The sequence below is a fragment of the Hippocampus bargibanti genome, linkage group LG13 (genome assembly GCF_051943395.1).
Source record: "Hippocampus bargibanti isolate YZ-2025 linkage group LG13, ASM5194339v1, whole genome shotgun sequence".
NCBI lineage: Eukaryota > Metazoa > Chordata > Actinopteri > Syngnathiformes > Syngnathidae > Hippocampus > Hippocampus bargibanti.
Genome location: NC_142746.1, coordinates 18,642,675 through 18,698,038, shown reverse-complemented (window position 1 = coordinate 18,698,038; position 55,364 = coordinate 18,642,675). Strand labels below are relative to the sequence as shown.

Sequence of the window (55,364 nt, the reverse complement as noted above, 5' to 3'; positions counted from 1 at the left end):
TAGCGAAAAACCAGTGCCTTCGACAGGTCTTCCCAATTCGAAGTCTGATAGGTTGCAGGGGCCTCAAACTCCGGTCCTCGAGGGCTTGTAATCTTACATGTTTTTCAAGTCTCCCTGTTGCAACACACCTGTTGCAACACAGCCTGAGGTGCGTTGCAACAGGGAGACTTGGAAAACATGTAGGAATCCTGCCCTCGAGGACCGGAGTTTGAGACCCCTGGATTAAAGCAACGGTTTCATCGCCATTGATTATTATGCTCCCAAAGTCTGCAGAACTGATTGTGAAGTCGTCCGGGTAGATTTCTGACCTTGGTAACAAATGATGGATGAAATGTGATTGGTTAAATGCTTAAATACGAAAAACACATCTGGAAGCAGCACAAGAGAGGGAAAAGCAATGAAAGAAATCTGAAAGACAATTTGTAATCATTAATAAAAATTTATGGACAAAATATCATTCACATTAGTCTGTGATTCAGATATTTTTAGGCCAGCAGAGAAGGTCGTGTAGGCACTGACAGCCCACAACTGGCCGTTTCTTTGTTTTCACATACATCTCTCATGCATTAGCATTTGTTAGCTACAGCCATTGTTTTGCACACTACGAATCATGACGTGTATTCAATTCATATCAGAAAAGTACAATGATATGTAAATCTCTTCACAATTTTATATACAGTACTGCTATTTAGGTTTGTTACTGTTTGTAGTATGCATATGTTGAGGAGCAAAGTCACAAATGGGTACAGTCTTTAATTTCATGAAATGAGAATATACTACACTGTAATGTTCGTTGCTATACAGCTGTATGACAATAATGACATTAAAAAGTTTGGTTCTGTGAGACAATAAATAGTAAATCTCATAAAACTGATATGGACATCATGACTCCCAAGGCACAAACCGAATAATGGCAAAACAGGACAAAGTAAATGATGAATCCTTGAAACATATGGCATTGTTTTACTGAAAGGCTTCACTTTCACGATTCCGGAATGACTTAAACTGATTTTTCCTCTTTAGTATTTTCATACCGTCTCTCACATCATCGAAAACCACCAGAAGAACCCTCTGGTGTTGATTGACAGCAAGAGCAACAGCAAGGATGCCGCCAGGCTGTTTTCCTGTGAAGCAACCACCCACATCCCGACATCACTGCCTGGTTTCTAATTGAGCATTCGAACCCACGTCTGTAATGGCCAATGGATAAGCAGGCTCGCCACGGGACACTGAATTAGCAAACTCAAAAGGCTTTCAAAATGTTTATTGAGATGCTTTGCAATTCTCCAGCAGTATTCAAATTAACAAAAAAAAAGGCTGAGAAAGCGTTGCTTGAGCAGAAGCAGGACATTTTTTTTAAAGACAGCAACTTTCAAGTTATAATTGTATTTAAATAAAGCAAAAGAAATACATAACTCGTTTTTTTTTTTTAATCATGGGACCAGGAGCGGACCACTTGCACTTATTCTCTGATCAACAAATTATGCAAATTAGTTGCATAACAAAACCAATGAAGGCACTTAAGGAAAAATTATCTTCTTCTTACTGCCAAGTACCTCAAGTTCACATATGTACAATTAGAAACATTGTCTGAGCTGAAAGGTTTGCTATTTACAGTGAGTCACAGACGGGGGAACGGTCGTGGAATGACACACACACAAACACACACATTTTCTGTGCTGTCAATACTGAGATCTAATGGCTGCTTTAAGAAATGTTTTGCCACAGGAGAAGCATTTTGAGATTGTTGTTGGCTCGGGGTGAGGGAAAGGAAATCAAAATCCTCCTTTCATAGTGCAAGTTGAAAGAAAAAAAAAAGATTATCATTTTCAAGTCAAACAAAAGTAAACTACATCCAGCCTAAGGGAGATGTAAAAAAAAAAAAACCTGCCATTTGCTGACATCATAAAACAGAACTTTCGGTATAAAAACGTAGCGTGTTAAGTAGTATCTGCTCCCGCTAGATGAAAAACTATATCTGTCACAGAAAAATAGGAGATTGGAAAGATATTTCAGATTTACAAACCATTTACAAGAATGTGATAATTGGCCCAAAAACAAAGTCTATACAATAGAGCCATAAATAAATGTTGAATAAAACAGCTTATTGCTTTTTCTTCTTCTTTTAACACTAGGCAGTTTTTGGTCTGACGAACATGAGTCTCAGCATCCCATTCCAAAAACATAAATATGCTAGTTCCAGCCTACCCGTACATATAACTCAAGACTATGTGGCAATACACATTTACAGTGTTTTCTAAAACGTGACAGTGTAACTTAAATAAAGCATTTGCATAGACAAACACAAAGGGTTAATGAAGCTTCATGAAGCTTCATGAAGCTCTAAAGGTGCTACTCAAACTGGACGAGATAAAAGATGGGCGATCATGATACCCTGAGCTTGTCCAGGATGTGCAACGAGATTTAATTAAGACTTGTAATTCAGCTGATTGTCACTGCTTCTACCATTGCTTTGCTGTATTGCAGTCATCTTCCAGTGTATGAGACAGTTTAAAGTTTTCACAGTTTAGCCTTTTCCACTCTATCAGGTGCCTCTTCCGGTGGACCAACCACATCTCCTTACTTTCAAAAACCCTGCCACAAAACCAGCATCTGAATTTCTTTGAGACGTTCCTGTTGGGTGAAACCGAACCGACCACCTCATATTTTTTCCTGCTGAGTCTCCGCAGCCTCAGCTTCAAAGCAAACCTTTCCTGAACCAAGCTCTCCCCACACCACGGTGGTTGGCTCTGAGCATCCATGTAATGGTTTGCCTCATGGGTCAAGTTGGCCATGACTGAAAGCGCGTTGAGAGTCCTTTGCGACAGAACAACCTTCTGTACGTCTCCTCCGTAACGGTTGACTACGTTCATGATCTTGGCCACTTCTGGAATGTCTGCATCCGGGTGATTGAGTACGACAACAGGCTGGTTACTCACTGGGCATCTTATCAATTGAGAGGGATTCATGGCTATCAATTTCAGGGTTCTTTGCAGGTTTTTTGGAGCGGGCTGCCGGCAGCGTACAAAGGCCGACCAGGATTGATGTGGGATGGGTTTCTCCAATGGTGGATCTGTATTTCTGAGAGGGTCAGATCTGAGGTCTGGAGGCACCAAGACACACTGGTCACTCTGTCCTGTCGAGACTTTGGGTCTTTCTCCTCCTGAGTTTATCACACCTGTGAGATGAAATTTGACACTTGTAGAGATTAGACAGAATAAGAAGTTATCATATTTAAAAGTTTCATGCTGTTTTTTTGCCTAGTCACAACTTGTGACTCAATACACAATTGAAGCACAGACAACCTGGGGTCAATCAGGTCAACAGACACAGCAAGTTAAACTGTTAGCTTCATCTAGGAGATCTGGCTTGGCACATGATTTAGGACTTGGGGAAACACAGAGTAATTTAGGACTTCAAACTCCTTCATAGGAAGCGGTCATTAGCCAGGTTACAAATTCATCAGTTCATGGAAAACACAATGTTTTATTGCCTACAGCTGTTCGTACTTAGAAGTCAAGAGGTGTGGTATTCTAATCAAGAAAACTATGTTTTACTAATGTATCGCTTTGATTTGCATGTAGTCTCAATAAATAGCTTGGCAGAAGGCTGCCGAATTCAGACGTATGTCATGAATGACTGCGTTTCCTGCCGGCAGTTTCTGGTCCACAGTGACCACAGTGTCTGACTGTCAAATCTCTGACAGACACTTATTTTGAAATGCAACCCATGTGCAGCACAAATGTGAAATCAAAAGATAAAACAATGGGTTAAACCCGCAGCCATTTTTATCTAGATAGGAGCTATAATTTGTAGGCTTACCATGTGATGTAATAGCAGGTTGGGAAAAAAGGGGCGCCTTGCTCTGGCTGCTTTGAGAGGCTCCATCAACAGCTGACACACTGCAAACTGGTAAAACACTGGAGGAGGGAAGCTGAGAGTTCTCAGGACATACTTGGACTGCAGTCTTTGTTACATTTGACAGGACGCTTTTGTCAAGAACTGTCTCTGAGAAGTGCGGAGCATGATTTGCATCATGACATTCTCTTTCAGGTGACTTTGCAGCACATTGTGGGGGAAGTTCAGCTCCTGATGGTGCATGTGCTGATGTTATAGTTTCTCGAGAGTCTTGCTGATCAGTCAACGACACTGTTGTGTTGTGTGGATTCTGTGCCTTGCATCGGTCCTCCACCGGAAGACTGTCTATTGCAAGTAAAGGGTTCTGTGAGACCCATTGCTTCTGTTTGACGGGATTTTTCTTTAACACAATCTTTAAGGCTAATTCCGAGGTTACTTTCTTTATCTTTTTATATCTGGACCTTCTTTTGTATTTTCTTCTCACAGTCTTACTTTTGGGTTGGTCTTTATTGGTGGCTTTCTGCTCTTGGCTTCCATTTGTGACATTTGGCTCATCTGGAATATTGATTGCATTGGAATCGAGATGCTCATCTTCAGGCATTGTATTGCCCCCATTGTTCAAGTTGGTCTTTAATTGTTGGTTCTCTCCATTTTCCAAGGTCTGGACACACTCAGGCAGTTCATTGTGGACGGAAGTTAATGTAGTTTTACTGAGCTTAGTTTCACGCTCAAGGCAATGTGGGTCATCATTCAAAATGACTTGACATTCTTTTTGGCCAATGTGAGCGTCACCGGCAGGATTTTCAGGGATGAGACTTTCTTTTTCCGTCTTCTCCACCATTTTCAGCATGTTGGTATAAGTAGCACTATTCTGAGCCAAAGTTATCTTGTTCTGGACCGTGAGCACAGCGAGATCTTCGGAATTATGGATGCCATTTTCGGACTTGGGGTGGACGTTAATGTCTTGAGGAGCATTAGACAGAACGGATTTGAGGGCCTTGGTCCATTTCTGGTCACCCTTTTCCTCTGCAACGGATTTCATTAAAAACTCCTGGGTTTTCTTGAGTGTAGTTTGAGGGTCAGACAAATGGCAATATTTATCTAGGAAGTCTCTACCTGGAAGGGAAATACAATCCTGTGTCAACCAGCACATGTCCCTCACTGTGCTCCTTGTTAACCTAGGCTTCATTTGACTGCTGTTTGATTTCCTCGCAATGGAACAAATTTCCTTCTTTTGGTTACCTTTCTGGCAACTATGGTTTGTATTCATGTGCTTTGCAAGCACCCACTTCATAGGCTGGGGACAACATCGAGTTTGATTGGCTGGGATGGACCCAAACTGAGGATTGTCCTTGTGACGTTCAATCTCATTTGCTCTTTGGAGGCTAAGATGATGGATACACATATGCTCCAAAAACACAGTTATGTCTCCTGTAGAGAATCGCTGACACTTTTCACATGAATATTTGCCATTTTGGCAGTGACACGTTGCCAAATGGGCACTCAGTTCGGACCATGTGCGCTTCACGTTATCATTACAAATGCTGCAACTAGAAAAAGTGTCATTGTGGCTTAACAGATGAACTTGAAGGTAGGAGAGGTTATGTGCATCAAAAGGACACATATGACAAGGAAACACAGGTGCACTCCCACTGTGGTTTTCCTCAAAGTGTCCCATCAAGTCTTTGGGAGCATATTCCAGATTGTCCTTGCATTGACTGCATGTAAACCTGAGTGCATCTATAGGCATACTGTGGTTTGTCCAGCATTCACTTTGTTGGGCCTCCAAGTGGGGCTTCTTTGATGAAGGCCATTTTATGTTTTGCTTGGGTTCCTCCGTTATCTTCTTTGGTCCATTTTTAGCTTCACGTTGCATAGTTGGGATTTGAGCTGAACGTTTCCTTCGGCGAAGCCGTTTATGCCAAACTCTATTCTTCTTGCGTGCACACGTTTTTTTGATTGCAGCAGGGGTAACGTTGCAAATATCCAACAAATCCATGAGCATTTAGTTTTCTGAAAGTGAGAAAAGAAACCAAGACAAAGTGCAACAATTTAAATGAAGAAGGGTCCATCTATGCCAGGGGTGTCAAAGTCATTTTTTCCGCGGGCCACATTGTAGTTATGGTTTCCTCTCGAGGGCCGTTATGAATTTAGGGAACCCATTAGAATGTTTAAACCCCTTCAAATATTACATATAGAGCACACAGCAAATTAATGAATAACTCATTTTCAAATCTGAAGTCAAGAATAATGACTTTTACTGTGGTTGACATCCAAAATTATGAAATTTTGGCTCAGATTTTAGCAATCATCATGGAATTTAACAAGTTTGATTTGCTTTCGCGGGCCGAAAAAAATGATGTGGCGGGCCGGATTTGGCCCGCGGGCCTTGACTTTGACACCTGTAATCTATGCCAATCCACACAGTAACTTTTCAAAATCTATTTGTCCAAAATCGTTTTCATGAGCCATAAAATGTGTTTTTTTTTCTGCTAAACACACGCAGATGTGAAAGCTGCACCTGCATATGTTACACCTTGTGCAATTCAATTTTGGTCAGATCATTTTTGTGAACCTCAAAAGTGAAATTCATAATTCTGGACTGGGGTGGAATCATTATTTAGTATGCTACATATGAAAATAATTTGAATCTCAAAGCTGTCCTTAAATCGAGGGATGTGACAGTGTATTGGGAGGAACTTTTCTTTTTTTGTAATGTTTTACTTCATGTTTATTGTGTTAATGTTTGAAATATAGATGCCTTCCTCTTCTTCTGTTGCAAATTAACTGTGTTAGCCAGGCAGAGAAGGCCTTTATTAAATTAACAAACATCTAGAACAAACATTGAGGAATTTGGTTTCCAATTTTTGCCTACATTATGTGTGTTTTTCTTGTTTACTAGTACATACTAAATTTGAGTAATTTCAATGACAACTTCCATTAAACCAAAACAAATGACAGGGAGTTTTTCGATTTGTGTCTTGTGTTGGGTCGTATTTTCGATTTCACTGGTATGGCTGGACTATCATGCAAAAAATAATTTTTTGACTAAATTTGAAATGACAATTATTGTAATGTTTTTTTTTTCATTTCTAAAAAAAAAAAAAGAGTATTACTTCAACAATGAAAATCTCAGCTACTAAAAACCACCATCACAGCCCATTGATCCACGTTATATCAAACTGTGTTTGCGAAGTACTTGTGAATAACACTCAGGGTGTATTTAAATGCACATATGAAGAAGGAAATGGGATTTGGGAGCGACCGAACCATGGATTAGCGGGGGAACTTTGAACTTCAAAATGTCTGTGGAAAGAGCAACGTCTTTGTTATTGGGCCAATACATCTATTTTTAGTGTGACTGTCACTCAAGACAAATTACATCATCTATGATCACGTCGGCACTTTTGATCAATCAACAGATTGAGAGATACAGATAAAACAGATTGCATTTTTACCCATTACGTTCGTTTGTCGCCCCTACATCCCTACTCCATTCGCAAATCCCATCTGCGCCCCTTGCACACAGTAACTGATGATACTACAATTGAATGGAACAGATAACAATCACAGTATAATAGAGTATTCGGAAAACAGATGCACCGATATTTCTGCCACATGTCCACCTGTTGCTGGCTTTGTTTCAACTTGTTCTGCGGGGAAATTCTATTATTTCCCTTTGACGGAACACGGAACTCCTCTTAACAGCGAGCAGTCCCTCCCTATACGTGTTCACGTCTGCTTGATCGCCGTAGGAAATAAATGCACTAAGTAGTTGCATTAAAATTGCTGTTTGGCTTTCCAAAAGCACAAGTATATTTAGCGGAAGAAGTCTACGAAGTAATCATATCATATCAACCTCGTCGTGAGTGGGGCGGCCATTGCACTATTAACTTAACCACAACAAAGTGACGAGACGGTAAACGACAGACGCTTAGGGAATTGGGAAGTGACGATTTGAAAGCAAACGAGTCAAAGACTTGTCACCGCTTTAACATCCCATGACAACACGCCGTGTGCGTTTGCTGTCGAACCAACGGCGAAATATGTCGCGAACGAGCGTTTTAGTTATTTCAAAATACCATGACGCACCATACGCCCGCAAAGACGAAATAACTTGATAACTTAAACGCGTCGCGACAAAAGTTACGACAATTCCACATTTTCACGTGAGGTCTGGATAAAGAAGTAATCAAAGCTAATAGGCTGCACAAATCCAAATCAAAGCAGTTGTTTACGCAATTGTCTCGGTTTTTACCTTTTCTTTTGTCGAGAGCTTGACAGCTCAGCGAGTGGCAGCCATGATGGTTTCATCATCCGGGGATTACAGTCTCTGAGCCCCTTTAGCCTTTAGCCTTTAGCCTGATGGCACTAAGCGACAACCTGTCCCGTCTCGAGGCCCCCTGCTGCCTCTGGCGAAAGCACGACCGGCATTCATGTAGATAGAAGCGAATTAAGTAGGAAATTGCTTTTTTAATTCGCAGATAACCATATCCCCACTACCTCTTATCCACAAAATATCACGAAATTCTGATTTACAATATTGCTCCTAAGAATATCTGACGGTGTTAGTTAGTTTCGTGATATTTCACGTGTTTTAAAATATGATTTGTGGAGTAACTTGTGTCGTTCGTGAACGTGCCGACTGTAAAAGCCGGTTCTTTGAACTGAACACGAGCCAACTCGTCATAGCGAGCTGCATATATGAGCCGAAATATCCCCCCTTCGGTTAAAGCCGCACGTGATTGGTCAAAATTCGCGGTAGAAAACAGACATGAAGGTTTTACATACGCACACGCGCCGTCCTTCGCAAACGAACCGGCTCTTAAAGTCGCTCTTTCATGTGAACGACTAGAGTCGGCTCATAATAGGAAGACTACTGCTCCCTTGACCACTGCAATGGCATCCTCTACTCTATAACCTCCAAACTCCTCAATAAACAGGTACAGTACATCCAGAATACCGCCGCCTGTCTACTCAGTATGTTTATGTCTATTTGTTGACATACATAGTTGGTACGATACAATAAAATACATATTGATTTATAGAGCGCTTTAACAACAGCTGAAGCTGGAACAAATCACTAAACATGCACAACTATTACAGGAAATAAAGCAGTCACAAAGATAGTAGAAAGCACCAGGGTGTAAAACTAAGATCAAGTCTGAATCATGCTGAGTCAACTGCTCAAGAGTACAGTACAAATGAGTTTCGAACGGCCGTGCGGGGGTGCTGTTTCACTCAGGAACTTTCACCTGCCACATCACCAAATTTTATATTTGAACCCACAAAAGTTAAGACACGTGGCTCGTTGGTCTAGGGGTATGATTCTCGCTTAGGGTGCGAGAGGTCCCGGGTTCAAATCCCGGACGAGCCCGTCTTTTTAATTGCCCTTAATTCCCAGGAACCTTTCTGACACACCTCATCAATTGAAATAAATCTCTAATGCACAGAGATGAGGCATTCTCTCCAACTGGTTTAACTTGTGCTTTCGTACATTTAACAAGAGTTAAGTGTGTGTATGTAAGAATAGAGACAATTGAACATTTAATTGGTTTGACTGACATAATAGCCCTCTGAGGAAAGCCATCACGTCGAAATGGGCTGCAAAAAAATAAGTATGACACATACACAGTAATTATCGACAAGTGGTAGACAAAACACAAAATGCCCAATGATACACATTCGTTATCCCCTGTGAAGAATGGACTTTTACTGCAAATTACTGCGATTATGCAACCATCTCCATGTATAGTCTATTTTCTGTGTTGTACTGGCCCGCGGTGGCCATAACCCAAACCCGACGAAGCCACACAACATCCATTGCAGTGAAAAAAAAAAATAAAAATAGGCAACAACTAATTGCAGTGATACCTCGGTTTACGAACCCCTTGGCTTACAAACTTTTTGGTTGACGAAAAGTTCGACAGTGAGAGTTTCAACTTTGATAGTTCAAAGGCAGAGTGTAGACTGCAAGGTTAAAATACCCCATCAATCAGGCTCCACAAACAACCCGCACAAGCCATCTGTACACTTGATGCAAAAAGCTATCAACTCAGCTAAACAGAACACAATTGATGAGGAACTAGATAAAATTATCACAGAGAAAGCACCTACCAGGGATCATTCCTCAAGCTGGTGAAAGAAAGGTTACGTTCCTCATCAAGTGTTTAATGCTGAGGAAACCGGCCACTCCATTCCATCAATCCATCAACGACTGTCGCAAAGGTAAATAAAACCACTTAATTATACAGTACAGTTTATTTCTTTAATTATAATACCATAGCACATTTGTCATAGATAAAATAAGGTATATTTTGTGTAGTTTTAAGGCTTAGAAAATTAAAAAGTATAACATTATGTTTTATGGGGACCTGGGAACGGATTAATCTCATTTTAATGGTTTCCTATTGGAAAATGTTTTTTGGGATACACACTTTTCGCCTTACACACTCTGTCTGGGAACCAATTAAGTTCGTAAGCCAAGGTATCACTGTATTTGCCTTCTATTTAACTGTATCTTTCTAGAAAATACATCACGGGGTTTCATTATTGCCCATTACTTAACCAAAGAAGAAGGGGTGGTATTTCATGTTCAATACAATAAAAGCATAAAATCCTTGACAATGTTTGACCAAAATATACGGCATGACAAAAGCCACAAACTGCATGTGTGTGTGCGGCTGTTCCACATGTTAGGTTGCTTGGAAATAAACGGTGGGACCATATATCTCTGCATTTTAGGTGGATTTTAACCAGATAGGGTGCTGTTTGACCAAGAAAGAGGATCCAATTGCCACATCGCCATACTCCATGTGTGAGCATAAAAAAAAAAATAAAGTAACATATGGCTCGTTGGTCTAGGGCAGGGGTCGTGAAACTTTTTGACTAAGAGCGATAAAAGCAAAATATTGAGGAATGTTTTACAGTGAGAGGTTTTCAGCGGTAGCCTTCAATTCTCTTCGGGGATTGGTTGTTAATGGCTGGACTTACCTTTAATTGGCTGAGTCATGTTGCTTGGAGAATCATTGTGCTGCTTTCAATGACAACTTCGAAATCCGGTATAAGTAAAGTCAATGTCGACTTACTAAAATATCCCCTTTATCAATCAAACCATCGTGTGTACATTTTATATCGTTGATAAACTATAACGTAATTCCTTATCAATTATGATAAAATATATTGTGAAAGACCTTGAATGTGGCCCGATTCATTTTTAATTGAAGGGTCCTCACTTTGGTTTTGCTATTTCCGGTGACAGTGTGGGCCCCAGGAGCGTTTGTTGGCTTGCGCAGAGACCAAGTTTCACAGACTGATTACGAGTACGGTGAGACAGCATGTGCTGTCGGAATACTTGTAATACACTGGAATTTATTTCGGCAGAGCGGGTCATAATATTCCTTTCAAGTTCCCGCTTGGTGATTATTCGCCTTTCTAAATACACTTTATGTAGTGGTTTGAAACAAATTGTTGAAGAAGCATACAGGCTCTAGCGTGAAAAAGTTACGGCTGACTGACTGACTGACTGACTCACTGAATGCATGTGTATCCCATAAAATCAGATGTTGGAATCGGACGGGTATATTTTAAGTTTCTGGACAGGGCAAGTAATGTCTGCTAAAATGTAATGATACTATGTGTTTGTTTTCTCGGATGGTTCAAAAGCCCCTGTGATGGAACTAGAAGACCAGTGGTGGAAAGGACAGCTGGCCAAAGACATTTATCAGGCGCTACGAAACAATGTGAGTGATCAACCTCTGATTTAGTTTCGCTCACCATTTAAAAACTACCATTTAAGTTTTACTGCCTTGTATCTTAAACCTGAAAGTTATATCTGGTAACACGTTTTAAACGCCATGCATTTTTTTGTTGGTATCATGCTGTCACCGGGACTTTTGAGGTAAATAATTAGCCTTGATTTTATTCTATGGTTACGTGTTGTTTAAAGGGACATGATGAAAAAAAACGTTTACAATTTCAGATGTATTGTTTTACAATAGTTTTATAACTTTAAAGCAAGTGTCACCAACATTGTTGAAACTGAAAGCTCATTTTTGGTGGTAAAGATTCAGACGGACTACTACTGCAGTTGTACATGCGCGTCACATTTTGATTTTATTGTCTATATCGCTTTTTATAGCTAACATTTACACAAATGATAGCGATTTAAGAAATATATTTATTGATAAGCAGAGTTTTAGTTTTTTTTTTAAAGAGTAAAACACACACACACAAACAATATACCTTGTTGTCTGTCACTGATGAGCTATTTTCAAAACTGTTCATTTAATGACTCAGAACAAACAAAGTATTCTGTCCCCGCCATAAATGTCGATTCAAACTGTTTTTAACATGAGTTACATACATTTTAAAAACCTCTGCTTGTGTCATATGTATGTGACTCAGAATTATCAGCATACGTAGCTTATGCTGAGGATGCAAAGTATGATGACAGTGAGGCCAAGCGACAGCGATCTATAATACCATGATCAAATGCAACATGTGAGACAAATAAAAGGTTTTCACATCTCAAAATGTTGTCATTCAGGAGCTCAAGTTGCCCTCCTTCAAAGGCCAGTCACCTCAACTCAACTTGAGGCGATACTTTGCAGACCTCATAGCCATCATCAGCAACCACTTGCGGCTGTGTCCCACAGTTCGGCACCTTGCTGTGTACCTGCTGGACCTTTTCATGGACCGCTACGATGTTACGGTGCAGCAGCTTCACATGGTCTCACTTTCGTGTCTTCTTTTGGCCAGTAAGTGTGAAACTGCTGCTATGGGTGGGAATTGTCTTTTTGATTTTTGGAGTATAGTAATGTTCTACTTTTCTTGCTGCAGGTAAATTTGAGGAAAGGGAGGACAGGGTTCCAAAACTGGAGACTCTAAACAGTCTGGGGTGCATGAACTCCATGAATGTAGTTATGACAAAGCAGGCTCTACTTCACATGGAGCTTTTCTTGCTAGAATCCTTCCAGTGGAACCTTTACCTTCCCACAGCAGCTCATTTCATAGAATACTACCTTTCTATCGCAGTTCACGAAGGAGACCTACATGATGGCTGGCCTATTACCTGTCTGGAAAAAAAACAACTCTATATGGCCAAGTATGCTGAGTACTTCCTGGAAGTCTCCCTGCAAGGTATTTTTTTATCAAGGATTATCAGTCGCATTGATAACAATGGCGAGGATCAATAATATCTCTTTTAAAGGACAACCGACACCTCCGGACAAGTTGAGTCCATAATTTGTAAAATCACTTCAAATGACTTCTACTGAGTGCATTTTACAAAGATTCCAAAGCATATAGCTATATTTTACGTTTTAAGACTCGCGCTGAATATTCAGGAAGTGTTGATTTCGAGTTGATGATCCCCTAAGTGACATCACAGAGGGAATGCCCGTGACCGAGAAAGTGACACACAATGCATTTTGGGCACTTTGTTTGGTCTGAAAACTTCGTGTTGATGGCGAAATTAGAAGGAAAACACATGAATAACGCGATCGTGAATCGTGTGTTGCACCAAGACTACTATTTGATACTAGTTGACACAAATTCCCAGTGGACAAAACAGCCCATTTCCAACGGAGCTTGGGCACCATCTTGGCCGTTTTCTGGGCGCTACAATGGAGTCCAGATGGCTCGAATTGATATGGAAGGACTTCTTTAATTGATTGCAAACATTGATGCTTTCCTCTTCAGAACTATTTGAATCATATTCATAACTGGATGAGTAACAAGAAAGCATCTTCTACGAATCTGAACTCTCTGAAGCCATTGTTTTGATTCTGGAGCAAGGCAGTGTGTACCCAATAGTGACATCACGAACAAGGGGGCGGGACTTTCTGAATCTGCCCAATTCCTAGCTCATTTTGTGGCAGTTTTGGGACACTTTAAGTCATTTTTATTGGTGTTTTGCCTTTGACTAAAAATATCGGCCTGTGTGTTTTGGGTATTTTAGATTCTATAAAACGTTTTTCTCATGTCAGTTTGGAAACAAAAAAATGCTGTCTGTTGTCCTTTAAACTCATACAGCAATGCCATCCCACTCGTATGTAGACATAATATTAACTGTCTTCTGTAATTTTGTTACATCTGTTCTTTCCCCAGATCATGTGTTTTTATGTTTCGCACCCTCCTCGGTGGCTGCTGCATGCGTGGCTGCCTCACGTCTCATCCTGCATGTGTCCCCAACATGGCCACCCCGATTGCAGCAGCTTACAGACTATTCATGGGAGAATCTAGTCCCATGTGTTGAGAAACTGCTCATGTGTGTATCTAACAATGTATTTTTTTTAAATTCACATTAAACCTTGTGAAAAAATGCAATTGTAAAGAAACACGAATGAACTACATTTTAATTCAAAGTGACACTGGCGCTGTCTTGAAAAATTATATTTATTGAACTCTTTGTTTCCCAGTGCACATGACAATGACGTCAAAGAGGCCAACAAGCAAAAGTGCCAGCAGCTCGTCCAACAGCCACAGCACCAAAGTCAGAAAGTCTTCCACAGTTCGAGCCATGCAGCCCAGTACCTGCACCGGCCCGGCATGCAGTATAGCCAGCAAGCTACACAGCCAGCTTTAACCGCAAACCATAGGCCTGCCTCATATGTGGCCCTTACCACCAATCTGCAGGTCTCAAATGGCCCCTCGCAGGGCAGTTCTCAAGCCATCACTGCTTCGTTGGATCCAAAGTCTAACCTTAGTAACAGGCCTTACCAAATCGGCATGCACTACAGTTGTGCTCCATGCTTTGACAGATGATGAACTTTTGGTATTGGATGATTGAGAAGAAACTAATTTTCTGGTATTCCACTGAATGAAAAGGCATGCTTTTAATTTGAAGGGACATGACAAGATGGATGCAGCGCTTTGGATTGAATTTGTATGTGGAGAGCCAGTATTCGGATTTTTGTTCTATTGTATAAGTGCTATCTGAGTACCACTGGTGACTTTTCACTATTGTATTACTAGTATCAGTATAATTTTGTAGAAGGCCACAATTTTATTTATTTAAGTCAAAGTACCTTACATGTATATAAAAGTGCCTTACAGCTGTGTTGCTAATAACTGCTAAATTGTAGCAATAACGGCACAAGACTAATGTCCGTTTGTGGGCAATGAATATTTTGTGAGTGCAATTGTATTTTTCTGTACATGTATAGATTTTTTTTGTTTACATATTTGTGAACTGTGGAAAGAATCGGTTCACAAGCAGAGAAATTGTTGCTCTTCTGTAGACATTATTTCAGTCAGTGCTGTGCACTAATGCCCATTTTAAATAAAATACTAATCTCTGTTGGACTCTCATCTAAAATAATCAGTTTTGTCCATTTAAAGTTTCTTTTTGAGGCATTTGAACAGTAGAGTAGTGCATCAGCTATTCTGCGCTGGATTTTTTTTTCACCTTACTGTACAGTAGGCTACTTCAAATTACTCTGCGTTAAGAGATTTCATCGCCATATTTCATAATAAAAATATAAAAATGACTGGATTCTCATTAAGTCAGAGAAATTTAGACATGCCTCCACTCAAAATTGAGATATGTCACATTAATCTTTGTTCGTCTGTGTAAGCTCTCAGTCGTACAGAAGTGGTCCATCGATGAGAAGGTTTCTTCAGCCGTCATCTGTACTTTTTTGAAGGTGTCGGACGTTTCACATCCTATCCAAGAGGCTTCGTCAGCGCACTAAAATCTTACTGGTCGGATCGGCCCTATTTATATATCCCTAATGTCCAGACATGGCGGCGCCGGTCACAGCTATGATAGGTCCCTACTCTCTTAATCTTTGTTTAAAAAATCATGACACTAACTAGGTAAGAGTTCACTCAATTAAAATAAATACATTTATTAAACTGAAATGACATTTTTACAATCATTGATAAAGATTTCCGGTGCTTTCTGTTTTTTTTTTTTTTTTATTGTATTGTGTTGTCATGAAGTGTTCAGGACCACGGTCAGCTCTGTGTATTGTCACCAGATTTAATTGAACCTAACCATAACAATACACAATTATTTATTTCTTGTATCCGAGTGATGACAGCCAGCCTTGACATTGAAGAGAGGATATTTGTTCTGCAATGCCACTCGAAGTATGTAAACGCAGTACAAGTGCAAAGATAATTTAGGTGGGTTGCACGGGTTGCGTAACCCAGTACACTGTTTTTATATTTTGTATATAGGGTCCATCTTGATTACACTCCACGTTCACCAGACCTCACACCACCGGATTTCATTTTATGTGTATACCAAAAGGGCAAGGTCGACGCATAGAACCCCGCAACAGTCGTTCACTAGAGGGCAACCAGTGAACATGAATGTATGAATATCCCAGGGAAATTGTTCCATGATGTCAGCCTGCATCAAACTCTTTAAGCCATTCCATTGTTTCGCGTTGTCAGCAGTGTCTGGATCAGAACGGGCATCAATTTAAGATGACGATATAATGATATTTGTAAAGTAATTTACGAAACTGTTCGAATTATGATGACCCCCAAATTTACAACTATTACGGTATTTAACATCAAACGTGATTTGCAGGGAACGTCGTGGAATACTGTCACACTGAATAGAATACGAGTCGGTTTTACAAAAACAAAGCCTTGTTAAAATGTGATTTATAACTACGTTCTGATGGCATTTTGTGTACACGCACAAATTGACGTATTGGCCAGCAGCCACGCAAAGTAAATTATGCCTGACGCGTCAAAGGTTGTAAAGAAATGTCCATTCATGTTTTGTTCCTCTCTGTTCGTCTTCCCTTCTAACGTGTGCTGTGATTGGCTCTCTGTAATGTGTTTAGCCAATCAGCGATGACCTACCACTGAGGAAGGAATAAATGCAAGATGGCCCCTCGTATAAAAACAGTCTACTGGGTCGCGCTTACAGCGACACAAAATAACTCTTTATTCTTATTTCGGTTGGAAATTTTCTCTGCGAAGGGTTCTGGAGGGTGACATAAGCTATGGATTGATACACGTGGGGCACTTGGTAATATTAGGTGTCAGAAGATACCGGGAAGGCAAGAGCGAAAACTTTGAAGCCATGAATTGGGATTGAACTCGGCGTTTTGGTTTCACTCACTTGGGGCGGTCAGTAGCATTGCCGCAGACGGCCGGGCCTCCACTCGCTAACGCTAGCTGCTAACTAGCTAATGACTTAGCCTGCTTTTATTCGCACCTTTTGGAACCGTTTTACAGCAATCGTGTTGATTCCACAGTTTCGATTTGAATGTTGGACGTGAAGAGCGGAAGGACTCCTGAGTATGGCCGTCACAAGGTAAGACTGGCTTCCGTTACGCCAACGCATAGTTTTAATGTATCGGACTTCACTGAAAACAATTGGCTAGCTAGCATACTTAACACTGCTGTTCGATTTACCAAAGAGCGCCGTAGTGACGAAGCTATCTGAACTGCAGCTCTTGATGCGGGACAATGACAACGTGATGAGATGATGGTTGGGTCCGCTAACCATCTAAAAACGGATCATAATTGCAAAATAAGCGTCGGTGTAGGGAAGAATTATTAATCAGCAAAAATATACTTTTTTTAATTTCGTCAGAATAATCTTTGGCTTGGCTTTGCACACGTCAGTCATTCTTTGAAGTCCTTATGGTGTGTACTTAGTCACCATTTGCTTATCACTATGTTGTAGATGAGCTTCAGGTATTACTTTTGCCTGGGGGCAAAACCTGTACACCTATAATCCACTTCACTGTATTTATAGACTGCTTAAGTGAAGCACTGTTGCCCCTTGATTGTTAGACATGGGTTTGATGTACCATACATTCCTAAGCAAAAATTACTCCTACTATACTTCCAGCGTCATGTTCCAGTATTTGTAGATAAATCAATATTGTCATATGCAGGCACCATCATGTTGATGCTTGTTTTGTGTTGTTTCTGGTGCTCTTTTATACCTTTATTTCTAGACTTGATCGTTTGTTCATCCTACTTGACACTGGAACAACTCCAGTAACCAGGAAAGCTGCAGCCCAGCAACTAGGAGAAGTGGTGAAACTGCACCCACATGAGCTCAATAACCTATTATCCAAGGTATGCTTGATTGCCTTACCTCAAAGTTTCTTTAATAAGTGTCATAACATAATTTAACTTATAGTATTTACCTGTACTATGTGTGTTTTTAGCCATAATTATTATGCTCGTCTGCAATAAATTGGCTCTGTCTATTCTAAGGTCTTGAACTATCTAAGGAGTCCCAACTGGGACACTCGTATAGCTGCAGGCCAAGCTATAGAGGCTATTGTGAAAAATATTCCAGAGTGGAACCCTGTCCCTAAGCCTAAAGAAGGTAATTGCCACAACTGGCCGTATCAACACAGCATGCTTGTTTTGTTTCGTGATGGACAATAGAAACTAGCATCTTGAAATTGAATGTATGAAATTATCTAAACTTTCTCTTTTATATGAATATACGTCTGTGTAAGCTCTCAGTCGTACAGGAATGGTCCATCGATGAGAAGGTTTCCTCAGCCGTCATCTGTACAAATTTAAAGGTTTCGGACGTTTCGCCTCCTATCCGAGAGGCTTCGTCAGCGAACTAAAGTCTGACTGGTCGTATCGGCCATATTTATATATCCCTAATGTCCAGACATGGCGGCGGCGGACACAGCTATGATGTCAGGAATGTAGGAACAATCAGTGGGGCCACAGGGAGTGGTCCTCTGCTCCCCCCAACCTGAGAGTAGGGACCTATCATAGCTGTGTCAAAGCGCTTTTGTCTTTTCTAATTATGTATTTGTTGACAGAAAGAAGGCTAATTTACATCAATTTAATATGTGTTCTCTGCACTTGGTCGATTTACTGCCTTTTTTTTCTTACAGAGTCCTTATCGCCAGAGGATCCAACTTGTGACAGGCTGAATTTCTACCATTTTGACATTTCCCGCTTACTCAAACATGGCGTGTCTCTTCTGGGATCTGCTGGGGCTGAGTTTGAATTGCAAGATGACAAAATGTGTAAGTCAAGCCATCTTAATATGTGAACAATATAGTGAAGACAACATTTTGAGGGTGTCAATCGTGTGTTTTTAATGTGTTGCATGGAGCGTCTTCAACATTAGCAAAACAATGCGTATTTACACAGAACTGCGCCTGAAGGCTCATTTGCATCTCGTTTGCAAAGATGCGCTCAGTGCTCACCAAGTGCTTTTCATATTGTTTTTATTCATTTTTTTTTTTATGTGATGCACTGCTATTTTGAGATACGTAATTTATGGGAGCAATAAGGCTTTCTTTCGACTGGTACACTTCACTGAAGAAGTGTTGTAAAGCTAATATAAAACATAAAAGGACAGACGGCAGCCTTGTGTGTAACTTGGACATGGCACAACTTGACTCAAAATTGTTTTTTTTTTAATTCTATTTAATATACATTAATACGTCAGCTCACAAACTTAATTGGTTCCCAGAAAGTGTGTTTAAGGCGAAAAGTTCATCTTCCGAACATTTATTTCCCATTAGAAACCATTAAAATGACAGTAATCTGTTCCCAGGTCCCCATAAAAGATAATTTTCTCTTAAATATGCCTTAAAACTACACAAAATCTTCTTTTCCTTTCGGCTTTTCCCTTCAAGGGGTCGCCACAGCAAATCAGTGTCCTCCATCTTTAGAGGTTTGATCCGCATGTTTGTTTTGGCCAAGCTTTTACGTCGGATGCCCTTCCTGACACAACCCTCTGTATATCCGGGCTTGGGTACACAAAATATACCTTATATTATGTATAATAAATGTGCTATTGTATTGTAATTAAAGAAATGAACTGTACTGTACAATAAAGTCATTTTATTTACTTTTTTGATGTTTGTTGAAGTGAAGTTGCCGTGCTTTCTGGCTGATAATACCCTCACTCAAACTGTCCGCTGCTAGCTGCTTTTCGTTAATCCAAATCGACAGAAGTTTTGTAACCTCTTCTATTGCCTGAGACTGTTGCTTAGACAACACGGAAATACCGTTAGACACACACGCACTCTTGATAGCTTCCTTTTTCTTAAGGATGTTAGCAATGGTCGACTTAGCGTAATTGTACTGGGTTGCTAAGTCACACAAACGCACACCTCCTTCGTGTTTTTCGATTATCTCCTTCTTCTGCTCGCCTGTAATTTTATTTTGTGTCCTCTTCGTCCTAACACTTGCCTGTGGTGGTTTTTTTTTCGGTCCCATAATAGCAAAAGTACTACACTCAATAACAAACCACATCTGCACTCAAAGAAAGGGGGTGACGAAAACTAGCCAGCCACGGCGGCGCTGTTCGACCGTGTAGTTTGGCGTTCATCCGCCGAAAACTAGTCCGCCGGCCACCATGGCACCGTGTGGTTTGGTTCGTCCGACAAAAACTAGTTCATCAGCCGAGACTATGCTCGCAAATGTAATGTTCGTGAGCTAAAGCGTTCCTCAGCGGAGGGATCATTGTCTCATTTTTTTTGGGGGTGCTGCAGTTGTTGTTGATTCGTTGGATGGTTCCCAACTATTGTATATTTTCAGGTGAGATGGACCCCAAGGAACGCTTGGCCTGTCAAAGAAAGCTTCTTCAGAAGAAATTGGGACTTGACATAGGTGCTGCGATTGGCATGGACACAGAGGAGTTGTTTAATGACGAGGACCTTGACTATACTTGTCTATCCAGTGGGACAAGGCTCATCGGGAGCAAGATCACTGCGGGATCCAGCTCCCGTAATCATGGTGTAGGTCTTTCATTTCATTGCGATAGCTCTCACCATGAACAGAACATGTAGGCTACTGCGGCCACGTATTTTGAACTTGCTGCTTTTCTCTCAGATATTTGGTAGGTCTGCTAAAAGTCACATGTAACTGTGAATACTTGCATTTGTGCACCATTCATTTTACTGCTCTGTATATGCTTATGAAATGAAATAATAAATATCTTCATTTCAGCCTATTCAAGCTGCCGAATTGATAGATTCCGAATTCCGGCCAGGCATGAGCAATCGTCAGAAGAACAAGGCAAAAAGGCTCGCAAAGCTAGTTGCAAAACAAAAATCCAGAGATTTGGATCCAAATGAAAAAAGGTGAGACAACGCCTGGAGCGAAACATCTTAATACATTATGACCTTTTAACCCCCCAACCCCCGCTCCCTTTCAGCAATGACAGTTTTGAAGGTGAGCCTGAAGAGAAACGAAGGAAAACCACCAGCAGCATTGTTATTGACCAGCCAGCAACGGATCATAAAGTCCTAATCAATAAAGTTTCAGATAATTCCAGTCTTTCGGATGAGGTAATGAATCATGACGTTTCTTTATAAATGCAATGTAATCTAGTGCTAATCATGTTAATCGGGTACGAATAGAACTTATTCTGATTTTATTTTTAGACACAAGAGTGGCCTTTGGAAAGCTTCAGTGAAGAGCTCTGCAATGACCTCTTTAATCCTTCTTGGGAGGTATTAAAAAAGTTACTTTTAAACTGAATGCACCGAAAGGAAGAATTTCACCAGTTAAAATGGATGGTTGTAATTCAGTACATTCAGTCACAAACTGGTCCATCAAGGCCCTAAGCAGAAAGTACACAATCTAATATCTGATATTTGGGCAATGTAGCGTCGCTCCCGCCACATAGTGGTAGCACTCCTTGGCTCAATATCCCTGCATCATGCTACCCTACTGTGCAAATTGCTATCAGTGTATTCATTCCTTACACAGTGGAACACTATGTTCTCAGTATACATTATATAATGGATCTTGTATGTAATATTCTTGTATCTGTGGGTGGGTGTGGGTGATTATATTTTGCTCAGTTATCTGTCACTTAAACCTTGTTCCATCCTAATGAGTACCCACAACAGTATAAATAACCAAAGTGGGAGGATAGGATGGGACATTCCTGTTGTGTAGAAAAACTATACCAGCATAAAATGGTAGAAAGCTCCACCAGGTGCCTCCCACCAAAAAAAGTGGGAGGCACCTGAACAAACTAATTCCTACACCGTTAACCTGATTTCGGATGTAAAGCCCTTTTAGATTAAAGATGAAAGTCAGCAGTCAAAAGCGTTTGCATTTTATGTGATTTTCAGATCCGTCATGGTGCAGGCACTGGTCTTCGAGAAATCCTCAAGTTGCATGGTGCAGGAGGCGGCAAGCTTGTGGGAAGCACTGCAGAGCAGGTATATGAATATTCTTCAGAATCTGAATCAGAAAACCTTTAATCGTCCCACAATGGGGAAATTTGCAATTTTCTTTGAGTTGCTAATCTTTAGCAATGGATTTACAACTAACCGTGGTGCTTTTTTGTGTTGCTAAAGATGTTGCGGCAGCATGAAGACTGGATACAAGACCTTGTCATTCGTTTGCTGTGTGTCTTCGCTCTCGACCGTTTTGGAGATTTTGTATCGGATGAGGTTGGTCTTCATCATCCATACTCTGAAAGTTTTTAATATTCATACAATACATCTTGCTGGCTAGCTATTAGCTATCTATTGGCATGCTAGCTAGCTTTCTATCTATTTGTCTTACTATTCTATTTGAGTTACTTCCGGGTTGAGTGAACGCTGGCGCGTGTGGCTGCCGCTGCTCACCCACAGAAAAACTTATCCTGTGACTGGAAAGTTACCTTAAGAGTTTTGAAAGGCGCATAGAAATGAAATTATTATTATTATTATTATTATTATTTATTATTATTATTATTATTATTATAAAGCACTTTTACAACAACTGCAGCTGTAAAAAAGCACTTTCCAGAGCATTTAACATAAAATAAGTTAAACAACAATAGAGGCATTTTTGGTTAGGAAACAATATTTGTACCCCTGCTCTGCTGATATAAAACCACAACAAAACAGATACACGGATTTGTTGTCAACGTTCTACTTAATCCTTGTTGATGTTTTGCCAGGTAGTGGCACCTGTCCGGGAGACGTGTGCTCAGACGCTCGGTGTGGCTCTTCGCCACATGAATGAGACTGGTGTGTCGATGACAGTCGATGTCCTGCTGAAACTGCTCAAAGAGGATCAGTGGGAAGTCCGTCACGGAGGCCTGCTCGGAATCAAATATGCTCTTGCAGTCCGACAGGTACCGCCTGTTTGTTTTGGCTGTCGTAGACTGAGAAGAGTGTGACTTGATTTCCATATGCTTGTTATATGCTTGATAGTGGTGGATGGCGATCAACAAAATACACATTTTCCTATATCATAGTAGCAGCAGTACTTAATTTGAATCACCAAACGATTGTCTTGCCCTGTAAGATCACTCATATTTAGCATTTCTGTTGTTTTTGCTTCTTAGGACCTGATCTCTGTGTTACTCCCGCGGCTGCTCCCTGCAATCACGGTGGGCCTTCAAGACCTTGATGATGATGTCAGGGCTGTAGCTGCTGCAGCACTTATCCCTGTGGTACAAGGCTTGGTACAGCTCCTGCCCAATAAGGTTAGTTTTGGATTGGATTTACCTTTAGTCTCGCAGTGGATACATTTGAATTTTACAGTCACCCACAGTAATAATGTTGCACGGTACAGTATAAAACTAAAAACAACAGTTATTACGTTTAACTGGTTAGCACGGCCACCTCGCAGTGCAGAAATGCTGGGTTTGATTCTGGCTCCCGCCTACATGTGCCTGTTCCCTCTTAGAATACTCCGGTTTCCTCCCATATACCAGAAATGTGCATAGCGGTTTAATGGAGCAATCCAAATTGTCCGTAGGTGTGAGGAATAGAGGTTGTTCTTCTGTGTGCCCCCTGCGATTGACCGGTTCAGGGTTGACCCCGCCTACTCTCCGATGCCGTCTGAGATAGGCTCCAGAATGCTCGCGGCCCGGCCCTTATGAGGATAAGAGGATTTGAAAGTGGGTGGATGCAGTTCTTGTTTTCACATTATTGTCTATGTGCGCCACAGGTACCGTTCATCATAAACACATTGTGGGATGCTCTTTTGGATTTGGACGACCTCACTGCTTCCACCAACAGCATCATGACGTTGTTATCGTCTTTGCTCACTTACCCGCAGGTTCGACAGTGCAGGTTGGTCTAATTGAGGTTCACTTGAGTAAAAGCTGAATGATAACAATTTATTATCTAAGATTGTGATGATTGTGCCATTCTCGTTTTGTTACTTTGATTACATATGACAGCTTGTCCCAATATTTTCTGAATAATTGTGTGCTTATGCTTTTTAACCCTTGTCTTGCTATGTGTGTGGTCATATAATTGCTAGTATGCAGCAGTCATTAACAGTGCTGGTCCCTCGGGTTTGGCCCTTCTTGAGACACACTATCTCATCCGTTAGACGGGCTGCATTGGAAACCCTTTTCACACTGCTGTCTAAATCTGATGAGGTAAGGGTTATTGGCTGTATGGTGTCATAAATGTTTGAAATATTGTATCTTTTCATTCTGTCATTTGTTTATTGCTGAAATGTAATTAGGATAGAAGCTTGATAATATTATCCATAGCTGATATGCTTTTGTTTATCAGAAATGTGCAGTGTGGATCAACCCCATCCTTCAAGACATGCTTCGTCACGTTTTCCAATCGTGTATACTAGAAAGCAATGAGGAAATTCTGGAACTGATCCAAAAGGTTTGTTGCATTGAGCACTATATTTGCTCAATGTCTTATGTATTTTATCCCTATAATATAGTTATCGGCGCTGTATTTAGCTGCTTGTTTTTGCACACAGGTGTGGACAGAGCTACTCTCTCAGGCTCCGCAACAGTATGTTGTCGCAGCAAGCTGTCCATGGATGGGTGCCTGGCTTTGTCTCATGATGCAGGCCTCGCACATTCCCATAGACATCAACATGTTACTTGAAGTCAAGGCCCGTTCCAAGGTTGTTTAATCCATCCAAATATTATATCACTAGATTTTTCCCCCCAAATTGAAAGCCTGGGTAGTAAAGCAGAAGCTTTCTGGTCATAGCATTTAAAAAAATGCTGCCATTTTATTTAATGACATAAGCGTCATTTAACGAACTGTGAAAATTCTTAATGTTTACCAGAATGCACAGATTCTATGGCATATATGTGAGTATGTTTGTGTTCATGTAACAGGATAAAGCTGGTTCAAAAGCACGCCAAGGGACCAACCAGGTAAAGGAAACGGTCCAGGAGTACATCGCAGGGGCAGATACAGTGACCGATGACCCAGTATCAAGGGACTATGTAGTGATCCGTGCTCGCCTCATGGCTGCTAAGTAAGCCAGCAATGCTCTTACTGTACAAACTGTAACCGTACCTTTTCTTGTGACATTTAATTCGAAATGTGCATTTTAAAGAAATTTCTCTCATCTCTTTCTGCCAGATTGCTCGGGGCTTTGTGTAGGTGTATCTGTGACCCTCACCTCAATGCTGCATCTCAGGAGATCCGTCCAGCTGAGTCTCTGGGCCAATTGTTGCTCTTTCACCTTAATTCAAAATCGGCACTGCAGCGAATAGCTGTAGCTCTTGTACTCTGTGAGTGGGCTGCTCTCCAAAAGGTGAATCATTTTTGTTTATCCTTGTTGAATTCGTGTGAATGAGGCTGCTAGACGTACATTTACAGTCAACTAATGATTTATGTTCCCCGCCCCCAACGCCCACCATTAGGATTGCCAGATGGTGTCAAGCACGGTTCAGCCTCGTCTTCTTGCCATTCTGTCTGAGCAATTGTATTACGATGAGATTGCCATCCCTTTCACACGCATGCAAAATGAATGCAAGCAGCTCATCGCCTTACTTTCTGAGGCGCACATAGACGTTCAAGACCGACTGAATTGCAGTGTTTTCACCATCGATCAAGCCAATGAGCTGGTATGTGCACCGACACACATTGAAACACACAATCATGCATTCATTTTCTTTTGATGTGAATGAGGAATTTTTATTTTCATAGATTCCTCCGTGATGATACATGATAATTGGGCTGTATATTACATATTGTGTATATTTTGTAAAACATGACTCATGCCCCTATCTGCCTTCTCTGTCCGTGAACTGCAGGCATCTGAAGAATGCAATTATACCTTCATTATGGTCTGCATTCCAAATACATTTTCTGAAATGCTGCGAAGAGTATAGCTCCCACCATAGACACTCTTATGTAGTGTTAGAACGTCACTCCCAGTATAGACACTGTTATGTAATTCTCATACTTTTAAAGGCTTCCAACAGCCTGATGCGATAGTACCCTGAGGCTGTAACTGATGCCGGATAATCTTATGTGTATATTACTTTCATTTGCAGGCCTTTTTTTTAATTTACTTCTGTCCATTATCATTTTCCATACCCCATTTTCGACTCCATTTTTAGTCATCTGTATCGCAGCAGTAAAATCGTAACTGGCAAAAAAAACAAAACATCAAATGAAAAAAGTTAACATTAAAATTGTTTTTGGCTTGCACACATGAATTGATTCACACTTGTAATTTGTGTGCCGTTCTCCTCCATTAAAATTTGTACTCGAGTTCATTATAAACAGACGTTTGGTAGACAGCAAAAAATGCTAAACGAGACCCAAAAAAAGAAAAAGAACCCCAAACCTGTTAGAGATGGAACACATTTCGGTGTTATCACAATATGAACCTCACAACGTGATAACGTTCACAATTATTTGGGGAGGTTGCTGATAAAAAAAGATTTGGTACTGTATGAAAACACAGTTGTAACAAAAAAACTCATGATATGGTTAAAAAAAGCACATTTTTATGGTTGTAGGACATAATCTTATCAGGTTCAAAGAAATAGGATTGTCCAGTCAATTTTTATTGTTCCTTCCATATTGGCTCAGCTGTGCAAAATGTCACACAAGCAATCACACAAGGGAGGGGAAAAACATTTGCATTTTGTACAGTCGCCCCCATTTCAAATCTCAGCTAACTCCAGACCCATGTAACTTAAGAATCCACTTTTTTTCCTGCTGAAACAAGATAGTCTAAAGTTTCTTACGCTGCATGGAATGTTGATGTAGTCCTAAAACTTAATATTCTGTTGGTTCTGCAATTTGAGTGAAAATGACAAAAACCCTGGCACTGGAGTGGACACATTTGTGCACATCGTCTGTGTCGGTGAATGAGTTAATATTGTAATATAACAGCAATTGCGGTTATAATTTTAATGATATTGCTGTTATCGTTACAGCCATCTCATTTTCTCTTAGCTTCCTTTCTCCTGCTTCTTCCCTAGTTAACCACCGTCTTCGCAGAATCAACAGCCGGTTTGAATATAAAAACAAAACCATGGCAAGTATTGGACAACAAACGGCAGCAGGCACATGCCACAGTCATGGAAACCAGCCGTGAATGGCAGTTGATGCATCTCCGGGTCCACATGTTCACCGCCTGCGCAGTCATCAACCTACGAGTCCTTCCCGACAAACTCAACCCACTGGTCCGTCCCTTGATGGAGTCCATTAAGCGGGAAGAGAACATGCTTATTCAGGGCTATGCCGCTTCTTTCATTGCGAAGCTGTTGCAGCAGTGTGGCGGGCGCTCGCCATGTCCTAACCCAAAGATTATAAAAAACCTCTGTGCTTCAGTCTGCGCGGACTCGTCCGTTACCCCCTCAGCTGCTTGTCCTGTACCACCAACACAGGAAAATTCGAAAGGTAACAACACTTGAAGCTGATGTTTTCATGTAGCAAGGATGCATCTGGGCCGTGCCCTTGCGCCATTTATGCATTTTGACAGCCATTGTGCAACTTTGCAACTCCACTGCGCCACCACCGGAGCACGTCTTATTACGTTTAGCAGATATTGCTACATGAGCTGCTGACATTTTGTTAAAATAGCTCAAGAATAAAAAATAGTTAAACCACAATTTAAAACTGTTCGTTTTCCTTCTGAGGGGTTAACTTTCGTTGTGATCCGCCGGAAACTGCCCAGAGACAGTATTCATTTACCCATGGTGCATTGCAGTATTTACATCGACATAGATGGTTGCAATATGGCGCGAGAGAGTAAAACTCTTAAGAGACATTAAAAACAAGCAGCAAACATACATATTTTCGTTTTTTTTAAGACACCACGGAGAGTAGGGACAATTCTCTTCAGCAAAATGCTATTAATGATTTGAATTTAGTTACTAATGGGAATGATTTCAGAGCTGTTGGATATCTTGAAATCAATGAAATTTGTTCGACACTAGTAAGAAATATTGTGCTAACTCTGTTCTCTGTCTTTTCTGTAATAACGTAGAATATCGAAATAGCACGGCATTGATTGTGTAGTAACGAAAGAAAATAGAAAAAGGTTTCTTTTATGCAGGAATAAATTATTTGACTTGAATTAAATGTTCAATTTAGAAATAGCATGCTCCAATGGATGTATTTTGATTTATTTCAATCAGTTTTGGATACTTTGGCAATGTAGTTAAATCAGACCCATCAATTTTTGAACTTGGCCCCCTTTTCCGACGCAAGGGGGCCAACTGGCCTCCTTTTTCGATTTCCCAGATGCATCCCTGATGTCTCATTGCTAGTATCTGACTGCTGAAGTTATAGTGTAGTTATCCAGAATTTGTAACGATGGGCACTAACCAAAAGTACTTTTTGTTTTTCTTTGATTGACGGCTAGGTAGTGGTTTGGACAAAGACTGCCTGCATCACATGGTTAACAAAACTCGAGGCATCATGACTCTTTACCGTCACCAAAGGGCAGCATTTGCCGTCACCACTAAAAGGGGCCCCGTTCCCAAATCGTCCAAGACTCCCTCTTCCGACCTTCCTCCAGGCAGCACATTTGGCATAGAAAACGATGAGGTACGGAGGAAGGGGTTTCAAACTCCCGAGCCGATACAAATTGAGCTAAGCATAAACAGCCGTGTTTCTCATTTTAGAGGAAACCATGTCTTATTCAAAGGAGAGGGGCTGAGTTCTCCTTAACAACCATCGCAAGGCATTTTGGTATGGACCTCACCAAATCCCTGCCGTACCTTTGGGAGAACACGATTGGCCCATTGAGGACTGCAGTTATTGAAAATCACATTATCGGTATGTATGAGTATAAAAATCTGAATTTTCATGCTTTTCTCCGCATCCCTGTTGTGAATGACGAATGAAAATACTGCAGTGATTGTCTTGTATGACTCGCGAATAAACTTTATGCTTTCTGTGGTTTGAGGGACTTTTCTGTTCTCTCTGTTCCAGATAGACAGATTCAATTGGAAAGAGGCGATGTTGCAGCTCAGGAACTGGTCAACTCTCTACAAGTGCTTGAAGTCATGACTGGAGCCATATCGCATGAGCTCAAACCTCTGGTATGGTAACTCTGGTAACCGTCATGGTTTTTGTTTTATATTTGCAATGATCTCATTGCAACTTGTGTTCCAGTAAATGCTTAATTAATTCAGATTGACTTATTTCCTTAGGCCACCCAGTTCAAAGGAGTATTTGTTTGCAGAGGGACAGACAATTCAAAGTGGTTACAGGGAATGATCATGTTTGTATTTCTTTTAAATTTCAGCTGCTGGAACACCTTCCTCATCTGTTTACCAGCCTGCAGCATCCTTACACAGCAGTGCGTCACATGGCAGCACGATGCGTGGGTGTACTTAGTAAGATGTCCATGCTGGAGACCATGGATGTTTTTCTCGAGTGTGTACTACCGTGGTTGGCTGCTATTCATGACAGCACCAAACAGGAGGGCGCCATCGAGGCTTTAGCTTGTATCCTTCATACGCTGTCATGTGACATAACCGCGGCCCTACGGTGAAGTAAACTGGTCCGCAATATTCTCCTTGACTGACTGACTGACTTTTAGGTGTCATGGAACAGTTGGATGTGGATATTGTGCCCTACATTGTGCTGCTGGTTGTACCGGTTTTAGGACGTATGAGTGATCCCAGTGACAGCATTCGTTTCATGGCCACACAGTGCTTTGCTACGCTCATCCGCCTATTGCCATTGGAGGTAGGACCAACCTGCAGTGTTCAACTCTTGATATATTTTCTAGGATTGTCAAAGAAACCCAAACACTCTGAGATAATCTGCTTGTTTCCTAGGCAGGTATACCAGACCCTCCTGCCATGTCTGCAGACTTGATCCGACAGAAGGCCAGAGAACGACACTTCTTAGAACAACTGCTCGATGGCAGGAAGTTGGAGAATTACAACATCCCTGTGCCCATTAAGGCGGAGCTAAGGAAGTACCAGCAGGTTTGAGTCTTTCTCCAGATCTGCTTTCAAATGATAGACCGTCCATTCGTCCGGTTTCCACAAACCGCTTTATCCTCAACCTTTATTTAAGTATGTACGTATTTTAACACTTCTGTTTGGTAAAACCACTTTAACTCATTCACTGCCATTCACAAATTTATTCTGGAATTGAGAATATGATGTAGAGCGCCATTCGGGGTTTTTTTGTTTTTGTTGTTTTTATTTTTTGCTTGGGTGCCAATGAAGCGCTTGCCAGACATCTATCTGGCAATGTTTTTTTTCCCTTCCACAAGGAAGCAGCATTTCCCTTTTTTCCGTTAGCGCTTTGTTCCAGCTTCAGTTGTTGTTAAAGCGCTATATAAACCAAATATGTATGTATTGCATTGTATTTTGGACAACCGCCCTCATTTCAAGCTCATATAACTCCAGACCCATATAATTTAAGAATTAACTCTTTTTCTGATGAAAGAAGAGATTCTAAGGTTTCTTACGCCGCATTGAATATTTATGTAGTCCTAAAACTATATTCTGTGGGTCCTGGAATTATGCTGGTCAGACCTCTTGCAATGTTTTTTTTCCATTCCACAAGGGGCAGCATTTGCCTTTTGTACAGCCGTCCCCACTTGCACCTCAAATTACTACAAACCCATATAAATTAGGAATTAACTCTTTTTTCTGATGAAAGAAGAGACTCTATGGTTTCTTACGCTGCATTGAATGTTTATGTAGTCCTTAAACTCAATATTCTGTGGGTCCTGAAATTCGAGTGACAATGGCACTGGAGTGGACACATTTTTGCACAGTGAATGGGTTAATTTGTTTGCGCCACTTTTTACACTTGATGCATTTCCTAATGCACTTTTTTAAGCTATGCATATCCTGCATATGTCACATTCACAGAACCTCACATGTTTTTAATGAGCAAAAATTCCATTCTTTCATCTCTTAGGATGGTGTCAACTGGCTATCCTTCCTCAACAAGTACAAGCTACATGGGATCCTTTGTGATGACATGGGCCTTGGCAAAACTCTGCAATCCATCTGCATTCTAGCAGGAGATCACTACCTCAGGTAGTGTACAAAGGTTTTTTTTAATAGGAATTTGAACTAAGTGAGTCTCAATCACCCTTCCGGTGGGTTGATATGTTTTCAGGGCTCAAGAATATGCCAAGACAAAAGCAGCAGACTGCATCCCACTCCCCTCTCTAGTGGTGTGCCCGCCCACACTGACCGGTCACTGGGTGGATGAAGTAGGTAAATTTTGTGCCAAAGAGTACCTCAATCCATTGCACTACACTGGTCCACCTACAGAGAGAATGCGGTAAGTTTGTGTGGGATGTATTATTTATTCACAGAGAGGCAGCAATAAAATATTTTTTTATTTTGCTGTCAGGTTGCAACATCAAGTGAAGAAACACAATCTTGTCGTGGCATCTTACGATGTTGTACGAAACGACATTGACTTTTTTAAGTAAGTACTTTCACGAATTTAATCTGTTCTTATTACACAGTGCATCTGTTTTAATAACACGGGGTTTAATTTTCACTTTTCCAGAAATATAAAATTCAATTACTGTATTCTTGACGAAGGTCATATCATCAAAAATGGCAAAACCAAACTTTCCAAAGCTATCAAACAATTGGCTGCCAACTTCCGTGTCATCTTGTCAGGAACACCGATTCAGGTGAGGTTCTTTTTGTGACATTTTTTTTTTATATACTGATCAATTTCAAGACTTGCACTCCTCATCTCATCCACAGAATAACGTTCTGGAGCTCTGGTCCCTTTTTGACTTCCTCATGCCGGGCTTCCTGGGGACCGAGCGGCAGTTTGCTGCACGTTACGGCAAGCCAATTCTGGCCAGTCGTGACGCCAAAAGTTCCTCACGCGAACAGGAGGCTGGTATGATGACTCCCAATGGCTTTCTGCTGTGATGTCAATGTAAACTGTAAACTCTTTCCTTCCAGGTGTCTTGGCTATGGAGGCGCTTCATCGCCAAGTGTTACCCTTCCTTTTGAGAAGGATGAAAGAGGATGTACTGCAGGACCTTCCTCCCAAAATAATTCAGGACTATTACTGCAATTTGAGTCCTCTGCAGGTCTGTCACAGCACTTCATAATAATTAATTAGAATTAGTCAGGTTTTAGTGGTTCTCTTGTAATTTATTTTTCACAAAAGTCCGCTTTCATTTCTGATATAAGCCTGTTGTAGTTTGTTTGTATGCAACTTGTCTGCTCTCCTTTAAATACTTTCCGTCCAAACTTTTAGGTTCAGCTTTATGAAGACTTTGCCAAGTCTCGAGCTAAGGCGAGCATAGATGACAGCATCTCAGTGGCCTCTACAGAGCAGGAGGAAAAGCCGAAACTGAAGGCCACAGGTCACGTCTTCCAGGTATATTTCATCAACACGAACGGGTATCCAAGACACTAATTTTTAACTGGTGGATCGGAACCTCAAAGAGGGTGACGTACATGTAGTAGAGAATTACAATGGTGCTGGCGTATGAACTTGTGAATGGTGCTCTAATTTGCGCCATTGTGGAAGAATGTTGTTTTTCATTCTATTGACAGTTCTGAAAAACAAATATCTGTTCTATAAAAGTGGATCATAAAAATAAGTGTGTGACAACAGCTGAGAACCACTTACGGCGCCAGTTACATGGCAAGTTTTGCTAAATGATTTCTCGCCGCTGGTCATCCAAGCCTCCCATTCTACTCGGAGGGCCACTTTAAATGCACGATTCACATGTGAAGTTATATTAAACAGCGTCTTCCTCAGCACATATATTCGCCTTGTCTCGTTCTTACCTTTAGTCATCCAGCGCCCCCTGGCGGCCATTAGGAAAAAAATGCATACATTGACCGCATCATTTCATAAACCGCAGGGTTGAAAGTTTGCGATATAGTCTGGAAATGATGGTACTTTAGTGACTCTTATTTACGAATGAAATGTAAATGTTTAATCTTTCAAGGCCCTGCAGTATCTGCGGAAGCTTTGCAACCACCCGAGCTTGGTGTTGACTCCACATCATCCAGAATACAAACGCATCACAGAGCAGCTTGCAGACCAAAACTCCAACCTGCGGGACATTCAGCACGCTCCCAAACTCTCTGCTTTAAAACAGGTGATCCATTTTTATTCATTACACTTCCATTATGTATCTGTTTATAGTCTGCCAAGTGTTTCCCGTTCTGTTTAATCGATGAATTTCTATGTTATATTCAGTTGCTCCTCGACTGCGGACTTGGTGGGGGAGGTTCGGAAGGAAGCACGGAGGCAGTGGTGGCTCAGCATCGGGTGCTGATTTTCTGTCAGCTGAAGAGTATGCTGGATATTGTTGAGCATGATCTCCTGAAACCCAAAATGCCCACTGTCACATATTTACGCCTCGATGGTAGTGTGCAGGCTGGCCTGCGCCACTCCATCGTCTCCCGGTAAGTATTCGGTCCTGCTTCCTGTTGTTACTTTGACCTTCAAATGTCCTAATTCTGGACTGCTGTTTGTTTTTTCTGTCCTTTGACTCCAGGTTTAACAATGACCCATCTATTGATGTGCTGTTGCTGACCACACATGTTGGTGGGCTTGGTCTCAACCTGACTGGTGCTGACACGGTAGTCTTTGTGGAACATGATTGGAACCCAATGAGGGACTTGCAGGCCATGGATCGCGCTCATCGAATAGGCCAGGTACACTTGAGGGCATGTTGCTGTATGCTATGATGAGCATCACTGGCGACCAATCGTAAAAGTGTAAATCAACTTGCAATGCCATTCATCTAATACACGGCTGTGTTGTTTTGTATCATGTAGAAACGGGTCGTGAACGTGTACAGACTCATCACTCGAGGCACCCTAGAGGAGAAGATCATGGGCCTGCAGAAGTTCAAGATGAACATAGCCAACACTATCATCAGCCAGGAGAATGCCAGCCTACAGAGCATGGGAACAGACCAACTCCTTAACCTTTTCACGCTTGACAAAGTGAGTAAAGCAATCTCTTTAAAATCAATCAGTCAGTCTGAATCTGGATGTCCCCCTGGATCTTTACTCGGTCATGTATATACAGGTAACATCTTAGTTCCGACCGGGTTCCGTTTCCGACAGAACGGTCGCAAGTCAAACTGTCGTAAGTCAAAATCCATTCAGAATGGCCGATGTGACGTTTACACGACAGGATAGTATACGATGTCAATCTGTTGTTTTTAAGCAACGTTTTCTATTGAATACTATTATATACCAAACTGTTTACAGTTCATTTATAAATTGTATAACTTTTCATTTTGTCATTTTTATCATTTTATATTTATCGATTTTTATTACTGTATAACTGTACCTGTAATATATACAAAACTGTTTACTGTACAGTTCATTTATAAATGTTATACCTACCTTTTAGTGTGGTTTTTATCATTTAATATTTCATATTATCGATTTTTATTACCGTATAACTGTACCTGCAATGTATACAAAACTGTTTACTGTGCAGTTCATTTATAAATTTTATACTTACCCTGCTCTCCCTGCTGATGACCAGAAGAGGTCACCCGACACACACGCTCGGACTCAGCTGGACGCCAAAGGAAAAAAGCAGTGTACAGTACTACAGGAGAGGTTGCCGAGACGGTATCTGCACTGCATAACTACTGAATCGAGTGTAGCCATGCAGTAGATTGCTGTGCGAGTGTGTGACATGCTGGCTGGCCAGAATTTTAGTACATGTTGCCAGCTGCTTGCGTGTTGCGGTGCCTGGTGTAGAATAAAAAAAAAAGGCGGTCTGGCAGTCGTGGTCGTAAGTACGGGTGGTCGTAACTTGGATGTTACCTGTATTTTTATTTTCAGGAAAATCCAATTTCTTCTGTTGAAATGTTGTAAAAGATGTTCGATCGGACACTGTGGACAAAGGCTCGGACACAGAAAGATTGTCTTTTACTGCCGGCAGGGAACGTAGTATTTCATGACAGACGCCCGAATTCTGCAGCCCTCTGCCAAGCTATTTATTGAGAGTATATGCAAATTAAAGTGATACATTAGTAAAACATAGTTTTCTTGATTAGAATACCACGTCCCTGAACGTTCTGAGCACCAACAGCTGTAAGCAATAAAACATAGATATTTTTAATTGGTTGTCTTTTCCATGAACTGATACATTTGTAACCTGGCTAATGAGCTCTTCCTGTGAGGGAGTTTTAAGTCCTCCTGTGACGAAGGAGTTTTTCAAGTCCTAAATTCTGTCCAACGCCAGATCTCCTAGATCAGGGGTGTTAAACTCATTTTTTGCCGCGGGCCACATTGTAGTTATGGTTTCTTCTCGAGGGCTGTTATGAATTTGGGGAACCCATTACAATGTTTAAATCCCTTCAAATATTACATATAGAGCACACAGCAAATTAATGAATAACTCGTTTTCAAATCTGAAGTCAAGAATAATGACTTTTATTGTGGTTTACATCCAAAAATATGAAATTTTGGCTCAGATTTTAGCAATCATCATGGAATTTAACAAGTTTGATTTGCTTTCACGGGCCGAAAAAAATGATGTGGCGGGCCGGATTTGGCCCGCGGGCCTTGACTTTGACACCTGTGTCCTAGATGATGATGATGACAGTTTAACTGGGCTGTGTCTGTTTCACTCAGATTGACTGTGGCCATCTGCGCCTTTACTGTGGGCCTATTGTCTACTCGAGTCACACATGTTCACTAAGCATATAACATGAAACTTTTAAACTTCTATTCTGTCTAATCTTTATCAAATGTCCACAGTGTAAAGAATGTTGTTGCAATTGGCTAAATCAGGTTTTAAAATGGATTCTCTCTGAAAGTGGAACACAATTCGTTGCAGGAGACGGATTTTTTTTGTGCAATCAAAAACAATTAGTTTATATGAGCCGGAGAAAAAAAAACTTCGCCCCCCAAAAAAAAACTACGTGTATAACTGTAAAACAGTACGCTGATTGAACCCATGTGTATTTCTTGTCTTCAAGGACCAGGGAGGCGAAAGGGCTGAACAGTCCACATCGAACCCAGGGAAAGCCTCCATGAAGTCAGTGCTGGACGGTCTTGGAGAGCTCTGGGACCAGCAACAGTATGACAGCGAGTATAATCTGGACAGCTTCATGCACTCCCTGCAGTAATACCACATGACCTCACTCACATATTTCTGGCACCTGACATTATCTGATGGCCAAGCAGGACCTGGTCAGAATCTGACAAACCCATCCAAGACCCTCTTCGGTCCCTTTTCAGTCCATATTAATGTTCTCAAAACGATTTGATCTCCGATGTCTCCATTTTCCCCTTGGAGGATTTCAGTGAATCATTGAGAAAGCTGCAAAAGTATCATGTAAACTGCGTTCAAAACTATTGCTCTCATCGTAGCTTGCTACTTGTCTTGGCCTACCAATCTCTCTCCCACAATGCAGTGCGATTATTTTACTACGCCTTTCCGCCTCCGTCAGAGAAGCACAAATGAATTAATCATCAGATGGGCCAAGCACCTCCTCATATCCACTAGATGGCGCTATTTTTTTAGTTACTAAGAACTCACTTTTACTGACGCAGAAAGGAGCCTGAACCTCCAAATGAGTTTAAAATGACTGGAGGAAAAAGCTGCATTTGAAGCAGTGCCATGCAGACGAAACCTTTTTTTCAGGGGCCAAACTGAAAACGGTTTCTGAAATGTATTTTTAACAATGGACGTGTACATATTTCTGTAATAGGCTGCATTTTGTTTATGAAAGTGGAATTGGAATAAATTCTACAAACCATTTGAGCTACATAACGCAACAGTGTTTTTTTTTTAATCCTAAAAACCTGATAGTTCCTTGGACTCTGTCTTATGGTGTCTACCTGGCTATCTAGCTAGCTATCTATTAGCCAGCTCGCTAGCTTGTTATCTCGCTGGCTTTCTATTAGCTTGCTTGCTAGCTAGATAGCTTTCGATCTATTTGAGTCACTTCCGGGTTGTGTGAAGCCAGCTTGCTAGCTTGTTATCTAGCTAGCTATGTATTAGCCAGCTAGCTTGTTATCTAGCTGGCTTGCTGGTAGGTGCAGTAACTGCTCATCAACGCTCGGCTCATGTCTCCAAGGCAACACATTACGTCATCTCACCTCTTGAGATATGTATTTGTTAGTTTGATTTCGTTGTAAAAACGTATCCGCTGACTGTCAAGTGACCTTGAGAGTTTTGAAAGGCGCTTAGAAATGAAATGTATTATTATTATTTATTTTTAGCTCCCTGGCCAGCTAGCGATATAGCTATATTGCTGGCTGGATAGCTGGCTAGCTATTAGCTATCTATTCGCTAGCTAGCTTGCTATCTATTTGAGTTATTTCCGGGTTCAGTGAACACTGGCGCGTGTGGCTTCCGCTGCTCACCCACAGGAAAACGTATCCTCTGACTGTAAAGTGACCTTGCGAGTTTTGAAAGGCACTTATAAATGAAATGTATTATTATTATTATTATTATCCTATTAGTCCTCACACATTTTATAGTTCGCTCAGTGAGAGAATGAATGCCACAAAAATTGCACATCAGATGTTTGCATTTAATAACAGTTGCTCATTAGTACAGAATACACTCAAAGCGAACTAGTTTTCTGAGACAAATGTAGATATCGGTAACTTTGTCCATCCTCCCTCCCCCCAAAAAAAATAAAATAAAATCCAGCCTTAAGACATCTGAATCCTTCAAGACTTTCACATCAAAGAACAACCGACGCCCCCCGACAAGTTGTGTCCATAATTGTAAAATGGCTTCAAATGATGTCTAATGAGCGTATTTTACAAAGATTCCACCGCATATAGCTATAGTTTACGTTGTAAGACTTGCGCTGAATATTCAGGATGTCTTGTTTTCAAGTTGATGACGATGCCTGACGTGACGTCACGGAGGGAACGCCCCTGACCGAGAAAGCGACACACAATGCATTTTGGGTACTTTGTTTGGTCTGAAAACTTCGTGTTGATAGTGTTGATGGCGAAATTAGAAGGAAAACACATAAATAACGTGACGGTCAATTGTTGTGTGACTACTATTTGATACTAGTTGACACAAATTCCCAGCAGACAAATCAGCCCATTTCCAACGGAGTTTGGGCGCCATCTTGTGCATTTTCTGGGACGCTACATTGCAGTCCTGATGGCTCGAATTGATCTTTAATCGATTGCAAACATGTATGCTTTCCTGCTCAGAACTATTTGAATCATATTCATAACTGGATGAGTAACAAGAAAGCATCTTCTCCGAATCTGAGCCATTGTTTTGATTCTAGAGCAAGGCAAGATGTCCGGGCGTGATGTCACGAACAAGGGGGCGGGACCTTCTGAAACTCTCCATCTCCGAGGTCATTTTGAAGTAGTTTTGGGACACTTTAAGTCATTTTTATTGGTATTTTGCATTTCACTAAAAATATCAGCCTGCGTGTTTTGGGTATTTTAGATGCTTATAAAAGTTTTTCTGATCTCAGTTAGGAAACAAAAAAATGGTGTCGGTTGTCCTTTAAATACACATGAGATGGATTAGAATCATGGTTGTCCTATTTATTTTGTGACATTACGAACAAGATAAAAGCATCCTTCTGATCCCATCTCTCCCAACCTTTATTGAGTCAAGGCACCCATTTTACATTAGAAAAATCACACAGCACATCAAACAAAAATATCACTGAATAAAAACTGAAACCATCTCATTTCAATTGATAACTGAATTTAACTAACCTGGTTATTTAAGCACAAAGCTGTGAAACTCAAAGCTGTTTTCATGGCATCGGGTGGATGGATACACACGTTCGTTCGTGTACCTCATGCCATATAACAAAAGCATTTTTATTTTTATTATCCAGTCACAACAGGCCACTGACATTGAGGAACAAAAATGATTTTTTTTTTAATAAATAATTTTGAGTCAAGTGAAATGAGATTCTCTTTATAGCACCCCTTGTGATCTTACAGCACCCTAATAGGGAATCACTGCCCTGTATAGATTTAAAAAAAATGTGCACAGGCCATACAAATGCTGTATATGATGCACTAAAAGTGCTATGTTTACACTCATACTTGGGTACAGTCACACTAGACAAGGGGTTTGTGATATTATTGGTTATTATTTAGTAATTGATGTGCACTACAGGACACTTAAGTCAGCTTGAATTCTTGTGTAAAGTGGGCCATGCGGTTACAAGACACAAGTAGTGAATAACGCGCCCAATTCTGCTTTTTTTTAAATAATTTGTTATATGGCAGATCACTTTTTTCATCTATTTAGGCCCACTAATAACCCCTTTGTACACAATTTTCTTATTGATACACCAATTAAATCATTTTAAACAACCCAGAGATGTGACATTATCTTGAAAAATTCCACCTTGAAAAAATACATTGAAAATAAAATGAATTTGAAAGAATCACAAAATTAATTTATTCCAAATAAGAATACAAAATAATATACAGAAGTCTCGTTATATCAATATTCTCGGGAGTCCGAAAAAATATCGATATAACCGGACTATCGATATATCCGAACCTGCGCGCATGTAATTTTCTCCTTGCGTTCATAGAAATTATCGTAATAAGCGGTACTATCGATATAACCGATATCGATATAACGAGACTTTACTGTATTATGAATTACATTGTCGAAATATGAACGTCTCCCCCAATACATCTTTAGGGTTGAAAAATACATCAGTGAAAGCAAATATAATATAAAAACTCTTCCAAAAAATGTGAAATGAAAAATAAAAATAGTGAAAATGTTGTCGCTACATACTACTGGAAGGTACTAGCAGGTAGTAAATACACAGTAGAAAATGATTCTTGTTGAATCACAATGACAATAATTCTGCAATAAAGATTGTATACCAGTTTTCTTTCTTTTTTTTTTAACAAATAGTACAAACAGTATTGCACGTAACAACAAATACGTTATTAGCTTCAGAAAGGAAAGTAAGGGGGGGAAATTCAAGTGTTATGTGAGCAAAAGGCCACCCGTCTTGGGGAATTACGGTCAAGTTGTCTGCTATATGTTTAAATAATATTATTTTTTCTGGAAGAACCCCCCTCCCCCTGCTCATTTTTTTTTTAATGAGGCCAAGCTAGCATCAAGGTTCATGGAAAACATACAAACGAATCAACCTAAAAAATATTTCAGCATGTATTTAAAAAAAAATATATATAACCAGAGAAAACAGTAAATAAAAAGGTGATTGAAATCGCATTAAAGAATTAACCATCAGTACAAAAAAACACCACCGTAGAACACCTTGCCCGCTTTCCGTCCAAAATGGAAGTTATGATGAAATGAATGAAACTTAAAGGACAACCGACGTCTCCGGACAAGTTGTGTCCATAATTTGTAAAATGGCTTCAAATGACTTCTACTGAGTGTATTTTAGTAAGATTCCACCGCATAGAGCTATATTTTACGTTTTAAAACTCGCGCTGAACATTCAGGAAGTCTTGTTTTTGAGTTGGTGACGAGTCCTTACGTGACGTCAGAAAAGGACCGCCTCCTGACCGTAAAAAAGACGCATTGTCTTTCCATCACGTCAATGTGTTTTGCTGTACTGTTTTTTTTTAAACCATGTTACACCCAAAAGCCGCCAGCAGAGGGAGTCCAAGCTCCATGGGAGGAATTTATCACCCTGTGGAAACAGGCTGATTCATTCCTCACAGCTCGGTGGCCATTTTCTTGCCTCTTTTTGGGTGAGACATTCCCCCCCGCCCATTTGCCTCAAAATGACACTGAATAAATTCTTTAATCAATTGCAAACATGTATGCTTTCCTCTTCAGAACTATTTGAATCATATTCATAATTGGATGTGTAACAAGAAAGCATATTCTCCGTATCAGAAGCCATTGTTTGGATTCTCCAGCAATGCGGGACTTTCTTAAAATGCCCAATTCGCAGCTCATTTTTTTTGCAGATTTTGGACACTAAGTAATTTTTATTGGTGTTTTGCATTTGACTAAAAATATACTGTGTGTTTTGGGTATTTTAGATGCTATAAAACATTTTTCTGGTGTCAGTTAAAAAACAAAAAGTGACGTCGGTTGTCCTTTAATGAAGCACGGAAAGTAAAACCTGTACCGGAAGTGACAACAGGCCAACGTAATGTCAAGAAAAATAAAGCACAGCCATCTTCTGGTCAACTATGGGATAGTAGTTATAAACAAATGTATGAGCAGCATTTACAAAAAAGATACAAATCGTGAGAACTAAAAAAAGGTTTCCTATTATTTTTTTTCAACAGGACCCTTAACTAGCCTCTCACACAAACTGAACATTATATTTGGTCTAACTAATTCCACTGTAATTTTGTTTGTTTATATCTACAAGCAAATAAAAATAAATCAACAATCTGTTGTATAATTCCTTCAAGAATTTTCTTCCTCATCCAAATAAAATAGAAATTTCTCCTATTATATTTCAAAATTGAGGTACGTCTTGCAAAAGATGTCAGTCAGAAAGCAAACGTTTTTTGTTGCTGTTGGTAATCAACTGCGGACTCTCAAAAAACGATACAGAGTAGTGCATAACAAACAAACTGAAAACATGCTTGGGTGGGAAGGAAATATCACAAAAACATCCCAAAATTCACTTTTGTAGGGATACACATGGTTAGCCACTACTTTTTTTTCCATTATCTCCTCACCAATTAAAAAAAATTGAACACACACTTGTAAAAACATCGTAGGCCTATGTGCTGTCTACAAAAATGCCTACAAAAAATTGCCATCATCGCGCTCCATAACCTATTTTTTTTATGAAACATAATTATATTGTGAACAAGTCTGTTAATTCAAGCTTTGCAGGACAAACTAAATGGGGCTTTTAATAGCATACCCCTAAATTCCACAGCTTTATATACATCTACAGTGATACCTTGGCTTAGGAACTTAATTAGTTCCCAGACAGTGTGTAAGGTGAAAAGTGTGTATCCCAAAAATTAATTTCCCATAGGAAACCATTAAAATGAGAATAATACGTTCCCATAAAACATCATTTTCTACTTTGTAATTTTCTAAGCCTTTAAACTACACAAAATATACCTTATTATTTGTGGAGCCTGATTGATGGGATATTTTAACCTTGCAGTCTACACTCTGCTTTTGACTGGGGGCGGGGAATAGAGGACAACACAGTCGGCTACCATTTTCTTGTTAGGAAAACGGGCTCGTTCGCGAACGACACATCACTCACTCATTGTGGCGCTCCGTCTGTATGCCAAAAAATAGTTCGTATGCCAAGGTAAAATGTTCGGAAACCGAAAAGTTTGTAAACCGAGGTATCATTGTACATCTATTTATGCGGAGAGAGAGAACATGCGACATTTGTCAACCTCTAGTCTAGTAGCTTCATTTCTTTCTCATCACTGTATTCGCGACAAGAGTAGGAGCGCCTCCTAGTGGGTGGCAGGACATCAACCCTGCTCTTTTTTGATTTGATTGGTTTGTGTGCATTGGAAATAGCAGTAGTTGCTATATGTACAGTACTACACCCCCCACCCCCAAACACATAGAAGTGAAAACTTCGTTAGACATGATGAGCGACAGCTAAAGACTAGATACGGTATAAAAGTCACAATAAGAATAATCACTGCAAAAAAAGTACTTCACCGATCACACACACACAGTTTCTTATTATTTTAGACCTAATTTGATTTGTGATATTTCAGTGTGATATTTATCTACCCGCCCGATGTTTTTAATGTTTACTGTCTCTTGATGAATCCGAAGTGCGACGTGTAAACAAGGGGAGGTATTAAAAAGTCATTGCATGCAACCACTTGAAATAAACATGCGATTCAGTGGCAGCCATCTTTGTGCCGAGAGTGCACCTCGGATGTGTTCTTTTTGCGCGCACGGTGTGTGTCATAGTGTAGTTGAGGTATCTGATCATACCATCAATTTAGCAGCGAAGCCATTGCAACAATACATTGACAAAATGTAAAAAAAAAAATAGAAATCGACAGTGAATCAATCTTGTTGTGTGTATGAGGTATATGTATATTTTGAATTGTAGAGTGATCATTTCTCATTTTGCAATGTTTCGTATTGTGACCAATTTCTGAGTGAACTATATATATATATATATATATATATATATATATATATATATATATATGTGTGTGTGTGTGTGTGTATATATGTGTGTGCGTATATATATATATATTTATATATATGTGTTATGTATGTTTGCGTGTGTGTATATGTGTGTGTGTGTGCATATATGTGTGTGTGTGTATGTATATATATATATATATATATATATATATATATATATATATATATATATATATACACCAGTGTGTGTGTGTGTGTGTGTGTGTGTGTGCGTATATATACGTGTGTGTGCGTATATATACGTGTGTGTGTGTGTATATGTGTGTGTATATATACGTGTGTGTGTGTGTATATATGTATGTTTGCGTGTGTGTGTGTGTGTATATATGCGTGTGTGTGTATATATATATGTGCGTGTGTGTATATGTGTGTGTGTGCGTATATATATATATGTGTGTGTGTGTATATATATATATATATGTATATGTCCATGTTCTTTTTAAATTAAATTAAAATGATCCATACATGTATAGATAGGTACAAAATTAAAAATAAACAAAATATTTTGTTCCTAAGATATTCACATGGTTCCACCTCTTTGAGGCCGGCCTTCACCACCTCATCCAATCAAAGATTGAGCTGAAAGTAGTCAAGTGTTTGAAGTTACATCATGTACGTGTATGCGGCGATTGAGGTGGTGTGCCAAAGTGCAAATTCTAAGCTTTACCTTCTCACAATGCTTCATCAGACAACGTGTTGGGTTAGAGGGTGTGAATATGGGATTTTTTTTTGTTATTTATCATGATTTACCGACTGATTTTTAGATGTATTTGAGTATGAGATGATCAGGCAGACATGACTCAGCTCCAGCGAAAGGACACGTGTCGAGGACGGTCACCCCCTTCTTTCACAAGTGGCTTATGGAACTCTCGGCCTGCTCGCGAGTGAATGCTGGCCCAGCAGTACTCGCAGTAGTACTGGAGACATGTCACATTGGCGCAGAAAAAGGGGGCAAATTTCCCCCCGCAGCGCACCCCCTGGCATTCATCGCACATCTGATCGTCAAGTACGTAAGGCTTCACCTCCACCTGAGAGAAAGAACAAGAAACATACTCCTCCGTTTAAACCCGTATTTCACACGGCTATTGTATATTGCCCATTTGCCGTTGCCCTGATTTTTTTTGGGGTGTTTGTAAGAGCTGATTTTTAGTGGGTGTGAAAGGTTCCCTTTTTGTTGCGTGAGAGATTTTTTTGGGATGTAAAATTTGCTGGGGTTTTTTGTTACGTCTGTGTAAGCTGTCAGTCATACAGGAGTGGTCCATCGAAAAAAAGATTTCTTCAGCCGTCATCTGTATTTCTTTGTAGGTGTCGGATGTTTCGCTCCTTATCCGAAAAGCTTCATCAGTGAACTAAAGTTGTGCTGGTAGCTCTGACCCTAGATAGCTCCCTGGACTACTCCCTGTAGCTAATCTGTTTACTTTTGTTCTGTCTGATTATGATCTATGACTGGCTCTGATTGCCCCATTCGCTCTGGTATCACCTCATCAGCATGACTAAGCTATAATTGATGAGGAACTAGATAAAATTATCACAGAGAAAGCACCTGCAAGGGATCATTCCTCAAGATGGTGAAAGAAGGTTACATTCCTCATCTAGTGTTTAATGCTGATGAAACCGGCCACTCTATTCCATCAAGCCATCACAAAGGTAAATAAAGCGACTTTATTATACAGTACAGTTTATTTCTTTAATTATAATACCATAGCACATTTATTATACATAAAATAAGGTATATTGTGTGTAGTTTTAAGGCTTAGAAAATTAGAAAGTTATATTTTATGGGGACCTGGGAACGGATTATTCTCATTTCAATGGTTTCCTATGGGAAATTAATTTTTGGGATACACACTTTTCACCTTACACACTCTGTCTGGGAACCAATTAAGTTGGTAAGCCAAGGTATCACTGTACTGCTAATATAATTCGCAGAAGGGAATTTAAAGTGTTGTCACACCCTTTCGGTTAAATACTGTTGTCCACAAAAATAGGTGGGTACAATGAGGGGGGGACCACGCCTTGAAGAGGCTCAGTGTTATGAATGAAAACCAGTCTTGTTCGGTCATAATCTATTGACAAAGAACAGGCAGCAGTACAACATGGGTGGCTCGACATGTGAGGAACTATAATTAAACCAATCGTGTGTGTCCACAACTGGAAACGTGTTGGCCAAAATTGATGAGACAGCTATGGCTAGCTTTCGTTTTTTTTTTTGTAAAATGAAACGTTCACCATAGTGAACATTGAACGCACGAGGAAGATGCTAAGAGGGTGTTCGGCCCTAAGTCGTATCATTGGAGAGGAAAGGAAGTCTCAGCGTATGCTTACCCTTTTGTCAATGTCATTGTGCTGTAGCTGAACAAAGCGAGCGCTGATGGCGGCAATATAGCTCTGCTGATTGGAGAAGGCCACGCGGCCGGCCCCCTTTGGATATTTGAGCTCCGGGTCGGTGTCAATGCCGGCGTAGCAAACGCCGCCGTAGAGACGATCCATGATCATAGCCAGCTCCACTGTGAGTGGGAGACAAGAAACATTTGATTAGCGTTAGCATGTGGATTGAACGACTTGATTTTAGTGTAAGCATGTGGATTGAATTACTTTACTATTATTTTTTAAGAGGAAGTCAGCTTATTTTTTTCCAATAATGTTTTTTTGTTTGTTTTTTTAACACAGCACCCCTTTTAATGCTACATTTGTGTAATAGGAATGAAGCGGAAAAATCCACACAGTTTTTAATAGATAGCTTAAAAATAGCAAATAGATAGCTCGGTAGTTGTCTATCTATCTATCTATCTATCTATCTATATATCTATCTATCTATCTATCTATCTATCTATCTATCTATCTATCTATCTATCTATCTATCTATCTATCTATCTATCTATCTATTAGCTAGCTGGCTGTCTGTTGGCTATCTGGCTGGCTAGCTTTTACCTGTCTAGCTGGCTAGCTGTTGGCTGGCTGGCTATCAATTAGGCTGGCTGTTAGCTGTTGGCTATTAGCTATTTATTATAGTTAAAAAAATCAAGTCATAAGTAAACAAAATCTTGTCAAATGAAATTTATCTCGAGGTAGGATATCTATTAGTGACTGTGTCCTGTGACTGTGGGGTGACCTTGGGAGTTTTGAAGAGTGCATGTAAATGAAATGTATTATTATTATTATTACTGTATCTGTTAGCTAGCTTTCTATCTGTCTGAGTTACTTCCGGGTTGAGTGAACGCTGGCGCGTGTGGCTGCCGCTACTCACCCACAGAAAAGCTTATCCTGTTACTGTAAAGTGACCTTGAGAGTTTTGAAAGGCGCTTATAAATGAAATGGATTATTATTATTATTATTATTAATCGATATCAGGGACGGCCATTTTGACTGAAAATAACATCACAGTTGCTCAGGACTCAAGTAAGGATCAATCACAGCTCGCCTGCTTTCTGAATTTGGGAAATTTGATGTGATTAATAATCAAAATATTGTTTTATATAATGGTTTTAGCTATCTAGCTAGCTACTTATTTAGCTAGCTAACTCGTTATAGAGCTAGCTCCATCGGTATATCATGATAGCAAAAAATCCATATATCTAGCTAGCTCGCTAGCTAGCGAGCTAGCTTCATGTGGTGTGCCTTATGTTTTGAAAACTTTTATAGATAGATAGATAGATAATAATAATACATTTTATTTCAAGCGCCTTTCAAAACACCCAAGGACACTTTACAATAAAAACAATAAAACAAAGCACATAACAATAAAACCATAAGTAAAATGATACATAATAAAATAGCAGATAGAACTATACATTGAAATAGATAGAATAGATATATAATTTGCGGCTATACAGAACAAACAATTGTAAATAACTTTCTTTGTTTGACTTCTTTCAGTGGCAGTTTAATGTCCTGTCGTACATTACAAGGTTTAAAGTAATTTAAAAAAAATAAATATTGCATTCCGCTTAAATACTTCAGACAAAGCATATTCATGACAACTACAAAACTTCATACACATAACTAGAATGTATTTAAAATCCGTTTTTAGAAGCTTTGGGGCCAAGTAATATCACACCATTAGTTTCGGCAGCTACCTGCACGCAAAGGCCGGGGAACTCCCCCTACAAAGATAGTCTTGCGGGGGTCTAAAGGCTGGGAGCCATCCATGACAAAGTCACTGTCACTCAGGTTCCAGGGACGGATCTGGACCTGTGGGGAAACCGGAGAGCAGGGTAAACCAGGCCAAATTTGATACCCGATTCCTTATATCTGATCCAAGTCAGCAAAACTGAACGATTATCCTATGGTAAATGAGTAATTTTTATTTATTATATCAATAAATACTCAATCAACGTGACCACGCTTGTACCTTGAAACTTGTGTAAGTCAAGTTATGTTTTGCCATTAAAATGAGTGGAAATGCCATGAAAATCCAAAATATTACACCTTGTAACATTTTTAATATGAAAACTAATATTCTACATTTTCTTGTTCTTCACAAAAGCATACACAAAGGATAAAGAATATATGCCCATGAGTACTGTTGTATAAATATTAATTGACAACTTTGGGACTTTTCTCACCGGTTTATCTTTGATGGTGGGACTGGACACGCACAGGTAGAGCTTACTGTCCTCCTCGATGCAGGCATCAATCAACGCCTGAACAGAAGTCTCCTCTTGGAAAAGCAGGAAGGCATAACCTGGAAAGGAGGAAATAGATTTTGAGAAGAAAAGGTTATGGAGAAGGGTCAAAACGATGTCATGATTCCACTCCATCATAGATTTTCCAGTTTTTATCAATATTTCAATCCCTGAAATTCAGGCATTTGAGCCTGGTTCTTATCCACATAGGTCACAATGTCCGTTAAAATACAGTGATACCTTGGTTTACGAACTTAATTGGTTCCCAGACAGAGAAAGGTGAAAAGTGTGTATCCCAAAAAATAATTTCCAATAGGAAACCAATAAAATGAGAATAATCCGTTCCCAGGTCCCCATAAAACATAAATTTCTACTTTCTAATTTTCGAAGCCTTAAAACTACACAAAGTATACCTTATTTTATGTATAATAAATGTGCTATGGTATTATAATTAAATAAATAAACTGTACTGTATAATAAAGTCTTTGTGCTTTCTTTGTGATAATGTATATATAATAGTTCCACATCAATTGTGTTCCGTTTAGCTGGGTTGATAGCTTTTTGCATCAAATGCACAGATCGCTTGTGTGGGTTGCTTGTGGAGTCAGATTGATGGGATATTTTAACCTTGCAATCCACACTCTGCCTTTGAACTATCAAAGTTGAAACTCTCTCATTGTCGTCTGCCTCTCTCTTTAATGTTAAAACCACCTTCCCTCGTGCTGCGTTCTTGACCAATCACATGACTTTATCCGAAGACTGGGGGCGGGGAATAGAGGACAAAAACAATCGACTGCCATTTTGTTGTTAGAAGAACGGGCTCGTTCGCGAACGATACATCACTCAGTGAGGCAGCTCCGTGTACAAAAAAAGTTTGTATGCCGAGGTAAAGTTCGTATGCCAAGGTAAAATTTTCATAAATTTAACGTTCGTAAACCGAAAAGTTCGTAAGCCAAGGGGTTCGTAAACCGAGGTATCACTGTACCCTGATTGATGCCAGAAACTCCCCAGCAGTCACCTTACTGTCTCAGAGTGACACTTGTACGGAACCATAGAAAATTCAGTGATGCTCTTTGAGGCAAACAGAAAAAGGAAATCAGTCAGTCACTCTCTACAGTTGAATTATTTAGCACTGGGAGCCCGACGTTTCCCCAAGGTCGGCATGAGGCACCATTAGGCCGATTATGGTAGTATAAGACCAGCTCATGCATGCTTATACCAAACCAGCAAGGCATAGGGGGGCTTGGATTTATGGGTTCAGTAAGTTTAATGGACAACCGACGCCTCCGGAAAAGTTATGTTCATAATTTGTAAAATTACTTCAAATGACTTCTACTGGGCATATTTTACAAAGATTCCAGGATATAGCTATATTTTACGTTTTAAGAGTCGCACTGAATATTCAGGAAGTCTTGTTTTCGAGTTGATGACGATACCTGACGTGACATCATGTCTGGAGCGCCCCTGACCGAGAAAGTGACACACAATGCATTTTGGGTACTTTGTTTGGTCTGGAAACTTTGTTGATCCGTGTTGATGGCGAAATTAGAAGGAAAACACATAAATAACGTGATGGTGAATCGTTGTGTGTTGCACCAAGACTACTATTTGATACTAGTTGACACAAATTCCCAGCAGACAAATCAGCCCATTCCCAATGGAGATTGGGCGCCATCTTGTGCATTTTCTGGGACGCTACATTGGAGTCCTGGCGGCTCGAATTGATACGGAATTACTTCTTTAATCGATTGCAAACATTTATGCTTTCCTCTTCAGAACTATTTGAATCATATTCATAACTGGATGAGTAACAAGAAAGCATACTTTAAATTATTTTTATTGGTGTTTTGCATTTGACTAAAAATATCAGCCTGTGTGATTTGGGTATTTAAGATGCTATAAAAAAAAATTTCCTGATGTCAGTTAGGAAACCAAAAAATGGTGTCGGTTGTCCTTTAAGGCAACAAAAAGTACTTTTTTTCAAATCCCCAAAAATATTTGGAAGGAGTTTTAAAATAGAATCCCAAATAAGAATGTGATTTGGAACCATGAAAGTCCCTGTGCAAACAAGTAAAGTTGACAACTGGTTGTTCACTAGGTTCAGAATACAAATCTGCTTCTTGACGACTGTAAACTTGTCTTTTTCAGGTTTGTATCCCAAACAGCATTTCAAGATGGTTGCCGTAATGAGAACTGTTGGACATCCCATCTCAGCAAAACTAATGTAACTGCAGTTTTGCTCCATTAAAAAAAAAGACAAAACAAAAACAAAAAAAACCAGGGCATGAAGTGGCAGAACTGGATAGCAGTTCACAATCTTCCTTCCACAAGAGGGAACAACATGTTCCGTGACCCTAGACAAAAGAGCCAAGAACTCAGAGCAGACAAGTGAGTCACTGGCGGCAGGATAGCAAGTGAGAAAAGGTAGAGAAAGAATGCGCATGATGTAATGCAAATTCAAGTTCCAAAATCCTAGCGGTTCAATGGAATTGCTTAGAAAAATGCTTACCCATCTGTTGAATTTACAGATTTCTAAAGAAAAACATGTTGTGCATATATATTTATTATATATTTCAAACTTTTACCCCCTTTTTCAGCTTTGAGGACTTTGCGCTTGTAAAGGATTGATAGCAAGCGAGATAACTAGCGAGATCGATAGATTGATAGCTAGCGAGATAGATAGGTAGATTATCAATCTATCAGTTTGATAGCTAGCTAAATAGATTGATGATCAATCTATCTATTAATTTGATAGCTAGCTAGCTAGATAGATTGATAGCTAGCTAGCTAGATAGATTGATAGCTAGCTAGCTAGCTAGATAGATTGATAGCTAGCTAGATAGATTGATAGCTAGCTAGCTAGATAGATTGATAGCTAGCTAGATAGATTGATAGCTAGCGAGATCGATAGATTGATAGCTAGCGAGATAGATAGATTGATAGCTAGCGAGATAGATTATCAATCTATCAGTTTGATAGCTAGCTAAATAGATTGATGATCAATCTATCTATTAATTTGATAGCTAGCTAGCTAGATAGATTGATAGCTAGCTAGCTAGATAGATTGATACCTAGCTAGATAGATAGATTGATAGCTAGCTAGCTAGATAGATAGATAGCTAGCTAGATAGATTGATAGCTAGCTAGCTAGATAGATTGATAGCTAGCGAGATCGATAGATTGATAGCTAGCGAGATAGATAGATAGATTATCAATCTATCAGTTTGATAGCTAGCTAAATAGATTGATGATCAATCTATCTATTAATTTGATAGCTAGCTAGCTAGATAGATTGATAGCTAGCTCGCTAGATAGATTGATACCTAGCTAGATAGATAGATTGATACCTAGCTAGCTAGCTAGGTAGATTGATAGCTAGCTAGATAGATTGCTAGATAGCTAGACAGATCTATTATTTTCCTTTCGGCGAGATAGATAGAAAGATTGATTACAGCTCTGTAGTTGTTTTTGCAGCTTCAAGCAAGTACGATGTCATCATACACAGTGGTGGTAATGTGCAGCTTTCAGGCAATTTTGCCATCTCCTTCAACCCCAAACACAGACCAGAATAGCTCCTTAACATTTGCAGTATCAACCATGTTGGGTGATATAGGGCGCATGTACCTGACATCACCATAGTGACCAGACTTCATTGCGGTTGCCATGACATCGTAGACATTTGAGAACCGAAGGCTGGCCTGCATTCGTGTCATGATTTTCTTTTCTTTTTTAGAGGCCAAGAAATTATTCATAGCATAGTACATGCTTTCACAGGGAAAAAAATGTAGTAAAAATCAAGCTAATGTGAACTCATTGTTTGAGGCAAAATACTTGCTAGTTGGGTGAGGCATTCAGTGGTGCAATATTTGCCATTGGCCACCACTGGTTCACAGCTAAAAATACGCCCTTATATTTTCCTGTCTTGTAGATAACAGGTTGCTGCACCAACCGAACACAGTTAAGGTAAGCAATTGTCAAAACAGCTTGTGAAGCCAAAACCTACTTCCCAGGAATAGATCCTCCAGATGTAGTTTATTACTATATGTATGCGGAATGCCAGTTATTTCCAGGGCACCTTAAAAGCTTCTGGTAACCGTTCCACTAAAGAGCCATTCGGGTGAAATCTCATGGTGTATGATTATTGTGATCAAACAGAACCTGTAATGCTCTCTCAGTATGAGCTATGATTTCTGAGTACGGGTAACATGAACCTGTGATAGTGAAAAACAACCAAAGTGTTATTTATTGGTGTAGTTTTTGATGTCCGATGGGAAAAATCCAGCTTTTGTTTGGACAAACTAATGTTACCTTTCGGCGGGAAGTAGGATTTGCTCTCAGCTTTGTGGGGCCAGTCTACCACCAGGTGTCCATAGCGACGGAAACTGTTGGTGATCTCATCTGTTAAAATAGTGGGGAGCGGGTGTGGGTAATCAGTGGAGGTTATTTTCATGTTTGTTGTGCTCATTTGCAATGACTTAAAGGACAACCGACACCATTTTTTTTGTTTCCTAACTGACATCAGAAAAACTTTTATAGCATCTAAAAATACCCAAAACACGCCGGCTGATATTTTTAGTTAAATGCAAAACACCAGTAAAAATGAGTTAAAGTGTCCCAAAACTACTTCAAAATGACCCCGGAGATGCCGAGGTTCATAAGGTCCCGCCCCCTTGTTCGTGATGTCACGCCAGGACGTCTTGCCTTGCTCGAGAATCAAAACAATGGCTTCAGATTCGGAGAAGATGCTTTGTTGTTACTCATCCAGTTATGAATATGATTCAAATAGTTCTGAAGAGGAAAGCATAAATGTTTGCAATCGATTAAAGAAGTACTTCCGTATCAATTGGAGCTGTCTGGACTCCAATGTAGCGTCCCAGAAAATGCACAAGATGGCGCCCAAGCGCCGTTGGAAATTGGCTGATTTGTCTGCTGGGAATTTGTGTGAACTAGTATGAAATAGAAGTCTTTTGTGCAACACACAACGATTCAACAGCGCATTATTTATGTGTATTCCATCTAATTTCGCCATCAACTATGGATCAACATTAAGTTTTCAGACCAAACAAAGTACCCAAAATGCATTGTGTGTCGCTTTCTCAGTCAGGGGCCTTCCAGACGTGACGTCACGTCAGGCATCATCATCATCAACTCGAAAACAAGACTTCCTAAATATTCAGTGCGTGTCTTAAAACGTAAAATATAGCTATATGCCGTGGAATCTTTGTAAAATACGCTCAGTAGAAGTAATTTGAAGTGATTTTACAAATTATGGACACAACTTGTCTGGGGGCGTCGGTTGTCCTTTAAAAACATTATAGTATAACAACGCACGCCATGACCATCTATTGGATATTTTTCTATGGATAGATTGACATGGATAGGCAACATCAAATATGAATTGAAAAAATATTCTGAAAGGATGATCATTTCAATCAATTCATTTCGACATGGCAGTTCTTTACTTCAACCGATTATTTTTCATTTATTTCCTATTTTGCTTTACCAGTCATCAAAATGGACAACAACAAAAAAAACATATCTGATATTTTTTCTGATTATTGATGATATTTATTCATTAAATCTGTTTTTTTTTGTTGTTGGTACTTCAGGCAAAGACGAAAGTGGACTTTGCAGAAAATTCTGGAAAAAGAACAAAGAAAATATAAATACATTACCTTCATCAATATCTGGGGGTAAGCCTCCAACAAAGACCTTGCGGGAATAGCGCTCCATCCTCTCTCCGTTCTGACAACGGGTTGGAGAGTTCAAACCAGGGGTCATAGAGAGGTCACTGCGGCCATCGTCATGGAAGCCGTCTTCAAAGGGAAAAAGGTAAGAACGACCTATGGTGGGAAGAGAGGAAAGGCAAGGAGGAAAAGATTAAGAGAGGCTGTAAGAGACAACGTAGGAGTTCTAGAGAGTTCCTCAAAATAAATATCTGACATCATCCACCACGTCTGTAAGCACTGCACTGAATCCTGCTCATTCATTCTGTTTTTTTATACATCAAAGGTAAACGTGTTTATTGTTTAATCCTATACCAAACTCTAAATCTACTATAAGAATGCAGTGCTTCTAAAACGGACACAAGGTCGTTCACAGAAAAAATGAAGGCCAACGAAGTGACAGTTTTAGTAGTCCCCAAATCACTACGTAGCGGTATATAATTTCTCTTTTCTCCCAGCAACCGTCTCAGGCAATAGAAGAGGTTGAAAAACTTCTGTTAATTTGGATTAACGAAAAGCAGCTAGCAGGGGACAGCGTGAGTGAAGGAATTATCGCCGAGAAAGCACGGCAACTTCACTCTGATATCGTCAAGATGCAACCTGGAAGCTCGTCATCCATTGATGATTTCAAGGCTAGCCATGAGAACTTTAAGCGTCGTACAGGGATTCATAGTGTCATTCGACATGGTGAAACAGACAGTTATGACGATTAAGCTGCTAAAGCTTACAAGGAATCATTCCTCAAGATGGTGGAAGAAGACATTCCTCATCAAGTGTTTAATGCTGATGAAACCAGCCTTTTTTTTGGAAAATCATGCCTAACCGGACTTTCATTACACAGAAAGAGAAGTCCGTCCCTGGGCATAAGCCTATGAAAGATAGGCTAAGCCTCCTTTCTACAGTCCTTATGGAATGTGACTCTCCTTCCAAACAGTAACTCCCTCCTTCCCACCTACCTCCACCTACTCCATTCCATCAAGCCATCAACGACCACCACAAAGGTAAATAAAAGGACTTTATGCTTTCCTCTTCAAAACTATTTGAATCATATTCATAACTGGATGAGTAACAAGAAAGCATCTTCTCAAAATCTGAAGCCATTGTTTTGATTCTAGAGCAGCGGTTCTTAATCTTGTTGGAGGCACCAAACCCCACCAGTTTCATGTGCTTATTCACTTCTTCCAATGACTGTGCCTACTAACTGCAGTCTAGACTGAGGGGTGGACCTCTGTGGCAGAGGAACCCCTGAGACCGACTCGCCGAACCCCTAGGGTTCGATCGAACCCGGGTTAAGAACCACTGTTCTAGAGCAAGGCGCGACGTACTGGTGTGACGTCACGAAAAAGGGGGCGGGACCTTCTGAAACTTTCTGAGGTCATTTTGAAGTAGTTTTGGGACACTTTAACTCATTTTTATTGGTTTTTCATTCGACTAAAATATCAGCCTGCATGTTTTGGGTATTTTAGATGCTATTAAACGTTTTTCTGATGTCAGTTAGGAAACAAAAATGGTGTCGGTTGATCTTTAATCAATCACAAGACAGATGAGGAAGCCCCCATCTTTCACAAGATATACAGTAGTGGGCAGAGCAAACAGGAGCCCTAAAGAAGAGTATTACCTCTTCTGCGGCCAAAGCTCCGGGCTGTTGTCAGGAAAGTATGGGGGGAAAAGACAAAGAAGAGACAGCAGGATTGGGGCATTAACACAGGTAGGGGAGAGATGCAAAGACATTTTGTAGAAATAACACCAATCCAGGAACACATTGCTAACTAAGGTAACAGGAAAAACAGTTTCCCACACCTAACCTTGTTCCATTGAAAAGGCAGTATTTTTATTCTACTTGTTGCAAATTACTGCTCGTTCCTTTGCAACAGTTTTGTAGGTTACGTCACGGAAATAAGTGACATATTTGGAAGCGTAACAGATTACTGGAC

General features: G+C 40.1%; 4 protein-coding genes and 1 non-coding gene across 10 annotated transcripts in view; 3 read left to right on the top strand and 2 right to left on the bottom strand.

Annotated features, from left to right (window-relative positions):
* Nucleotides 1-1,249: 1,249 nt before the first annotated feature.
* Nucleotides 1,250-8,214, bottom strand: znf518a (zinc finger protein 518A). The gene is made up of 3 exons (XM_089012118.1): nt 8,117-8,214; nt 3,823-5,871; nt 1,250-3,178 (listed from the first exon to the last, which is right to left on the bottom strand). Exons 2-3 carry the CDS (start codon nt 5,861-5,863, stop codon nt 2,463-2,465), a joined length of 2,757 nt encoding a protein of 918 aa, XP_088868244.1. The 5' UTR covers nt 5,864-5,871; nt 8,117-8,214; the 3' UTR covers nt 1,250-2,462.
* Nucleotides 8,215-8,404: 190 nt separating this feature from the next.
* ccnj (cyclin J) lies at nt 8,405-15,138 on the top strand. 2 transcript variants are annotated; one of them, XM_089012125.1, is made up of 6 exons: nt 8,405-8,801; nt 11,524-11,600; nt 12,407-12,617; nt 12,700-12,999; nt 13,969-14,128; nt 14,280-15,138. In XM_089012125.1, the coding sequence occupies exons 2-6, from the start codon at nt 11,532-11,534 to the stop codon at nt 14,623-14,625; spliced, it is 1,086 nt and encodes a 361-aa protein (XP_088868251.1). In that variant the 5' UTR covers nt 8,405-8,801; nt 11,524-11,531; the 3' UTR covers nt 14,626-15,138. The 2 variants fall into 2 exon arrangements, with proteins under 2 accessions (XP_088868251.1, XP_088868252.1); XM_089012126.1 differs by lacking the exon at nt 8,405-8,801 and having other exon boundaries at nt 11,477-11,600.
* trnap-agg (transfer RNA proline (anticodon AGG)) lies at nt 9,164-9,235 on the top strand. The gene has a single exon. It is a non-coding gene; the product is annotated as a tRNA-Pro (tRNA).
* A 1,574-nt stretch (nt 15,139-16,712) lies between the features above and the next one.
* On the top strand, nt 16,713-36,720 carry btaf1 (B-TFIID TATA-box binding protein associated factor 1). Its single transcript, XM_089012292.1, has 38 exons — nt 16,713-17,140; nt 17,793-17,916; nt 18,058-18,172; nt 18,705-18,839; nt 20,365-20,564; nt 20,776-20,909; nt 20,984-21,116; nt 21,213-21,281; nt 21,912-22,001; nt 22,140-22,235; nt 22,730-22,906; nt 23,120-23,260; nt 23,728-23,852; nt 24,046-24,166; nt 24,306-24,410; nt 24,511-24,660; nt 24,881-25,023; nt 25,131-25,305; nt 25,415-25,618; nt 26,990-27,410; nt 28,378-28,562; nt 28,640-28,793; nt 28,950-29,059; nt 29,266-29,467; nt 29,563-29,711; nt 29,804-29,956; nt 30,906-31,027; nt 31,110-31,277; nt 31,350-31,427; nt 31,512-31,641; nt 31,718-31,859; nt 31,925-32,055; nt 32,226-32,348; nt 32,929-33,081; nt 33,183-33,391; nt 33,484-33,643; nt 33,767-33,937; nt 35,938-36,720. Exons 1-38 carry the CDS (start codon nt 17,127-17,129, stop codon nt 36,085-36,087), a joined length of 5,562 nt encoding a protein of 1,853 aa, XP_088868418.1. The 5' UTR covers nt 16,713-17,126; the 3' UTR covers nt 36,088-36,720.
* Nucleotides 36,721-43,502: 6,782 nt separating this feature from the next.
* Nucleotides 43,503-55,364, bottom strand: part of cpeb3 (cytoplasmic polyadenylation element binding protein 3) — a 24,406-nt gene continuing 12,544 nt past the window's right edge. For 3 of the 5 annotated variants that reach the window (XM_089011767.1, XM_089011763.1, XM_089011764.1), the window contains 7 exons: nt 55,049-55,072; nt 53,380-53,547; nt 52,013-52,102; nt 47,645-47,763; nt 47,156-47,270; nt 45,405-45,586; nt 43,503-44,107 (listed from right to left, as the gene is read on the bottom strand). In XM_089011767.1, coding sequence (XP_088867893.1) covers nt 43,880-44,107; nt 45,405-45,586; nt 47,156-47,270; nt 47,645-47,763; nt 52,013-52,102; nt 53,380-53,547; nt 55,049-55,072 — 926 coding nt within the window. In that variant the 3' untranslated portion in view covers nt 43,503-43,879. The remainder of the gene's footprint in view (nt 44,108-45,404; nt 45,587-47,155; nt 47,271-47,644; nt 47,764-52,012; nt 52,103-53,379; nt 53,548-55,048; nt 55,073-55,364) is intronic. The other 2 variants (XM_089011765.1, XM_089011766.1) reach the window with 1 other exon arrangement.

What these genes read in the sequence shown, in the direction of transcription:
- znf518a (XM_089012118.1), bottom strand. Translation starts at nt 5,863, where the DNA reads ATGCTCATGGATTTGTTGGATATTTGCAACGTTACCCCTGCTGCAATC. An exon ending in ACCTGCTATTACATCACATG is followed by an intron (nt 3,179 to 3,822) that starts GTAAGCCTACAA and finishes TTCATCTCACAG; the next exon opens with GTGTGATAAACTCAGGAGGA.
- ccnj (XM_089012125.1), top strand. Translation starts at nt 11,532, where the DNA reads ATGGAACTAGAAGACCAGTGGTGGAAAGGACAGCTGGCCAAAGACATT. An exon ending in ATCAGGCGCTACGAAACAAT is followed by an intron (nt 11,601 to 12,406) that starts GTGAGTGATCAA and finishes GTTGTCATTCAG; the next exon opens with GAGCTCAAGTTGCCCTCCTT. An exon ending in CCTGGAAGTCTCCCTGCAAG is followed by an intron (nt 13,000 to 13,968) that starts GTATTTTTTTAT and finishes TTCTTTCCCCAG; the next exon opens with ATCATGTGTTTTTATGTTTC.
- btaf1 (XM_089012292.1), top strand. An exon ending in CCACCTACAGAGAGAATGCG is followed by an intron (nt 31,278 to 31,349) that starts GTAAGTTTGTGT and finishes TTTTGCTGTCAG; the next exon opens with GTTGCAACATCAAGTGAAGA. An exon ending in CTCACGCGAACAGGAGGCTG is followed by an intron (nt 31,860 to 31,924) that starts GTATGATGACTC and finishes CTTTCCTTCCAG; the next exon opens with GTGTCTTGGCTATGGAGGCG.